Source organism: Bos indicus, chromosome 15 (genome assembly GCF_029378745.1).
Source record: "Bos indicus isolate NIAB-ARS_2022 breed Sahiwal x Tharparkar chromosome 15, NIAB-ARS_B.indTharparkar_mat_pri_1.0, whole genome shotgun sequence".
NCBI classification, from domain to species: domain Eukaryota; kingdom Metazoa; phylum Chordata; class Mammalia; order Artiodactyla; family Bovidae; genus Bos; species Bos indicus.
Window position 1 is genome coordinate 49,893,881 of NC_091774.1, and position 72,089 is coordinate 49,965,969.

Sequence of the window (72,089 nt, forward strand, 5' to 3'; positions counted from 1 at the left end):
ATTTATATGTGAAAAATATTTATATGGAGACAATGTCACCATATCTCACATGAAAGTGAAAATGAAGTCGCTCAGTCGTATCTGACTCTTAGCGACCCCATGGACTATAGCCCACCAAGCTCCTCCATCCATGGGATTCTCCAGGCAAGAGTACTGGAGTGGGTTGCCATTTCCTTCTCCAGGGGATCTTCCAGACCCAGAGATCGAACACAGGTCTCCCACATTGCAGGCAGACGCTTTAACCTCTGAGCAACCAGGGAAGCCCTTGTGATTTTTGTACAAACTATTTTCTCTTACCATGACTGTCTCAGTCTCTTTTATCTAGTAATTTCTACTGAAAAATTATTCCCCTTCATAGGCAATTTATTCTTCCCATTTTGATTAAAAGTACATAATCATTCATCTTATTAATTTAAAAGTGCTTTTTCTGTATAACTGTATAATAATGTTTAGCAACCAGGATGATGTTCTTTTCCCTACACATCTATGGGCTATTTGATGACATCTAAATACCTTTTGAGTGCCAAGATGAGCAAGAGCTACTGACATCTAATGTGTACAAAATAAGGATGTTGTAAATCTCTACAAATGCAGAAAATTACCCCAAAACAAAAATTTATCTGACCTATACCTTGGTGGCCCCCCTGGTGGCTCAGTGGTAAAGACTCTGCCTGCAATGTAGGAGACCTAGGTTCAACCCCTGGTCAGGAAGATCCGGTCCACTGGAGAAGGAAATGGCAACCCACTCCAGTATTTTTCCCTGGGAAATCCTGTGGACAGAGGAGCATAGTGGGCCATAGTCTACGAGGTCACAAGGAGTCAGACACTACTTAGCAACTAAACATCAACATATCTTGGTAATTGTACCCTGCTTAGGAAACACTGCCCCAGAAAATTGTCATTAGGACTCATGAAGTTAGAGTCAATGAAAAAATTAATCTAAGAAGCAAGTTTAAAATTTTATTTGGGACAAATTGAAGATTATAATACAGGAACAACATCTCAGAAAAATCTGTGGACTGTTCCCTCTATTAGAAATGAAAGCACAGTTATATAAATTTTAGGGCGAAGAAAGTTGTACCTTGAATGATGTATTAGTGACAGGTTATATAATCCAGATCTCCAAGAACAACGTGGTGGGTCATTGCAACCCCTTATAAGATTAAGAAGGAATGTTACCTTTTAAGGAGTTGTGGTGTCAGGAGAATGTTGTTCTTTCTAATGAAGCAGGTATTTCTGCCCATGGGCTAGTTTGGTCTGATGCTTAAGACAGATAAACAATGCAATCTAGGGGGAGAGAAGAGGTCAAAGGCAGAGAAAATAATTTCATGTTTAAATTATTTGTCTTCTCCATAAAATAAGAATTTTCTTTCTCAGTAGGAATATAAAACTATCATCTGGAAAGGTAACTACATTTTTCATAAGAGATATTGTCTTTTAGATTGAAGGCACACTTTTCTATTTCTATATCTGCTCATTTGTTTACTGCTGTCTTCTCTTTTGCTCACTTTCCTTTCTGCAATTATTCACAATATTAACTTACCTAGAGCTATGGCTTCCATGTTTTATGGATTCTCTGGGTCAAGTATTCCTTATACAGCCATGTTAAATCGCTCAAATATTCTGGATAAAGAGAGTAGCCTGTATTTTTGAGTCAAACCATAGAGATTGTTAGCAAGTATATGGATACCATGATGTTCCAAGTGGGGTCCTATGCCAGACAAGTAGCATCTAACAAACATGTACTATAATGTATATAGTAAAACTATTTGGTAAATTAAGAAGCTAACCTAAGAGTTGTCCTCTTTCAGATCCTGAGAGGAACAATCTCATTGAAATCTTTTGTGTATTTTAATACAATCCATCCTGATTTAGCTGTACTCTGAATATATCTCCTAATATTTACTGAATTATAGCTGTAAAAATCTCAGAAGACACTTTTGTGTATTTTAATACAATCCATCCTGATTTAGCTGTACTCTGAATATATCTCCTAATATTTACTGAATTATAGCTGTAAAAATCTCAGAAGACACAAATTACTTTTTTGTTTTACCTAGATCAATATCCCTGGAGAAGGCAATGGCACCCCACTCCAGTACTCTTGCTTGGAAAATCCCAGGGGCAGAGGAGCCTGGTGGGCTGCCGTCTATGGGGTCGCACAGAGTGGGACACGACTGAAGTGACTTAGCGAGTGAGCGAGCGAGATCAACATCCCATATAATTTAGAACAAAGTACATTTACTTATGGGCTTCCCTGGTGGCTCACTGGCAAAGAATCTGCCTCTCAGTGCAGGAGATGAGGGTTCGATTCCTGGGTTGGAAGATCCCCTGAAGGAGGAAATGGCAACCCACTCCATGGCAACTTCCTTGGGAAATCCCATGGACAGAGGAGGGCTACAGTTTATGGGGTAGCAAAAGAGTCAGTCATGACTTAGCGACTGAACAAAAACAAATATTTATTTATATTATTTATAAATATATTATTTATAAATTAACAAGTCTTAGCTTTTCATTTGAGAAGGAAATGGCAGTCCAGTATTCTTGCCTGGAGAATTGCAGGGACGGGGGAGCCTGGTGGGCTGCCATCTGTATGGTCGCACAGAGTTGGACACGACTGAAATGACTTAGCAGCAGCTGCTTTTCATTAATAAAATAGGGTAATGTTGCCAATATAATAGAGGAAAATAAAAAAAATTAAAAATTTACAAACTTAAAAAGATAATATAATACTTATTTAACAATGTTTGACACTACTTTTTGAGTTTCAAGCACTCAGCACAATGTAAGTACATCATAGTTATATGATAAATACATTGATATTTGTTCTATAGTTGGTGTAAATAATACTTTCATTATAGTGGATGCTTAATTAATATGTATTTAATAAAATCATTAGGAAATAAACTTCTCAAATGTTAATTTCTGATTTGAAAAACATCTGCTTTGGTATATTGTGTATATGCTCCAAGGAGAATTCCTAAACATGAGTGTCCAAAAGGAAAGCCTTGTTCATAAGGGAATAAGTTTTAAGAAAAATAAGCAACAAATGCTCTTGCAATTGACCTCAGGTAGGATAGATATATCTTTTTGTCTGTGAGAGAATCTAAGCTTATCAGGGCAGACAACTTGAAGGATGAAGGAGAGGATATGAGCAGAGATTCTTCTTATTCCAAATCTGTTGTTTTAGGACTTTCTCATAGTCTTTGTTTTATATTTGCTTTAATGGTTCCAAAAAGGAGCTTTACAATTAGTCAAAAAATATTTACTAATTAGTAAATTAATATTTTGCTTTTCCTGGGGTTAAACACACACATATCAGTATACATGTATTCACAGAAGAAATAGTTGGGGATTGGCAGCCTGGAAAAACCCCAAAGAGTTTGGAAAATGATAAGACAAACTCACTTATAGGAGGTCTTGAAAGTGAATAGTGGTATGAATGAAGTAACTACTGAAGGGCATAGACAAATAAGGAGCTGAATCTGGTTCTATGAAATAAAATTGTGTAAAAGAAAAATGTTAACTATAGAAATTGTATTTTGAGTGGCTATTAGATGCATAAGGCTCTAAGTAAAGGAAACATTATATTTAACACAAGTTCTTATGTTATTGCAAATAATTAAGAAAAAAAAATAGCTTTTCAGACCTAATGGTTATTGGTAAAGAGGGAGAAGAACAGAAGACTTAGGCTGACACTTGAAATTGAATACAAGTGATGTGTACATTGCAGGGCATAGAACAAATCCTTGGGAACTAAGGATATGGGGATAACATCCATGACTTTTAAAAGTAATGGATTTATTTTCTGAGAGGTTAAGTAGAGGAAGGTAAAGATGTGTGACTCATTTTTGGGAAAACATTGAAAGTTTGAATAATTAGTTTAAAGCACTTGGAGAGAGTGTATTTCAGAGGGATCTGGCCAAGAAGAAACCAATTTAAGAGAAAAAAAAAGAGTGAGCTGCAAAACTGAAAAATATTCTAATCAAACTTGCTTTCTGATTATGACCAAACAGAAAGATTTACTACTACTATAGATCCTTCATGCCAGATCTAGGTACAGTCTAATCTTCAAATTCATTACTTTGAATTAGATGAATTTTTCCCTCAATTCCAATTGGTATGTGACCAAAAAAGAAAGAAAGCACTGATGATTAGCACTCATAAAAGCACAAGTTAAGGGGAATTTCTTTCATTAGTCATGGACCAGAAAGAAGCCATACAGTATGTTCACTTAGTTTTTCTCACTGAAAAAAATAAAGGCATGCAGAAACATAGAATCTGATGATTGACTACTTAAAGACATTGAGAAAAGAGATGGAAAATTAGAGAGGAGTCATTGGGCAGAGAAAGTAAGATGGTATCTTCCTAGTCTAACTAAAGCATATTTTGCTGAAATAACTCATTCTAATTTTTAAGTTTTCAGTTTTAACAGGAATTAAAAGATGACATAGAAGTAGCACTTCTTGATTCTACTACTCACATCACCATGCTCAGACCCAATGGCTCAGTCTTCACGCCCTCTGTACTAACACTCATTGGGATTCCTGGCCTGGAGTCAGTGCAGTGTTGGATCGGGATTCCATTCTGTTTCATGTACCTTATGGCAGTGATTGGGAATACATTAATTTTAGTGATAATCAAATATGAAAACAGCCTTCATAGTCCAATGTACATTTTTCTGGCCATGTTGGGGGCCACAGACATTGCACTTAGCACATGTATTCTTCCCAGAATGTTAGGCATCTTTTGGTTTCACTTGACAGAGATTTCCTTTGATGCCTGTCTTCTACAAATGTGGCTTATTCACTCATTCCAGGCAACCGAATCAGGTGTTTTACTGGCCATGGCCCTAGATCGCTATGTGGCCATCTGTAACCCCTTGAGACATGCCAGCATCTTCTCCCAAAAACTCTTGACTCACATTGGAATCAGTGTAATACTCAGGGCTGTCGTTCTTGTAGCACCATGCATAGTGCTTATCAAATATCGTCTTAAATTCTACCGAACCACAGTCATCTCCCACTCTTACTGTGAGCACATGGCCATTGTGAAACTGGCTACTGAAGATATACGGATCAACAAGATATTAGGCCTGTTTGTTGCCTTCACTATCTTAGGATTTGATATCAGCTTTATCACTTTGTCCTATTTTCAGATTTTTGTCACTGTCTTTCAACTGCCCCAGAAGGAAGCAAGATTGAAAGCCTTTAATACATGCATCGCTCATATTTGTGTCTTCCTGCAGTTCTACCTCCTTGGCTTCTTCTCTTTCTTCACACACAGGTTTGGTTCTCACATACCACCATACGTTCACATCCTTTTATCTAGCCTTTACCTTTTAGTTCCACCTTTTCTCAACCCAATCGTCTATGGAGTGAAGACCAAACAAATTCGTGACCGTGTCCTGAAAATGATCTTCTCCAAAAGACATCCTGATCATTAGTGGCTCCTTCTGTAGAGATTTTAGGTTAGTTTAAAGTAGCAACTTTAATATGGTGAAAAGTTACATCATGAACGAATATCTACATCTGAAAACAATCTTTAAAGCTCAAATGCTGATAATTTAACAAGCCCTCAAATACTTAAAAGCTTTGGTTTGCTATTCACATAAAGAACAAGCTTCCTTATGATGAGATTTCAAATTGTTTCTGTTACTCTTGTTTGGTCCTGTTTATTTAAATCTAGAATGTCCCTTCTAGCAGCACATATTGACAGCAAAATTGAAGAAAACAGCACTTCATTTCCAGTAATTTTCAAGCACCATGAAATATATCAATATTTCTAGGCTGCTAAACCAATTCAAAGCTATAATTCTAGCTATGTTTCACTTTATAGTATTTGTTTATGAATCTATATTTTGATTTTTTGAAATCACTTATCCATTTTTGTCTACTTCATCTGAATAACTGATGAATATATAAACTATGTAAAATTAGTAATATCAATGTCAGAAATATAAAATCTGTATGATGCTGTCCAAAGTCTATAAACACAGAGGAGTTTTCACAGGAAAGCATACATTAAAAATTTTAAGCATATTCAAAAATATACCTATTTTATCCAAAAAATCCAATCAGTATCTAAATAGAAAACATCTTTTCAGAGACAAATATTTTAATGATTTTACCCAATTTGAGTTTTGCTTGAAATTGGAGCTTTAGTTCTAGCATTGAACACTTATACAAATACATTTTCACTGCATTTAGAAATTTCATACTGCAAGTATCTTGAATAGAGGAACTGTGTCTAATTGGTGCTTTTATCCACAGTTAGGTAATGCTTGAGGCGTCTTCAAATTTCAGAAAAATGACATTGTATAATGAACAATTAAGACATTTTCTTGCTGTTGATCAATGGTATTCAAAGCCAACAAATATAGAGACTTTAGGGTAATAAGAAAACTTTGAAGAAAATCGTAGTAAACAAAGAGAGATATCTGAATATGTAGTTGTAAACTAACATATAGTCAAAGAAAGAAATAACCCAACATTTTACTACAATAAAAAGAAAGAAAAAGGAATCATGTCATTTAAGAGGCAGAAGCAGATAATTATTTTGAATAAATAATTATGTTGAATAAAGCATAATGAACTTGTGTCATAATGTACTTTTACAATTGACCTCAGGTAGGTTAGATACTGAGCAGCATGTGGAATCTTTGGAATGTTTGCTCTGGACCAAGGATTGAACCCGTGCCCCCTGTATTAAAAGGGTGAAGTCTTAACCACTGGACTGCCAGGGAAGTTCTGCACTAAGTTTTTACTAAAATTTTTATAAACCTGAGGTATATGAAGAAAGGAAAAATACACCAAGGGAAGTAATAAAGCAATATGTTAGTGAATCTCAGATGTACAAAAATTTCTTTAATGAGGTAACAAAAACTTAATTAGTTTTAAATCTGTTACAGCATTAAATGTTTCAAGAAGCTGTGGCAACCATACTGCATAATGAATAACTGGTGAAGACATCCACCTCTCAAAAGAAGTAAAACAGCAAATATATGAATTGTCTCCAAGAGGTTATAGCATGTAATGTGCACAAAATGAAGATAAAAAGTTCTGATACACCTGAATAAGAAACCAAGGAAAATGGAATGTGATGATAATCACCAATTAATTATGCAGGAATTGGGAGAACCATATTCCAAAATATAAAGTGCAAAAAATTGCCAAAGTGCATGAATTATACTAGAAAAAGCACATACATTTGAAAAGCTCAATAAGAAAAATCAACCTAGCTGTATCAACCAACAAAACCAAACACATTCCATATGCATCAGAATGCCTGCCTTTATTTATCTTCTGGAGTATGAAAAAAGACAAACAACATAAACCATAAAAGTACATCATCATACATAAAAAGTAATTTTCAAATGAGGTATTTAGGTATAATATGACTGTGTGTTGACAGTCAAGTTTTTTAAGCCTATAATTAGCTAAAGAGACCAATAACAAGGTGTAATAATCGAGCAACCATTTTTTGTCTCTTAAATAGACGATTAGAAATAGGTCAATTAGTAAGAGTTGACAGTTCCGGAGAAAATACAAGCAAAGTAATTACCTTACCTTTCATAAGAATAGTTAGAATTTAAACATTGATTCAGGTGATTAGAAGCAAGTAATATAACCACTAGTGCAGATATATTTTCTTTGATTTTTGAAATATAATTCTCATACAGAAAAGTGAAAATAACCAATTTTGTAAAGTTCATGAAAATAACTTCTAGATGAAGAAACAATTTCTCATTCCTTACACGTCTTGTGTTGTGTTCCTTCACCATTACAGTCTCTCATTCTTCCTAAAGATAATCTCTATATTAATAGCTAAAGTAATTATACCTTTTTTTGTATATATGTTTACAACCTAAACATGCATTCTTAAACCTTATAGTTTAGTTTTGCTGAATTTTCAATTTTATATAATTAGAAGTACATAGTATTGATTTTTTTCTGTTTTTCTTCTTGTGAATTTTTGACTAGAATATTTTTTGTCCATCTTTCATGTTCTTTGCTGCATAATGTACTATGGTATGGATATACTACAGCTTTTTTACCCGTCCTCTGTTTATGGGCATTGAGAAGATTTGATTTTTAAAAACACAATTTTAAACATTCTTGTGTATGTATCTTGGTGCACTTAGAGTGATGATTTCTGCATCCAAAAGTCTTGTTGCTAATTCATAGGGTACTGCCAATGTTAGTAAGTGGTGTAATGCATTTCTAAAATGTTGGTTCAATTATATTCACTGGCAGAATATAAGAACCTTTATTACTGGACATCATTACTAATATTTGATATGCTTATCATCATTTTAGCCATATGGTACATTTATAATAGTAGTTCCTTGTCATTTTAGTTACCATTTTCAAACAAATAATCAGATTAAATCAAATTTTTACATATTTATGATATGATACATTTGGATTTTTTCTATTATTTTTATTAATATTATGAGGTCTTTATATATTTTGATGTAATCTTTTTCTAGATTATACACATTAAAAATGTTTTCTGCTTTTTGTAGAATACTTGAAATATTTTTGAAGACTAGATATCCTAATTAATCAAAATTATAAAATATTTAAATAAGTGCTAGTTGCTTCTGTTGCAGAAATTCAGGGAGGGGAGGGGCTCCCAGGGCCCAAGATTGAGCTCTTGTTTAATACTCAGAAATGAATTATCTGAACAGAGGCACATGTGTTGACAAAGAAGAAATTATTAGAGAGGGAAAGGGGCACTGGGGCAGGAGAGCTGGGGCAGAAAGGGTAATGGGACCCAAGAGAACTGTTCTATTATGTGGCTCAAAGTTTCAGGTTTCATGGTAATGGGCCTAGTTTCTGGCTCTGGCCAACCATCTTTCTTGGCCCATGTTTGCTCTAACTCAAGGATCATCATGGTGGCTCACACATCTCGTAGCCAAGATGAATTCTAGCATTATGGGTAATTGGCAGTACATATCATCTCCTTTCTCCTCCTTTTGGCCCCTCTCTAGATTGCCTTTTTTTTTTTTTCTCCAGCTAGCACCATTTCCTTTATCAGCAACTCTCTTTATGAGATAATTCATGCAACTGGTTATCATTGTGCCTGGCCAAAGTAGGTGGTTTCAGTCAACAGTTTCAAACATTTCCACATTGATCTAAGAAATCTTTTCCTCTCATGTGTTTATCAACAGTCATCTTATACAATGGCATTCTTTCATATTTAGACTAAAATTCATTTAAAATTGCTTTTCAGTTGTAGGTGAAATAGAGAGTATTACATATTTTTAAGCTTCATTATTAAAAATGGCATATAATTAACTGTACATATTTAAAATGCACTATCCAATGAATCTTGGCATATGCACAAGCTCATAAAACCATTACCATTATCAACCTGTGACTCTCCCAAATTTCCTCATGTGCATTTATAATGCTGTACTTGGGTAGATACCCATCTTCAAGCAACCACATATCTATTTGAAATCACTAAATGTCAATTTAAATTTCTAGAATTTTATGTAAATGTGAGACAAGAGGGAAGGGAGCAGGCACAACTTTGAAAGAATTACATAATGTGAGGACATGAAATAAACCAATAGAATCAAATGGGTCCAAGATGGTGAATGGCTTGACTTCCACTAAAACTTGAGCCTCACTATATGCTCATTGTAACACATCAGTAAGCTAAATGACACACCCACAGGCACCATGACAATTTCAAGGCCATCAAAGACTAAAACGTGGGTAGTGGCTCAGTTCCTGGAAATCTCCACCCCTTCCCCAAAATGGTTGGAATAATCTTCCCACTCATTAGTCTATGAGATTATCCATCCCATAAAAATTAGCCACAACATATTTTGAAGCTGCTCTCATCTTCTGAGATTGTGCACACTCTGTCTGTGAAGTGTATTTCTCTCTAAATAATTCCACTTCTTACCGGTCAGTTTGTCTCTCACTGAATTCATTGATGAGACATCAAGAATCTGAACTTCATTGAGTCCCAAGATCTGGTGTGATCTCAGTTTAAAGACCATGAATTCAAGTCTCAAACTGGGTTTTGGCTGAGTTCAAGTCCCAATCAGAGATACATGGTTTCAAATGCATTAATACCAAATGTAATTTCATTTTTGGTCTTTTTTTTTTTTTTTTCCCCTCTCACTGACCTCAATTATTTTCCAAGGCATTCATCAATAGTTCTCTTTTTTTGATGTTAAATAGTATTTTGTTTTGTGGATATACCACAATTCATTTATCCTTTCACTTATGGATATTTGGGTTCTTTACAGTATGTATATATTTTTATTCAGTCACGTTCATTTGCAGAGGAGAAGGAATGGACATGAGGGATATTTTGACTCTGTCACATATTGGATGAGCTCTAATGAAGCCAGAGAAGAGTAAAGGAATTGAAAACATAACAGATAACCATAGTAAGATGAGATGTGAATAGTGAGAGAGGTAATAGACAGTTGAAATATGGCAATATCACCAGATTAGATGCACCTCATTGTGTTAAAACTATTGTTGAAATCAGAACGAGAGAGAGTGTGCTATTAAAAATGCAGGAAACACACTGGAAATAATCATCAGGTATAGAATATCTAGGAACTGTGAAAAGAGGGTAGGAAATGCAGTGGAGGTGGTATAAAAATGTAATTCAAATGTATTGATACATCTCTCAGTAGACAACTGCTGAGTTAATAGGTTTTCAGTTATTATGCTTAATTTCTTTAGTGCATCCTTTATTAATCATAACACTTTTGAGGGGAAAAAAAAGATATATGAATGTTTTCCTGGTGCAGTACTTGGCAAACAAGTTGAAATGGAGCAGGACCTTGTGGGGGCTGCCCTGGGAACAAAAGCACTCTCAAGTCTCCTATTCCTTATTTACAGGGGAAGGCTTCAGTCTCTTAGACCTTTCTGAATTCCAAAAGGGCTGATTCAAATAGCTACTAACAAAGGAAGTGGAAGAATGCAAAAATGAAGCAGTCAAGAAAAAGTGTGGAGATAAGGCAGAGCCCTCTTGCTAGTAACTCTTCAAGGGATACATATAACAATCTGATACATAGCTTGAGTTCTACTGCGGGAACTAAGGCTTCTACTCAAGTGGAGGATGGTAACCTTTGATTGACATTGACATAGACCCCATACTGGCCAGAAGCAGAAGGCTGCTAATTGAAATTCCTAGAACAATATCCTGTTACCACACCACCAAACAATCGGAAGAAAGTCACACACTCTGTAGCCTTCCCCAGAAATTTGCCTTTAAAAACACTTCCTCAAGGCCAGAGGGAGTTTGGACTTTTTGAGCATGTTCAGTTCAGTTCAGTTTCGTTCAGTCGCTCAGTCATGTCGGACTGTTTGCCACCCCATGAAATGCAGCACACCAGGCCTCCCTGTCCATCACCAACTCCCGGAGTTTACCCAAACTCATGTCCATTGAGTCGGTGATGCCATCTAACCATCTCATCCTCTGTCGTCCCCTTCTCCTCGTGCCTTCAAACTTCCCAACATCAGGGTCTTTTCAAATGAGTCAGTTCTTCACATCAGGTGGCCAAAATATTAGAGTTTCAGTTTCAACATCAATCCCTCCAATGAACATCCAGGACTGATTTCCTTTAGGATGGACTGGTAGGATCTCCTTGAAGTCTAAAGGACTCTCAAGAGTCTTTTTCAACACCACAGTTCAAAAGCATCAATTCTTTTGCATTCAGCTTTCTTTATAGTCCAAATCTCACATCCATACATGACCACTGTAAAACCATAGCCTTGACTAGATGAACCTTTGCTGACAAAGTAATGTCTCTGCTTTTTAATATGCTGTCTAGGTTGGTCATAACTTTCCTTCCAAGGAGGAAGTGTCTTTTAATTTCATGGCTGCAGTCAACATCTGCAGTGATTTTGGAGCCCAGAAAAATAAAGTCAGCCACTGTTTCCACTGTTTCCCCATCTATTTCCCATGAAGTGATGTGACCGGGTGCCATGATCTTCGTTTTCTGAATGTGGAACTTTAAGCCAACTTTTTCACTCTCCTCTTTCACTTTCATCAAGGGGCTTTTTACTACCTCTTCACTTTCTGCCATAAGGGTGGTGTCATCTGCATATCTGAGATTATTGATATTTCTCCCGGCAATCTTGATTCCAGCTTGTGCTTCATCCAGCCCAGCATTTCTCATGATGTACTCTGCAAAGAAGTTAGATAAGCAGGGTAACAATATACAGCCTTGACATACTCCTTTTATTTGGAACCAGTCTGTTGTTCCATGTCCAGTTCTAACTGTTGCTTCTTGACCTGCATACAAGTTTCTCAAGAGGCAGGTCAGGTGGTCTGGTATTCCCATATCTTTCAGGTGTTTCTACAGTTTTTTGTGATCCACACAGTCAAAGGCTTTGGCATAGTCAATAAAGTAGAAATAGATGTTTTTCTGTAACTCTCTTGCTTCTTTGATGATCCAGCGAATGTTGGCAATTTGATCTCTGGTTCCTCTGCCTTTTCTAAAACCAGCTTGAACATCTGGAAGTGCATGCTTCATGTACTGTTGAAGCCTGGCTTGGAGAGTTTTGAGCATTACTTTACTATCATGTGAGATGAGTGCAATTGTGTGGTAGTTTGAGCATTCTTTGCCACTGCCTTTATTTGGGATTGAAATGAAAACTGACCTTTTCCAGTCCTGTGGCCACTGCTGAGTTTAAAAAAAAAAAAAAAAAGAAATGCAAAAAAGCAAAATGGCTGTCTGAGGAGGCCTTACAAATAGCTGTGAAAAGAAGAGAAGTGAAAAGCAAAGGAGAAAAGGAAAGATATAGCCATTTGAATACAGAATTCCAAAGAATAGAAAGGAGAGATAAGAAAGCCTTTCTCAGCAATCAGTGCAAAGAAATAGAGGAAAACAATAGAATGGGAAAGACCAGAGAGCTCTTCAAGAAAATTTGAGGTATCAAGGGAACATTTCATGCAAAGATGGGCACAATAAAGGACAAAAATGGTATGGACCTAACAGAGGCAGAAGATATTAAAAAGAGGTGACAAGAATACACAGAACTATACAGAAAAGATCTTCATGAGCCAGATAATCATGATGGTGTGATCATTCACCTAGAGCCAGACATCCTGGAATGTGAAGTCAAGTGGGCCTTAGGAAGCATCACTATGAACAAAGCTAGTGGAGGTGATGGAATTCCAGTTTGAGCATGAGTTGCTCACATTCCTTGCTTTATCATTGAAATAAAACAGTTCCTGTTCTAAATCCCAACTTTTCAGTTTCCTTGTTCTCCTGTGCTTTGCTCATAGGGGTTTGAGAAGAAAGTTGTTTTCAAATAGGATATAAGTACTGTTGTATTCAGTGTTAAATTACCCTGTAATATTAGACCTTCTGGAATTAACAGCAAAAAAAAAAAAAAAATTTTTTTTTTCATCATAGGGGACTGGAGTGCAAAAGTAGGAAGTCAGGAGATACCTGGAGGAATAGTTAAGTTTGGCCTTGGAGTACAAAATAAAGCAGGGCAGATTCTAACAAAGTTTTGCCTGGAGAATGCACTGGTTATAGCAAACACTGTTATAGCAAAGACCTTCTTCCAACAACATAAGAGACGATTCTACACGTGGACATTACCAGAAGGTCAATATCAAAATCAGATAAATCATATTCTTTATAGATAAAGATGGAGAAGCACTATACAGTCAGTAAAAACCAGAGTGGGAGCTGACATTCAAAAACTGAAGATCATGGCCTCCAGTCCCCTCACTTCATGGCAAATAAATGGGGAAACAATGAAAACAGTGACAGACTTTATTTTCTTGGGCTCCAGATCACTGCAGATGGTGACTGCAGCCATGAAATTAAAAGACACTTGCTCCTTGGAAGAATAGCTATGGCAAACCTAGACAGCTATTAAAAAGCAGAGACATTACTTACTGACAACAGTCTGTACAGTCAAAGCTGTTTTTTGAATAGTCATGTATGGACATGAGAGTTGGACCGTAAGAAAGGCCGAGTGCCACATAAGAATCCATGCTTTTGAACTCTGGTGTTGGAGAAGACTCTTGAGTGTCTCTTGGACTACAAGGAGATCAAACCAGTCAATCCTAAAGGAAATCAGTCTTGAATATTCATTGGAAGGACTGATGCTGAAGCTGAAGCTCCAATACTTTGGCTACCTGATGAAAAGAGCTGACTCATTAAAAACAACAAAAAACAAACAAACAAACAAACAAAATACCTGATCCTGGGAAAGATTGAGGGCAGGAGGAGAAAGGGACAACAGAGGACGAGATGGTTAGATGGCATCACCAAATCAATGGACATGAGCTTGAGTAAACCCTGGGGGAGGGTGAAGGATAGAGAACCCTGGTGTGCTACAGTTCATGGGGTTACAAAGAGACACAACTGAGAGACTGAGCAACAAAATATAGTTAAGCATATAGAAGTTCCTGTGATCAAGGCATTGTGGGAAAAGTATAGATCTCCATTTCTGATAAGACCTATCTCTTTAAGCTCCTATCTCTTGAGACAGGAAGTGCACAATCAATGCATTGCTGACTTCTTTTTCCCTTTATCTTTGCAAGTCTTACTTCTTGCAGAGCTTGCGTGCTTGCTAAGAGGCTTCAGTCATCTCTGACTCTTTGTGACCCTATGGACTCTAGCCTGCAGGTCTCCTCTGTTCATAGGATTCTCCAGACAAGAATAGTGGAGTAGGTTGCCATGCCCTTCTCCAGGGGATCTTCCTGACCCAGGGTTCAAACACATATTTCTTACATTTGTCTTCTGTATTGTCAGGTGCATTCCTTCAACATCAGTCTCTATAGATAGGAAGTATATCTTCAGTTCCCTGCTGATTTTATTTCCCTTTGTCTTAGCAAGTTTTACTTTTATGGAACTTACTACACAACAAAGCCCTGCCTCCCTACCTTATCCAAATACACTCCTGCTTGTATTGTTGACATGCATCTGGAAATCTTTGGAATGGCCATGGAGGCTCAAGAGTAAATAAATAGAATAAATAATAAGAGACAGTTATTTGTTTTGTTTCCAATTCAATTTTCTTAAAAAACATGGGATAAAGCAGGCAAATTTGCTCAATGAACAGAGTCTTATTCTCTGAACATTTCCCCTCTGATATTTCCTTTTGCTGTTAGAAATGTAAGAATGAGAGGAATCTCAGTGTCTGGTGCTGTGAGAAATGCAACTGCACTTTTGGATGAAGAGAATACTGTCACCTCTTGCTGGACTAGCTACATCAGGGTCCCCTGGGTATTGAGTAAGAAGAGAGTCCCAAGAAATGCTGGCTGCCCTTCTGGCCCAAACCTCCTTCTTTGACCCAAGGATTAAAAAAAATAATAATAATAACTCTCTGGATTTACAAGAGGCTAATGAACTTTGGTCAGCAGGGAAAATGATATTACAAAACACAAATCTTCCATAGCTAGGACCAGCAAAAAATGACCTTCTTCGCTGGCCCTTTCCCATACTACTTGTGGGTACCGAGTAAGTGAATAGTTAAGAACGTGTACTAGGTTAAGTGGAGATGAGATATATATCTTGAAGTACAAACCAGGTACAGACAGTGGATAAAGATTGCAGGACAAAAATCCTAGTCACAAAAGTAAATAGTATGGGTATTATTTTGAGAGAGTTGATTTTGAGGTCCTAGGAACTACAATTTTGGAACAGTAATAATAAATTTGAGAGTCTGCTTTGGAAGAATGAGAGGTAAAGACTAGTGAGCACCATGCTATTAAAGAGGCTGAATAGACCTATAGATATTTTAGCTGAAGGAGAAAGAATCTTAGGTGACTTGAATCTTTGTTCTGTTATATCCTAAGATATGTAACTTAAAAAGAAGGACAGTCTTTACAGGGAACAGATTAGCTCAAAATAAGGGGTATTCTTGTGAGAGGAATACAGTAATTACACAGAGAGTCCTGGACAGGCATCAACACACATTTAGTCAGCTGTCAGGAAGTTATACTAAATAATTATGTTTGACAAAGGTGATTTGGAAACCTATTATACAAGACATTCCAAATTTAAATTTTATGAAGAGAAAATAGGATGGTTTGAGGCCAAAAAAACAAATAAGAATATTCTTTGGAGGTGATGATTTGATTTAGCGAGAAATGTCTTGGAATGCTTAGGACCATGACATTTTAAAAATGTTTCAGTTCAGTTCAGTCACTCAGTTGTGCCTGATTCATTGCAACCGCATGAATTGCAGCATGCCAGGTCTCCCTGTCCATCACCAACTCCCAGAGTTCACTCAAACTCACGTCCATCAAGTCGGTGATGCCATCCAGCCATCTCATCCTCTGTCGTCCCCTTCGATGGCCAAAGTACTAGCGTTTCAGCCTTAGCATCATTCCTTCCAAAGAACACCCAGGGCTGATCTCCTTTAGAATGGACTGGTTGGATCTCCTTGCAGTCCAAGGGACTCTCAAGAGTCTTCTCCAACACCATATTTCAAAAGCAACAATTTTTCAGCACTCAGCTTTCTTCACAGTCCAACTCTCATATCCATATATGACCACAGGAAAAACCATAACCTTGACTAGACAGACCTTTGCTGGCAAGATAATGTCTCTGCTTTTGAATAGGCTATCTAGGTTGATCATAACTTTCCTTCCAAGGAGTAAGTATCTTTTAATTTCATGGGTGCAATCACCATCTGCAGTGATTTTGGAGCCTCCAAAAATAAAGTCTGACACTGTTTCCACTGTTTCCCCATCTATTTCCCATGAAGTGATAGGACCAGATGCCATGATCTTCGTTTTCTGAATGTTGAGCTTTAAACCAACTTTTTCACTCTCCTCTTTCACTTTCATTAAGAGGCTTTTTTCTTCCTCTTCACTTTCTGCCATAAGGGTGGTGTCATCTGCATATCTGAGGTTATTGGTATTTCTCCCGGCAATCTTGATTCCAGCTTGTGCTTCTTCCACCCAGCGTTTCTCATGATGTACTCTGCATATAAGTTAAATAAACAGGGTGACAATATACAGCCTTGACGTACTCCTTTTCCTATTTGGAACCAGTCTGTTGTTCCATATCCAGTTCTAACTGTTGCTTCCTGACCTGCACATAGGTTTCTCAAGAGACAGGTCAATTGATCTGGTATTCCCTTCTCTTTCAGAATTTTCCACAGTTTATTGTGATCCACACAGTCAAAGGCTTTGGCATAGTCAATAAAGCAGAAATAGATCTTTTTCTGGAACTCTCTTGCTTTTTCTATGATCCAGCAGATGTTGGCAATTTGATCTCTGGTTCCTCTGCCTTTTCTAAAACCAGCTTGAACGTCAGGAAGTTCACAGTTCATGTATTGCTGAAGCCTGGCTTGGAGAATATTGAGCATTACTTTACTAGCATGTGAGATGAGTGCAACTGTGTGGTAATTTGAGCATTCTTTGTCATTGATGTTCTTTGGGATTGGAATTAAAAGTGACCTTTTCCAGTCCTGTAGCCACTGCTTAGTTTTCCAAATTTGCTGGCATATTGAGTGCAGCACTTTCACAGCATCATCTTTCAGGATTTGAAATAGCTCAACTCGAATTCCATCACCTCCACTAACTTTGTTCATAGTGATGCTTTCTAAGGCCCACTTGACTTCACATTCCAGGATATCTGGCTCTAGGTGAGTGATCACACCATCGTGATTATCCTGGTTGTGAAGATTTTTTTGTACAGTTCTGTGTATTCTTGCCACCTCTTCTTAATATCTTCTGCTTCTGTTAGGTCCATACCCTATCTGTCCTTTTAGATCAGCTTAATTTAGACATAGACAACAAATCACTTCTGCAAACTTTCTGTTCTCATTTTAAATATATATATATATATGTATGTATGTGTGTGTGTGTGTATATATATATATATATTCATTGATATATACTCATGCAATCCCTATATGATGTTCATTGGAAGGACTGATGCTGAGACTGAAACCCCAGTACTTTGGCCACCTCATGTGAAGAGCTGACTCACTGGAAAATACCCTGATGCTGGGAGGGATTGGGGTCAGGAGAAGAAGGGGACAACAGAGGATGAGATGGCTGGATGGCATCACTGACTCGAAGCACATGAGTTTGTGTGAACTCCGGGAGTTGGTGATGGATAGGGAGGCCTGGCATGCTACGATTCATGCAGTTGCAAAGAGTCAGACATGACTGAAAGACTTAATTCAACTGAATCCCTGTAGCTGAACGTTATTGTTTATTGCTGGTGCTCAGTTACTGGAAAGTGTCAAGAGTTCCCAGCAAAAGGCTTTGTATTACAGTGAGATTTGGATTTCTTCTCTGCTGCCTGAAGTGCAAGACATTTCCTCCTGAATGCGCCTGTGTGTTTGTCAGTTATTCTCCAGGTACCATTAGACAATTCTCAAAGAGGTCCACTCCTTCATGTTTTTCATATTTCAGAAGATAAAAAAAAAAATAGACATTTTTACTTCCCTTTGGCAGTAAGCAACCTTGATGTCTAAGTTCGGTCTCTGTGATCTCTGCCTCCACACGGATATCTAAGGCTTCCAATGTCATTCACTCAAACTTTGCTCTAACCAGCATCTTCTCATTGCTCTCCTTGTGAAAAGTCCAGGGTGTCTCTTCTCCTCCACCATGAACCCTCTAACCCTCTTAATTTTCTTAAATAAAAAACTAAAATGGTCTTTACACATTAATGTGTGGGAAAGAGACAGAGTGATGAGGTATAGGTACTTATCTAACTGAGGAATTTGTATGTTAGACTTGTTTCCTGAATCAAAATTTTAGGCAGCTGCCATCATCTACCTGGATGTCTGAGTCCTACAGCAATTTCATATTTGAAAATTCTTTTCTTTTTTTTGAAAATTCTTTTCTGAACAGGAATTTCTAAGTCAAGAAAGATCATTTTGTGAGTGGAGTCACAACCTTAGAAAGGGGACTTTGTTCAGTTTTGATCAAAACAGTACCAGTATGTTCTTTATGTACCAGCCTAAAGAAGAAGGACAGCAAAGAGTTTACAGAAATTTCGGAGGAGAGAAAAGTGCAGCTCAAGGATTTTGGTGCCTCTGTGTCTAAAGTATTTTCTCACTGTGTGTTCTTATTCTTCTTTTTTGTTTTCTTCAGTCAATGAACAGTTTAGAAGAAGTAAGAGAAGATGGACTGGGGGAGGAAGGAGAATGCCACAGAGCATCCTGATCCTATTGACCCCATCACAGTCATGGAGTCCAAACACTCAGTATTTATGCTGTGGATGTCACTGAATGTGGGAAGATAATTGTGCTAAACTGAATACTTGTTAAACTTCCATAGGTCTCAATATTGCCATTTTCACAGCTATTGCAAAAAAAAAAAAAGATAAATAAACTGATGAAGTTGATTCTCCTATTTCTGTCATTCAGTACTTGAGGGAAAAGCTGAGAATAACGTATGTATAGAAGAGTAGAAAGGATCACAGTTTGGCCAATGTCGTCCCCTTGCTAAGAGGCACCTGAGCTTCCATGTTTATTACAAATGGCACTGTGTTTATGCCCTCTGTGCTGACCTTTATTGGGATCCTTGGCCTAGAAACTGTACAGTGTTGGATTGGGATTCCATTCTCTGCAATGTACATCATTGCTTTGATGGAAAATTCTCTACTTTTGATCATCATCAAATCTGAACCCCGTCTCCATGAGCCTATGCATACCTTCCTGCTCATGTTGGGAGCCACGGACACTGCACTTAGCACCAGCATTGTCCCCGAGATGCTTAGAATTTTTTGGTTTCACTTGTCAGTGATCTAATTTGATGCTTACCTCTTTTGAATGTGGCTCATCCACACATGTCAGGGTACTGAATTAGGAGTCCTGCTGGCCATGTATCTGGGCCATTATGTAGCCATCTTTTATTCTCTGAGGCATGCTACCGTATTCACTCAACAGCTAGTCACTGACATTGGACTTGGAGTGATATTGCGGGCAGCCTTTCTCTTCATCCCATGCATATTGCTCCTAAAGTGCCATCTTACCTTTTACAGAACTCAGTTAATGTCCCATGCTTACTGTGAATATATGGCCCTTGTAGGGATTTCCACTGGAGATGTTGATAAGTTCTATGGTCTCCTTGAAGCTATTGCTGTTGGTGACTTTGACCTCATTTTGATCATCCTCTCTTATACACAAATATTTATCACTGTCTTACACTGGCCCCAGAAAGAGGCATGCCTTAAGGCATTTAATACATGTATTCCCCACATATGTATCTTCTTCCAGCTCCAGTTCTGGAACTGGAAGAACTGCTTTTCTCTCCTTTTGTACTCGTAGGTTTACCACATATATCTCATCTTACATATGTATCACTTTGTCCATTCTTTAGCTGCTGGTTCCACATTTCCTCAACACTTTTGTCTATGGGGTGAAGACTAAGAACATTCAAGATAAGGTAGTAAAAAATGTTCTGTTTCAAACGCCAGGCTTGACATTTGATAGAACTAGTTGATCCTATGGATTTAATGTGTCATCTCTTGAGTATATGTGATCTGCAAATCCAGTTAGTGGTTTGGAGTATCACCTTACTTGATGAATACATTAATAAAATGTGAAATATAAAGGATGATATGATGTTTACAGACTAAATAATAGTCTGTAGGAAGAATCAGAACTCATGACTCTCCTTATTACCAAGGCCATGTTTGAGTGAAATAAAAAAATTCAGAGACCCTCTGTAGATCATAGTAGAACATAACTGAATTTTTCTTATACTTAGAATCACAGGATCCAGCTCCTATGTTTGGTATATAAGTCCCTTTACATTCTTTCTCCAGCTATTAAAAAATCTTTAATGATTACTTTGTCTCATCAAAATCCACCCCTTGAATGTCTCCTTCTGGTCTACTATAAACATAAATATCTATAAATATATCATTTTTCATGAAGTTACATTTACTAAGTATTTTATGCTACCTAATTGGTGAGTCTCATGCCATGAAATGTTTTTTTCTGACAAATTTAGGACTATAGCATACAATGTTATCCTTATGTATTTTTTTATTGTTCTTAAGTGTCTACTTAATTTCTTTATATAAAGAGCAATTTGAAAAAATCCTTGGTATTTGGGGTTTCTATGAATTTTCTGAACATAAAGGCAACTTTTAAACTTACTGTAGACCACATTGTTCTAAAGTTCATTCAATTATTTGAGTCAACAAACAATTTTGACCTAGTAAGGATGGAGGTCTAAGAAACCTGGACAGAAATTATGAATTGTTAAATTATTATTAATTTTTAAATTTATTTATTTTTGTCTATGCTTGGTCTTCATTGCTGTGAGGACTTTCCTCTAGTTATGGAAGCAGGGGTTACCCTCTAGTTGTGGTGCACAGGCTTCTCATTATAGTGACTTCTCTTGTTGCAGAAAACACACGCCAAGGTGCCAGGGCTTTAGTAGCTGTGGCTCCTAGGATCTGGAGTGCAGTCTCTGTAGTTGTGGTGCATGGACTTAGTTGCCTCATGGTATGTGGGATTTTCATCAATCAGGGATCCAGTTTGTGTCCCCTGCATTGGCAGGCAGATTCTTTACCACTGATCTACAAGGAAGCCCTGGAATTCTTATTATATTGGTTTCTAAATGTCTTTTTTCTTCTTCTTCTTTTTTTTTTTTTAGTATTAAGCAAAGTTTATTTTGTTTTTTTATTAAGATTTTCATATCCTAATGATAATATTTCATAGATAGGTTTCATTTTTCAAGCTCATCACCATTGAGTGCAAGCAATCAAATGTTTGCCAAGTATATTTAATAGAAAAAGCAGATTTCAATTTAGTATGAAAAAAAATGGTCGAAATTGGTTACATGTGAGAGTTCTGGAGTCAAATGAACTTGGTACAAAACTTTATTTAGTCACTTCCTAGGTGTACACATTGGAAAAACGTTTATTGTCACAAATTAAGCTGTCTAACTGGCACCCCACTCCAGTACTCTTGCCTGGAAAATCCCATGGAAGGAGGAGCCTGGTAGGCTGCAGTCCATGGGGTCACAAAGAGTCGGACACAACTGAGTGACTTCACTTTCACTTTTCACTTTCAGGCATTGGAGAAGGAAATGGCAACCCACTCCAGTGTTCTTGCCTGGAGAATCCCAGGGAAGGTGGAGCCTGGTGGGCTGCTGTCTATGGGGTCGCAAAGAGTTGGACACGACTGAAGCAACTTAGCAGCAGCAGCAGCAACTTTTAATTATGAATAAAAATAAGTCTCTTTGGGAATGAAGGATGGTGGTTGTCATAGTGTAATATAACGGATATCTTTATATAATGGTCTTTATATGGGACTTAGCAACTATTAAGGACTCAGTTATGGCCTTCATCTTTGTTATCATCGTTCTTTTTTTAATCATGCAAATCTTCATCATGCCTGTCTTATTATTAACTTTTCAGATAGTTATCATTAATAATATTCCACTAAAATGTATTTTAAAAATATAAATTTAAACTTTTTTCATGACCATTCTGTTGTCACTTTTTGTTGATATACACGTTGCCTGCAGTATTATTTATGCTGCTGCTACTGCTAAGTCGCTACAGTCGTGTCCAACTCTGTGCGACCCCATAGACGGCAGCCCACCAGGCTCCCCTGTCCCTGGGATTCTCCGGGCAAGAACAGTGGAGTGGGTTGCCATTGCCTTCTCCAATGCATGAAAGTGAAAAGTGAAAGTGAAGTCACTCAGTTGTGTCCGACTCTTTTCGACCCCATGGACTGCAGCCCACCAGGCTCCTCCGTCCGTGGGATTTTCCAGGCAAAAGTACTGGAGTGGGGTGCCATCGCCTTCTCCTAGTATTATTTATACCTGTAACTCTTTCCATATCTATATATTTATGTCTATGATCAAATTTTTTAATGTTATATGATTTCATTATTTATAATTTTACAGTTCCTTGGTTGTGTTTTTAGCGTTTAATAGAATTAAAATTTCCCACTGTGAATATGGATTACTGTGTAGTTTATTTCTCCTGTTAGAACTACTGAATTTTTATTTTTAAGCTATGAGTAGACACTTCCATTTATTAAGTAAATATTAAAATAAATATAATTTATTGGTTGATTGACCTTTTAATCATGGTGAAGTGTTTCTTTTACTCTGGTAATATATCTTGACCTATAGACTTAGTTTTGTTATTTTCAACTAACTTTTTTTTTCTAATTCACTAATCCTACCTTCTGCTTCTGTAACTCTGCCTTCCTGATCTATTAGATTTAGTCTTTGTGGCTTATAGTTTTTATAATATCCATCTAATTCATTCTTCCTATCTCTTTGTCTCTCTATTTAGTTTTAATTTTGCTATATTTTGGTGAAATTCTCAATTTTTTCATTTATTTATTATTTGTTTTGCTGTTTCCTTGAGCATATTAAACACCATTACTTGAAAATTCTTGACTAATAATTACAATAAAAAATAACTGTGTATTTGTTTCAATTATTTCTTTTTCTCCTTGTTTCTGAACTCATGTTCCTATTTCTTGCCAAATCTAGTAATTTTTCTAGGGTGTCAGATTTGACATATAAAATTTTCTGACCTCATGGACTGTATGTAGCCCACTAGGCTCATCTATCCATGCTTGCTTTCCAGGCAAGAACACTGGAATGGTTTGCCATTTCCTTCTCCAGGGGATCTTTCCCACCCAGGGATCAAACCTGCATCTCTTGCATCTCCAGCATTGGCAGGCAGGTTCTTTACCAGCCAGGATTTATTACATTTATCTAGTCAAGATTCTGGCTCAACTGGAGATTCCTCTCCCACTTTATTGGCTACATTTCTGCATGTAAGGTTTTGCTTGCTAGAGCTTTCAACTGTGAGCTAAGTATACAATCCATAACCCAGCTTAATAATCCTGTGAGTCGAGCATGGCAAGACTGCCAAAAACTCTTTTTCCCCACCCTCAAAGTTCTCTTTATTTTTGGTCTCCCATTCAGCCAATGTGTGTGTGTGTGTGTGTGTGTGTGTGTGTGTGTTGTAGTTGCTCAGTTGTGTCTGACTCTTTGTGACCCCACGGACTGTGGCTCATCAGACTCCTCTGTCCATGGAGTTCTTCTCCAGCTGAGAAGACTGGAGTGGCTTGCCATTCCCTGTTCCAGAGGAGCTTCCCAACCCAAAGATTGTGGGAGAGATTGTCTCCAGCATTGTGAGCAGATTCTTTACTGTCTGAGTCACTGGGAAAGCTTCATTCAGCCAATGTGTTATGTGAAGACGACTTCATTATCAGTCTTAGTTCTGGGTTCTTCTTTCTCACCTGCACTCAGATATTATATTGCCTGCTCTCTCTCTTTTTTTTGTTGCTATTTTTTCCTGACTTTTAAAATTGGTTTTCTGCCAGCAAAAAAAATTGTTCTTCTTCTCCTGCTTTATCCTCAGGAACAGCAGGTAACTCTGCAAATGTAGCTGTAGACAGTCCACTTTCTCTGTCCTCTGAAATATTCCTCTGTCATTCTATTGCTTCAGATTTGCTGCTATGCATTTTAACTATTTTTTTAAAGTTCATTGGTAAAGTGTTGCCTCTAGCTTCCATTATCTGCTTATCTTCACTGAGTTATAATTTAGATTTCATATATATAATATTTTATTTAGCTTGCTTTTACCTTTCAGTACATTTAAAATTTATGCTTAGATAACTTTGCAAACACAAAATTATATAGGCTTTAATATATATGAAAACTTTTGTGACTTATACATATATGAAAAATCAATTAAGTCAAAATTACACCACATCTCATAAAAAATCCACAGGATATTCTTATTTAAACTTAATGCATTTTCTTATATAAAACTCACACAATGTAAATTTCTTCTTCTGTTTGCTCTCCTTCCTTTCTTATCAGAGTTAATTAGAGTGTGATATTCAGGCTTTTTAATACCAGAATATATGTGGAATTATTTAAAATAAAAATGAGTTTCATATAATAAATATTGCTCCTCAGGAATTTTTCATCTACTGTCACAAAACAGACATCTCTGTAATTAAAACCTTTGGGCTTCCTTCATTTTAAAAGTTCCTATAACACAGAATATTGTAGAAGTTTCATAATTTAGTTAATTTTTTCTTTAAGTAAACATTTTTTCAAACATATTAATGATGCCATAAACATGTGTGTATGTGTATATATGTAAACATGCATATATTTTCCTGTATATCTCAATAGACTAGAATTTCAGAATATATATGGATATATATAATATACACACACATATACATATATATATACAGACAGACATAATCAGTCCTCATTATTTGCTGCAAGTATGTTCTGTGAAGTCATTGCAAACACTCCAGTAAATTCTGAACCATCTTTCCTTTGGAGAAATATAACATGAAGTCCTTTGGGGCTTCTGGACACATTTTCATCAACCAATTAGCACATAATCTTTTTTGTGTGTATTTCTGTTTAAAGACACATTTTAATATATGTTAAACACAATTAATATGTATTTCTTACAAATAAGGAATCACATGCAGTATTTCATTATAATAAAACTAGTCAAAAAGGGTTACACATTTTCCTCAACCTGGGTGATATGTCTGTAAATTTATTTGGATTCTGCCCTCACAACCGGGTTGCCTATTACATATTATTTAATTGACTACTATCTCATGATCTACAAATTTAGCCATTTTCCCATTTTTCCATAGCATCATCACACACTGTAAATGTTACTTAAGCACTTGTCTGAGCAGCCTCATAAGCAGATTGTAAATTTCCTCTTCCTTTACTGGATGCATAGTATTTTTCATTCACTAACATTGACCTCATGGACAACAGCGCTATATAACTCATGCCTTAAAGAAGCTTATCCAGCATATTATTTCTTTCATAGAGCAAATCACAGCCTTGTGTTTAGGAACAGAGGCAGCACTTCAGCCCTTTGCTTGGGGGCCATTATATACAGAAAAATCACCACTGGAAGCACAAAAATGAGAAAAAAAAACACATTATAAAAAGACTGCAAGAAAGGGTACTCATTTATAGTATAAGATCTGAAACAAGAAGGCAGAACATCACCCTGTGGATATGGGAACATGTGCATTGGACAATTCAAATATTTTGCTGATCTGTGCATAATTACCAATGACAATGAAGACACTCTGAGTGTTGATTTTGATATTTCAAATAAATTTTAACAAGTAGGTGAGTTTACAAACACTGCATCTGAAAATTATAAAGGTTTTATATGTATATATTTGCTGTTCAGTTGTCAAGTTGTACCCAACTCTTTGAGACACAACTGAAGCAACTTACCACATGTGCTTATTAAATATATATATATATATATATATATATATATATATATATATATAGTTGTTGATTTACTAACTTACATCCAACTTTTTGCTACCCTATAGTCTGTAGCCCATCAAGCTCCTCTGTCCATGGGATTTCCCAGGCAAGAATACTGGAGAGGGTTGCCATTATCTTCTCCAGGGGATCTTCCCAATCCAGGAATCAAACCCACATCTCTTGCATTGGCAGGTGGGTTCTTTACTACTGAGCCACCATGGAAGCCCATATATATGTATGAAAAAACGGGAAGGTGTTAGTCACTCAATCATGTCCAACTCTTTGAAATCCCATGGACTACAGCCCACCAGGCTCTTCTGTCCCTGGAATTCTCCATGCAAGAATACTGGAGTGGGTAGCCATTCTCTTCTTCAGGGGATCTTCTTGACTCAAGGATCAAATCCGTGTTTCCTGCACTGCAAGCAGTTTCTTTACTATCTGAGCCACCAAGGAAGCCCCATATGTATGCATATACATATACCATGTGTATAGATATATACTCACACATATGCACATAATGCATTGATAGTAAAGTGAAAGTGAAGTCGCTCAGCCGTGTCCGACTCTACGAACCCATAAAATGATATGCAGATGACACCACCCTTATGGCAGAAAGTGAAGAGGAACTGAAAAGCCTCTTGATGAAAGTGAAAGAGGAGAGTGAAAAAGTTGGCTTAAAGCTCAACATTCAGAAAACAAAGATCATAGCATCTGGTCCCATCACTTCATGGCAAATAGATGGGGAAACAGTATCAGACTTTATATTTGGGGGCTCCAAAATCACTGCAGATGGTGACTTCAGCCATGAAATTAAAAGACACTACTTGGAAGAAAAGTTATGACCAACCTAGATAGCATATTGAAAAGCAGAAACATTACTTTGCCAACAAAGGTCCATCTAGTCAAGGCTATGATTTTCCCAGTGGCCTTGTATGGATGTGAGAGTTGGACTCTGAAGAAAGGTGAGAGCTAAAGAATTGATGCTTTTGAACTGTGGTGTTGGAGAAGCCTCTTGCGAGTCCCTTGGACTGCAAGGAGATCCAACCAGTCCATTCTAAAGGAGATCAGCCCTGGGATTTCTTTGGAAGGAATGATGCTAAAGCTAAAACTCCAGTACTTTGGCCACCTCATGCAAAGAGTTGACTCATTGGAAAAGACTCTGATGCTGGGAGCGATTAGAGGCAGGAGGAGAAGGGGACGACAGAGGATGAGATGGCTGGATGGCATCACCGACTCAATGGAAGTGAGTTTGAGTGAACCCTGGGAGATAGTGATGGACAGGGAGGCCTGGCGTGCTGTGATTCATGGGGTCGCAAAGAGTTGGACATGACTGAGGGACTGAACTGAACTGAACTGAAAACTGTAGCCTACCTGTCTCCTCTTTCCATAGGATTTTCCAGGCAAGAGTACTGGAGTGGGTTGCCATTTCCTTCTCTAGGGGATCTGCCCAACCCAGGGATCGAAGCCAGGTCTCCCACATTGCAGGCAGATGCTTAACTGTTTCAGGATTAATAACACCAGGATTAATAACACCACGTCTCACCAAGAATTAATAACACATTTCCAATTATAAGTTAAAATTATATATTTTAACTTAATTAAAGACTAATGTGTAAAAATAGCATTTTGACTTTGACATTTCATGAATCACTTTTTTTCAGTTTTCTTTTTTCACTGTTATTTACATGGGTTCCTTTCAGTTTGTGTCTTCCAGTCAGTTTTTAGAATAAAGAAACTGAGAGGATAACTTACAATATGAGATTTTAAAGAGACTTAAATACTGGGAAACTTTTCTTAGAAATATTTATGGAGAAAAAAAAAAAAAACTCAACTTACATAAAATTTAAAATTCCCCAAACCTACTTTGCTGTTGTATAAAATGGGGACTACTACTGCCCATGGCTGACTCTGATAGTTATTTTTACTTCAAAATTTGACTTGTGATATACATAAATGTATTTTGTTTAATGTCAACCTTAATGTATACATGATAGGGATCATTTACTTATCATCTTTGATCAATATGATTATTAAATGTGATGTTTCTTCCCATCCTTATTTCTGAAATAATATACATTCTCCACTGTAACTAGAACAAGTTAATTAACAATAATTTGCAAATAAGACTGACGGGAAAGGCAGGAATTCTGTAATTAAAAAATTACCATCACAGGGAACTCAGAAGAAAGGCAGCATAAAGGACTCATCTGACAAGGGCAGAGCTGTTCAGGCAGACTGAGCTATAGGCATGTGTGTGGGCATCAATGGTGACCATTCTGAAAGGCCAGAGTCACAAACATAAACTCAGAGTCTTTTACATAAACAAAAAACAACCATTATTTTTCTCATAATAGTGCACTAAAAGACAAACTGAAAACTAACAAAGCAAACAGTACTTTTCAAAATTGAATATTTCCGTATTCTCTAGAATATTATGGATGAACATTATATTCATATTTTTCTTTAACTTTTTATTTTATATTGGAGTATATCTGATTAACAAAGTTGTGATAGTTTCACGTGTGCAACAAAGAGATTCAGTTATACATATGTATCTATTGTTTTTGAAATTCTTTTCCCATTGAGGTTGTTGCATGATACTGAGCAGAGCTCCCTGTGCTATACAGGGAGTTTTGTACACTTCAAAGTAAATGTGCGGCAATTTACTTCCAATTTGTGCAGTTTAACTGCAGTTAGCCTCTGCTAGTAACCCCGCTGCCCCAGTCATGACAAGTACATAGCCATGATTAAGTTGCAATATTCAAAGTAAGAAAAAAAAAGAGAGAAACAAATAAATCTTGAGACACACCAGGTTTTTCTTTAACTTTTTTTTTTTAATTTGGGGGGCATTTTTTAAGCGAAAACCTCCCCCCCAAATATACATCTGCTTTTGATAATTGAATTAAATTATCTAATTTTACATATGAAGAGGATGAGAATTAGAAATGGGACATATACTCAAAAGATTCTCAAAAACACAGCTCTATCCCTGGCTTAACCACTAATGTATTAGTAAAACATTAATATCTCTGTACCTCAGTCTCCTCTCCTAAAAATGAAGAGGCTGATCAAACTGTCTGTAAAGTGTCATTTTGTCGGCAGACCCCAAGGTTAAAGTCAGTTGATATTAAAGTCAGTTAAGTGTTAGTTGCTCAGTAGTGTCTGACTCTTTGCGACCCTATGGACTGTAGCCTGCCAGGCTCCTCAGCCCATGGGATTCTTGAGGTAAGAATAAAGGAGTGGGTTGCCATGACTTCCTCCAAAAGTCAATTAAAATATCGTTTAAAAATCAATGAGCATCCCACACTACTCTGAATTTACTACAAATTGCAAATGTATGTATTTGGGTGTACTGGGTAGGAAATATAGAAATGTAGTAGCTGATTCAATGTCCTTATTTATCAAACTTTTGCATTAGCTATGTAATGTAATCTATGAATATCATACATTTTACTAGATGAAACAGAATGGGCTCTTCAGACACTTTTGTTCAGTAATAAGTAGAAGTATGAATGATCTCGATAGAGATGATTTGTGACACATAAAAATAAAATATAAAATCTGCTTCTTCCATGTATATTAAACACATATAATAGTTACATGAAAAAATAAAATATTCTAAACTAGAATTCAAAAAATCATAGAGGTACTATAAATTTAGAAATTTGAAAATGCTCATTGGTTCACTTCAGTTAACATTCTACTTAATTTTACAATTAAGAAATAAGACAAATAACCCTTTCTCTCTCTGACTATAAGACCAGTAACTTTTTCTCTACCTATTTCTCTGATTTTCAAAAACTAATATAAAAATTACTTTTTATATTCTTTGCAGGTTAATCATGTTAAATTTAAAACAGTGGCAAAATAAAGAAAATTACTATAAATATACCTTTAACCTGTTAAGTATTTCATATAGTTATTGTTGTTCAGAGTCGTTATTATTCACCTCTCTTGCAAATACTACCTTTCCTCCCCTAAAACACATTAACCTCTAGAATTCAAGTTTGTTTAATGAACCATCTCTGAATCCTGTTACGGATTTGTTGGGTCTTGATGCTGTAGATGATGGGGTTCATCAAGGGTGGGAAAAGGATGTAGATGTTGCCCATGAGGACATGGACCACAGGCGAGAGGTGCTTCCCAAAGCGGTGTACCATAGTCAGACCAATGATTGTAATATAGAAAACCAGGACAGCACAGATGTGGGAGACACAGGTCTTCAAGGACTTCAGCCGCTCTTCTTGAGATGCAATAGTCAAGACAGAGTGCAGGATCAATATGTAGGAGATGAAAATGAGCACTGAATCCAAAAGCAGTGTGCAGATCACCAGGGCTAAGGCATAGAAGCTATTGAAGCGGATGTCAGAGCAGGCCAGCCGGAGTAGGTCCTGGTGCAAGCAGAAGGAGTGAGAAAGGATGCGATGTCGGCAGTAATGGAAAAACTTTAGGCGGACAATGGGAGCAGTAATGAACAGGAAACTCCTCCCTAAAATGACCACACCAATGTTGATGATTCTGGTATTGGTGAGGATAGATGTGTATCTTAGAGGATTGCAGATTGCAGTAAAGCGATCAAAGGCCATGGCGAGAAGGACTCCAGACTCCATGCAAGATAAACCATGAACAAAGAAGGTTTGGGCAATGCAGGCATCCAGACCAATCTCCTGGCTGAGCCCCCACAGGATCCCCAGCACCGTGTGCACTGTGGACAGCCCCATGCACAGGTCAGTGAGGGCCAGCATGGCCAGGAAGTAAAACATGGGCTCATGCAGGCTCGGTTCAGTACGGATCACATGCAGCACCAGGCAGTTTCCTGACAGTACCATAACATAGATACAGGAGAAGGGGATGGAGAGCCAGGGATAGTCCCGTTCCAGACCAGGGAAACCCGTAAGGAGAAAGGTAGAGTTACTGATTTTGTGATCAGGACGAACAGACATTGATTTCCAGAGACAGTAACCTCTCAAGGAAAGATGACTGTCTTCATAAAAACTCTGAAGTAACAGCTGTAATAAGAATTGGATTAGTACAGTAGCTCATTAAATATACAACCAAGGCTTGTAGTTTTTCAGAAGCTAAGTATTCTCTGAAACAGAGACAAATTTATGCCTACACATGAAACTTCCCTGTTATTAGATTTTTGGCCCCATCAGAGGGCTCAGAGGTCATATCCACAAGGTCACCACCAATTTTTAGCTGAATGCTTCACATTACAGGTCTCAAATATGAATGATCTTTTACTTTGCAAAGAATAATAATGTTTAAGCATGCAAAGTAGAAAAAGAAAACACATTTGGGTTGTTTACATGTAAACCCCAGTGAAATAAATTGCAAAGCACAGCTGTTGGGTTAAGAGAATTAAACTCTGCTTGTTACATAAGGCACTAAGTCATTTATAACAGTCATTTATCAGTGATGTTGTCCATTCTAACACTCATGTTTCAGAGACTTAGTAAAAGACAACTGTCATTCACGGATGTAGAGATGTTCTTGCCAATCTTGAAAATTGATAGACTCTTTTTTTTTTTCCTTGGGTCACAGTGACCTTTAGATTCTAGGAGAAGCAAGATTTATGCAGGTGCAAATGGTATAGGAGCCACTGGAGTAAATCCCAGATCCTGGGAGATGTTGAAGATGAGTGATGCAACATACAGTGACCATGTCCCTTGGGAAGAATGGGAGAAAACCCATTGGGAGTGTGTTCAGAGCAGACTTTTCACTTCACCAAGTTTTGAATAATATTGCGAGTCAGTTCAGTTTAGTTGCTCAGTTGTGTCCAACTCTTTGCAACCCCGTGGACTGCAGCAGGCCCTGTCCATCACCAACTCCTGGAGCTTGCTCAAATTCATGTCCATCAAGTTGGTAATGACATCCAACTATCTCATCCTCTGTTGTCCCCTTCTCCTGCCTTCAATCTATCCCAACATCAGGATCTTTTCCAATGAGTCAGTTCTTCACATCAGGTGGCCAAAGTATCGGAGTTTCAGCTTCAGTATCAGTCTTCCAATTAATATTCAGGATTGATTTCCTTTAGGATGGACTGATTGGATCCCCTTGCAGTCCAAGAGGCTCTCAAGAGTCTTCTCCAAAACCACAGTTCAAAAGCATCAACTCTTCAGCGCTCAGCTTTCTTTATAGTCCAACTCTCACATCCATACATAACTACTTGGAAAAACCATAGCTTTGACTAGACGGACCTTTGTTGGTAAAGTAATGTCTCTGCTTTTTAATATGCTGTCTAGGTTGGTCATAGCTTTTCTTCCAAGGAGCAAGCTTCATAGTTGCAGACACCATCTGCAGTGGTTTTGGAGTCTCAAAATGTAGTCTCTCACTGTTTCCATTGTTTCCTCTTCTATTTGCCTTGAAGTGATGGGACCAGACGCCATGATCTCAGTTTTCTGAATGTAGAGTTTTAAGCCAACTTTTTCACTCTCCTCTTTCATTGTCACCAAATTTACAAGAAAAAAAAAATTATCATCCTGGGAAGTTTGGAAATGAGCTTTGGATAGAGAGATCCAGGAAGCTTTAGTAGATTCTTTCCTCCCTGATTGATGTTTACATTTTATTTGAAGGGATGCAGATATCTTTTATATAAAACAAGCTATTGCTATTAACATCAAATTTCATTTTATTTCCCTTAACTTCAGCTACAAGCTCTCTTGTTCTTTTTTGAATGCATGGCGTAAGTATTCAAAGAGTTCATGTGCTAGCAAATATAAAACATTGCTTAAAGTCACATAATTTTGCATATGATTGATAATTCTTATAAGCCAGTTAAAATCAGAGCCTCTGTTTTCATAATGATCGTATTAAGGAACATTTTTTTTTAACATTTACTATGTGTTAGGAAATGAGATGGCTGGATGGTGTCACTGACTCGATGGACGTGGGTCTGGGTGAACTCTGGAAGTTGGTGATGGACAGGGAGGCCTGGCGTGCTGCGATTCATGGGATTGCAAAGAGTCGGACATGACTGAGTGACTGATCTGATCTGATCTGATGTGTTAGGAGGGTTTCCCTGGTAGCTCAGCTGGTAAAGAATCCACCTGCAATACAGGAGACTTAGATTCAATTCCTGGGTCAGGAACGTCCCCTGGAGAAGGGATAAGCTACCCACTCCAGTATTCATGTGCTTCCCTGGTGGATCAGATGGTAAAGAATCCACCTGTAATGCAGAAGTCCTGGGTTTGATTCCTGAGTTGGAAAGATCCCCTGGAGGAGGGCATGACAACCCACTCCAGTATTCTTGCCTGGAGAATCCCCATGGACAGAGGAGCCTGGCCGGCTACAGTCCATTGGGTTGCAAAGAGTTGGACATGACTGAGTAACTAAGCAGAGCACAGCATAACATTAAATTATTAACATTCTAATTATAATTCTGTAGTTGAAATTATTTAGTTCAGCAAAAACGTACCAAGCATATATTAAAATCTGAAATACAACTGTATACTTTATTTTCTCATATCTCACTCATTTGAAAATATCAAATAATATCAGCTATTCAAAATATTATATATAATCTATTTTGCTATCACCAAGGTTTCAGAATATTTTACAAAATATTAAGTCCTAGGGATCCTGTGGCGGCTCAGCCAGGAAGTCAACCTGGATGCCTGCATTGCCCAAACCTACTTTTTGCATGGCCTCTCCCTCACACAGTCTGGAGTCCTTCTTGACATGGCTTTTGATCATTTTACAGCAATCTGTAATCCCCTGGGATGTACATCCATATTAACCAACACCAAGATCATCAAAATCAGGCTTGAGATTTTAATTAAGAGTTTTATGCTCATAATTAGGAGTTTTATTTTCATTGCTCCCATTATCCGTCTAAAGTGTTTCCGCTCCTGCCATTCTTACATAATCTTTCATTCTTTCTGTCTTCACCAAGACCTGCTGAGGTTATCCTGCTCCAACATTTGTTTCAACAGTTTCTATGCCTTGGCTCTGGTGATTTGTACTCTTTTATTTGATTCCATATTAATTCTTGAGTCCTATATTCTGATCCTGCACTGTCTTGGCTATTCTATCCCCAGAGGAGTGGTTCAAGTCCTTGCAGACCTGTGTCTCTCACATCTGTGCTGTTCTGTTTTTCTATATTCCAATCATCAGTCTGACTGTGGTGCACCACTTTGGGAAGCACCTCTCTTCTGTGGTCCATGTCCTCATGGGCAACATCTGCATCCTCTTCCCATCTCTGATGAACTGCAAAATCTACAGTGAAGACCCAACAGATGCGTACCAGGATTCAGAAGTGGTTCTCCATGAAAAGGGAGTGAAACATTCTAGATCAAAAGCTGGTTAGTTTCAGAAAACTTTTGGCAAAGAAGGAAAGTATATTGAACATTAAAACTTTATATGACATGCCATTATCATGTGAAAAATTTAAAGATTTATAAACATCAAGAATGGTAAAAACCTTTATTTCTCAATTTACTCATCAAGTATAATGTTGAAAGTTCTGATCATAGATTAATTCATCAGAGATGCCTATCATTTTTGTCCAGGAAAAGGTAATATTCACAATTATCCAGAAAAAAACTTGTCCTGCAGGAAATATCTCCAAGCCAATTTTCTGAAGCCATATGCTATGTACATCAGTGAAGGCACAATTTTATCACCACTTGGTATCACAGCTTTGATCAACATAGAAGTTACAACTGGTTTCTAACTTTAAATGATGTTTTCAGATTGGTTCACTCATGAGCTGTCCAAAAGCACCATCAGCCTTCTTTTTTTATTAAAGCATCAATTAATAACTTTGTATCTAGCTTCTGAGAGGGAATTTTTATTTAATTAATTTATTTTTTTGAGAGGAACTTTTATCACTATCATTTTTACATCTATAAATGGCTACCAATCTCACAATCTTAATTTTAGTCTTTGACGTTCTTTAATTCTAAGACTTGTCTTTTCTAGTTCTGAATAAATTCTCCATTTAAAGTGAAAGAGGAGAGTAAAAAAGTTGCCTTAAAACTCAACATTCAGAAAACTAAAATCATGGCATCTGGTCCCATCACTTCATGGCAAACAGATGGGGAAGCAATGGAAACAGTGACAGACTTTATTTTGAGGGGCTCCAAAATAACTGCAGATGGTTACTGCAACCATGAAATTAAAAGACACTTGCTCCTTGGAAAAAAAGCTATGACCAACCTAGACAGCATATTAAAAAGCAGAGACATTACTTTGCCAACAAAGTCCATCTAGTCAAGGTTATGGTTTTTCCAGTAGTCGTGTTTGGATGTGAGAGTTGAACTATAAAGAAAGCTGACCACTGAAGAATTGATGCTTTTGAACTGTGGTGTTGAGGAAGACTTTTGAGAGTCCCTTGGACTTCAAGGAGATCCAACTAGTTCATCCTAAAGAAAATCAGTCCTGAATATGCATTGGAAGACTAATGCTGAAGCTGAAACTCTAATACTTTGGCCACCTGATGGGAAGAACTGACTCATTTGAAAAGACCCTGGTTCTGGGAAAGATTGAAGGCGAGAGGAGAAGGGGATGACAGAGAATGAGATGGTTGGATGGCATCACCGATGTGATGGACACGAGTTTGCATAGGCTCCAGGAGTTGGTGATGGACATGCGAGCCTGGCATGCTGCAGTCCATGGGGTCTCAAAGAGTTGAACATGACTGAGTGACTGAACTGAACTTACCTACTTTATTGAATCTTATCTTTTCTATATTTTTTTACCAGTAAGGCACAAAGTCTTTAGTAGAATCATTTCATACTGATGGAGAAATATGTTACTCTATAATCAATATGAGGTGAGAAGACAACCCTTTTGGGAAAGCAATGAAGCTGATTCTGTACTACAGACCTAGTGGAACTGTCATTCATGAGGCCATTCTCATAAGGAAGATGATATTGTTTCTTATTTATTGCTAGCAACAAATCATCTTCATTACCCTCATCCTTATCACCAAATTAGGGGGAAATACTGACAAATATGCTACTAGATGGAGCTTCCCTGGTGTTTCAGATGGTAAAGAATCTGCCTGCAATGTGTGAGATACAGGTTCGATTCCTGGGTCAGGAAGATCCCCTGGAAAAGTGAATGGTTGGGAAGATCCTGGAGAAGGGAAAGGCTACCCACTCCAGTGTTCTGGACTAGAGAATCCCAAGGACTGTATAGTTCATGAGGTCACCAAGAGTCGAACATGACTGAGTGACTTTCTCTTCACTTCACTTTATCCACTCCAATATTCTTAGCTGGAGAATTTCATGGACAGAGTCTTTCATGCTACAGTCCATGGGTCACAAACAATTGGACATGACTGAATGACTAACATTTTGACGTTCATGATACTAGATAAAGCAAATCTTGATTACTTTGTAGACCTCTGTCAATGAATTTGTTAGACCAAAATTGGTAAACATTACACCTCCTTAAAAATTTCTCCAAATATTTCAACTCAGAACCACATCCCCTGTTCTGTACCAGAGACTCTGAATTAGTAATTTCATTACTTAAACCTTATAGCATGCATTCTGAACAGGCAATACTATTTTTGACATAAATGTAAAACATATTAAGCCACAACAGATACGAAACAAGTTCAGTTCAGTTCAGTTCAGTCGCTCAGTCATGTCTGACTCTTTGCGATCCCATGAATCGCAGCACACCAGGCCTCCCTGTCCATCACCAACTCCCGGAGTTCACTGAGACTCATGTCCATCGAGTCAGTGATGCAATCTAGCCATCTTATCCTCTGCCTTCCCCTTCTCCTCCTGCCTCTAATCCCTCCCAGCATCAGAGTCTTTTCCAATGAGTCAACTCTTTGCATGAGGTGGCCAAAATACTGGAGTTTCAGCTTTAGCATCATTCCTTCCAAAGAAATCCCAGGGCTGATCTCCTTCAGAATGGACTGGTTAACAAAACAAGTTAACTAGTAGCAAATATATAAATATACACACTGTTGTTGTTCAGTTGCCCAGTCATGTCTGACTTTGTGATCCCATGAACTGAAGCATGCCAGGCCTCCCTGTCCCTCACTATCTGCCAAAGTTTTCCTAAGTTCATGTCCATTGCATCAAATGATGCAATCCAGCCATCTCATCTTCTGATGTCCTCTACTCTTTTGCCCTCAATCTTCCTCACCATCAGGGACTTTTCCAATGAGTCAGTTGTTTGCATCAGGTGAGCAAAATACTGGAAATTCAGTACTTTATAAACATACACAGTATCTTATAAATATACACATTTAAGTATTTATTACATAATAATTATGTGTGTATTAGACATACACATTCAGTACTTTTAAATATATACATTAAGAGCTCTTAAATTTCACTCTTAATTCAAAATGTTTAAAATAGAAAAGGAAGAGATGAGGAAGAATTGTACATACAGAAAATGTGAGTTTGTTATTAGATTTCTTTGGAGTCTTATATTTTGGAAATTAAAAAAAAAAACTGAACAAATCACAAATGCTGTAGTGGATTAATAATAAAAGTCTTCAAGGGTAGTATGGATCCAGTTCACTACATCAGATTCAACTTTTCTCCCTGCTTTTTAGTACAATTTATTTAAATGTACATCAAAAGATAAAAGTTGACGCCTCACACTCTCCCACCCTGACCCTCACCCTGGGGGGACAGACTTGTTAATGCCTTGTGACATATGGCGGCCTAGGCAAGATGACCCTCCATTAACCTCAAATCTCATTCTCTTGTTTACAGTCTGTTTTACATGTGAGTCACTCAAGTATTTATTCTCTCCTGTGCAACCTTAATTATGGCTTTAATTCTTTCTTCCTGAGCTCAGAGAAAGAGTTCCCATTTTCCTATTCAAGCTAATACTCATGCCAGTCTTTTATACCTTGTATATAAAGTCACCTTGGGTCCCTTATTTTTAAGATAAAGCAGTCTTTCTCTTTTCTCTGTCACCCAACAGGATTCTTGCATCCAAGAACTAACTTCCTGTTCTTGTGGCCCCTCTGATTTCACTTTAATAAAAATAGCTGTTACCTCCACAAAATAAATAAATAAATAAAAATTTAAAACAGAAAAAGTAGAAGGATATAGTAGACCTGAAAACACTGTGAATCAATTCAAATAATTAAGATTTATACAATTTTCACACAGCAGTAGGATACAAATTCAAGTTCCCATAGACTGTAAACTAGAGACACTGAAATATATCCAGGGACATGAAACAAGGTGCAAAAACTTCATGGCCTAAAGGTATTGAAATCATAGAGTCTGTTCTCTTATCGCTATGGAATTATGTTAGAAATTGATATCAGATCTACTATATCCTTCTACGGGAGAAGGAAATGACAATCCACTCCAGTATTCTTGCCTAGAGAATCCCGTGGATAGATGAGCCTGGTGGGCTGCTGTCCATAGGGTTGCACAGAGTCGGACATGACTGAAGCGACTTAGCATGCATGCATGCATTGGAAAAGGAAATGGCAACCCACTCCAGTATTCTTACCTGGAGAATCCCAGGGACAGAGGAGCCTGGTGGGATGCCTTCTATGGGGTCGCACAGAGTCAGACAGGACTGAAGCGACTTAGCAGCAGCAGCATATCCTTCTACTTCCCTATATATTCATTCTATTAATTTTTAAGAGTTTGATATTGAAACTCCAACTAAAAATCTTATTTACTTAAAAATAATTTTAATATATAGTGGAACTGTATATAACCTTGTTCTTTATTTTCCACGTCTCCTGTAAAAGTGTTATCATACTTTCATAGCTAAAAAAATTAAAATAAAAATAAAGCTCATGGAAATAGGACCTATAAGAAGAGGGATGGATGAGGAGGGAGGTAAGAGGAGGGTTTTGGGATCAGGGACACATGAACACCCATGCCTGATTCATGTCAATGTATGGCAAAAATCACCATGATATTATAAAGTAATTAGCCTCCAATTAAAACAAATAAATTAATTTTTAAAATAATAAACTATAAAGAAGAAAATTAATTTTAAAAATGAGTTCAAAACAACTTGAAAATAAGGAAAACCAAAGGTTGAAAACGTGGAAGTTATTTTCATAATGTAATGAAACTATATTGTAAATGAAGCTGTCTTAAAATATACATTTGATAATTTATTTCCTTTACTTTGTGAACTGAATTGAATCAATAATTCAAATAAATAAGGAAGATATTTTTATTCCATCTAATTTATAGTGAAACAGGTGAAGTTTAAAACAGCAATGACTGCTTGCAAATGAAAAAAGATTTTTCATAGATTGTTGTCATAATTCCCTTCAAAGAATGGAAAAAATAAGAAATTCCCACTATAGCATGATAATTTCATGTCATTTCTTTATTTATTAGTCAATGAAATGAATTGAGAAGTTAATTAATTATAATGTTCAACTGTGATGAAAGAAAGCAATGCTCTTTTTACATCAAATATACTAAAATTGCAAAATTCAGTAATTTTTTCCTAAAAATTTGTTAAAATTATAAACTTTTAGCAAGTAGCACATTCTGAAAATAAATCATTTGCACTAAAAAATGCCACTAGAAAGTAAAGTAGAAAGACAAGTCCTATTAACAAATGTAGCACTTCTAGGTATTAAAGTGCATAAACACATTTAGAAATCATTAACACTCTGATAATTGTAAGAGCATCCACTTGAGGAAAATGAACCACATTCTCTACTCTATTTAACTATTTTGTCCTCCTAAAACAAGTTTACAGTTTCACTGTGACTAAGTAAGTTACAATACTTTTAACTTACATTCTTTTATATAGCCTCTGAGGCAAGTTAAACAAGAAATAGAAAAAAAAATTAGAGTAGTTTTTAAAATTAATAAAGTATGTTACAAAGCAACAATATTTGATACAATGGGATATATGAACAAAGAATACCCATACTTCTGAATATAAAAGAACATTAAGTAAAAGAATATGTGGATTATTTAATGGCCATTTGGGAAATTTAAAGCTAAGTCTACACCAAATTTCTGTCCTTTATCGACCCCATTTTTGCATGCAATGTTCCCTTGGTATCTCTAATTTTCTTGAAGAGATCTCTAGTCTTTCCCATTCTGTTGTTTTCCTCTACTTCTTTGCATTGATCGCTGAGGAAGGCTTTTTTATCTTCTTGCTATTCTTTGGAACTCTGCATCCAGATGCTTATATCTTTCCTTTTCTCCTTTGCTTTTCACTTCTCTTCTTTTCACAGCTATTTGTAAGGCCACCCCAGACAGCCATTTTGCTTTTTTGTATTTCTTTTCCATGGAGATGGTCTTGATCCCCGTCTCCTGTACAATGTCACGAATCTCATTCCAAAGTTCATCAGGCACTCTATCTATCAGATCTAGTCCCTTAAATCTATTTCTCACTTCCACTGTATAAACATAAGGGTCTAGTGATTTTCCCTACTTTATTCAATTTAAGTCTGAACTTGGCAATAAGGAGTTCATGATCAGAACCACATTCAGCTCCTGGCCTTGCTTTTGTTGACTGTATAGAGCTTCTCTGTATTTGGCTGCAAAGAATATAATCAATCTGATTTCAGTTTGACCACCTGGTGATGTCCATGTGTACAGTCTTCTCTTGTGTTGTTTGAAGAGGGTGTTTGTTATGACCAGTGCATTTTCTTGGCAAAACTCTATTAGTCTTTGCCGTGCTTTATTCCATATTCCAAGGCCAAATTTGCCTGTTATTCCAGGTGTTTCTTGACTTCCTACTTTTGCATTCCAGTCCCTTATAATGAAAAGGACATCTTCTTTGGGTGTTAGTTCTAAAAGGTCTTGTAGGTCTTCATAGAACCGTTCAACTTCAGCTTCTTCAGCATTACTGGTTGGGGCACAGACTTGGATTACTGTGATATTGAATGGTTTGCCTTGGAAACAAACAGAGATCTTTCTGTCATTTTTGAGACTGCATCCAAGTACTGCATTTCGAACATTTGCTGACCGTGAGGAACTAAAAAGCCTCTTGATGAAGGTGAAAGAGGAGGGTGAAAAGTTGGCTTAAAACTTAACATTCAGAAAACATAGATCATGGCATCTGGCCCCATCACTTCATGGCAAATAGATGGGGAAACAGTGGAAACAGTGTCAGACTTTATTTTTTGGGGCTCCAAAATCACTGCAGATGATGACTGCAGCCATGAAATTAAAAGACACTTACTGCTTGGAAGAAAAGTTATGATCAACCTAGATAGCATATTCAAAAGCAGAGACATTACTTTGCCAACAAAGGTCCATCTAGTCAAGGCTATGGTTTTCCCAGTGGTCATGTATGGATGTGAGAGTTGGACTGTGAAGAAAGCTGAGTGCCGAAGAATTGATGCTTTTGAACTGTGGTGTTGGAGAAGACTCTTGAGAGTCTCTTGGACTGCAAGGAGATCCCACCAGTCCATTCTGAAGGAGATCAGCCCTGGGATTTCTTTGGAAGGAATGATGTTAAAGCTGAAACTCCAGTACTTTGGCCACCTCATGTGAAGGGTGGACTCATTGGAAAAGACTCTGATACTGGGAGGGATTGGGGGCAGGAGAAGGGACGACAGAGGATGAGATGGCTGGATGGCATCACTGACTCAATGGACGTGAGTCTGAGTGAACTCCGGGAGATGGTGATGGACAGGGAGGCCTGGCGTGCTACGATTCATGGGGTCACAAAGAGTTGGACATGACTGAGTGACTGAACTGAACTGAACTGAATACCAAATTTGCTTAACCTAAAAGCAAATATCCCAATATTCCCAAATAATTTATAGGTAGATCGATATTATACCCAAAAATAAAACTGTAAACTTAAAGAGAAACATTTTCTCTATAAGGATTTTTCCTAACTTCTTTTTTATTTTAGCTTTTCATTTAAAATAGTTTTTTTTTTTTTAAAGTGCACAGTTCAATGGTGCTTTATATTTTCACGTTTGCAATCTTACACTGTGTTACATAAAGCCTTAATGGTATTTTTTTTTCACATTTCTCCTTTTTAAATTGGAATATAATTGCTTTACAGTGTTGTGTTAGTTTCTGCTGCACAACAATGTGAATCAGCCATATGTATACATATATCTTCTCTTTGTTGAGCCTCCCACCCACTGACCCCATCCCATTCCTCCAGGTCATCACAGAGCATGGAGCTGAGCTCCCTATGCTACAAGCAGCTTCCTGCTATTTGTTTTATGCACGGTAATGTATATATGCCAGTACTATTCTCTCGATTTGCCCAACCCTCTCCTTCCCATTCTGTGTCCAAAAGTCCATTCTGTATGTCTGCATTTCTCTTCCTGCCCTGAAAACTGGTTCATCATAAGCTAGTTGTTGTTCATCATTGTCAACTAAGTCCTGTCCTACTCCTTGCAACCCCATTGACTGTAAGCCTGCCAGGCTCCTCTGCCCATGGGATATCCCAGGCAAGAATACTGGGATGAGTTGCCTCCCCAGTAAGGACAGGACATGAACGTTCATAAAATGAGGATCAATTACATTGACTACACATAAGCATGTGTTTGTGTGTGTGTGTTTGAGGTGTGTTTAATGGCTAAGTCATGTTCTACTCTTTTGAAACCCCATGGAGGGTAGCCTGCCAGGCTGCTCTGTTCAAGAGATTTTCCAGGCAAGAACAATGAAGTGGGGTGACATTTCCTTTCCCAAAGGATCTTTCAGACCCAGGAATAGACCCACATTTCCTGCATTGCAGGGGGCTTCTCTATCATTGAGCCACCAGGGAAGTCACCCACATGCACATAGATACTTAAAAATAATAGGAAATCTCAAACTCTTAAAATAAGCATAAATCAACTCATGACAAGAATTAATTTGCTTAGGCAAAACATTCTTATAAATCAATATCACAAAGGATAAAATAAGCAAACAGAAATAACACATAGAGCTTAATTTGTCACTACTTAGAAAAGAAATTAAAATGGCCAATAAATATTGAAAGATGTTCAATCACATTTAAAATTTAAAAGCCTCCAAATTTGAAATAATAGAGCAAATAAAATTTCATCAGTTCAGTTCAGTTCAGTTGCTCAGTCGTGTTAGACTCTTTGCGACCCCATGAATGGCAGCACGCCAGGCCCTCCCTGTCCATCACCAACTCCCAGAGTTTACTCAGACTCATGTCCATCAACTCGGTGATGCCATCCAGCCGTCTCATCCTCTGTCATCCCCTTCTCCTTCTTCCCCCAACCCCTCCCAACATCAGAGTCTTTTCCAATGAGTCAACCCTTTGCATGAGGTGGCCAAAGTATTGGAGTTTCAGCTTTAGCATCGGTCCTTCCAGTGAACACCCAAGACTGATCTCTTTAAGAATGGACTGGTTGGATCTCCTTGCAGTCCAAGGGACTCTCAATAAAATTTCATAGTTGGTAAACAAATTAAATATTAAAATTGACTCTCAGGATCCAGAGTTGCTAAGGCTATAAGACCAAAGACTTGCATATACTTTTGATATGGCTCAAAGCTAGCAAAATGTTTTTGGAGCTACACACACCAATGATATTCAGATATTAAATCGCACATGTTAACAGTGAAATCTCTTTTTTAGGTTAGATTGAGGAACTGCTAAAATATATATCCTTCTATAAATTCTATACCTTTGGGTATTTTTAGCTAATATTTATTAATAATATAATAATAAAATTATTAAGATGTATTATTTGTTTTAAAACTTGTGCCATGAAATTACATTTAGCATTATTTTCCTTAATTTTTACAAAATATTTAAATCAAACTCTAAAATTCACCTTTTTTGTTTTAAATTTAGTCTATGTTTTCCTGATGACAAAATGTAAGAACAAAATATTAGAATCTGGCTTATGTAATAGGGAAATATTTACAAATACCACTAAATCTTGGCTGGAGTGCTTTTAAAATTAACTATTCTCAACAGGATTTTTTAAGAAACTAAAATTTACTTGTGGTGCAAAAGATAATTTGTGGAGAAATGGCTGTGATTTTCTCTTTGAGTTCTAAGATATCCAAACTTTTATTTGTTATGAACACTGGCCAAAAAGAATAGCTTTGAAAATCAAGACGATTTTTCTGTCATGGAAAACACCACAGAGTACTCAGATCTGACTAATGAGCACGTCTTTTGATGCAAACTTTAATTCCTATTTTCATTTGCTAAAATGTATCTATGTGAGCCAAATGCATCAAGCTGGTTGCATCTAAATTTCTGTCAAGAAGAATACTAGCTCTCTATGGCTCACAATTGTAATGGGTAGAACTGCATGGTGGTTTATATGAAATCAGACTCAGGTTTTATCATAATCAAAATCAGTTTATTTCTATCAAAAAGATAATAGTCACAAAACATGAAAGGGCCTGTCAATCTGTAACACCTTCACATCACTTATTCAAAATAATGTTAGTGCCATGGGCAAAAAGTAGGCTATTACATTGATTTTAGGATCAAGTTGTTAATAAGGCCCAGAGATCCATACTTTTCATTTCATGGAACATTCACATTATTCCTAGGAGGAAAAATGACATCCGGATGGATGAATAGAAATGTAAAACTAAATTCCCTCGAGAATATGAAATAGAATGATATCCAGGAACTTTCAAGGTCCTTTGGTTGAAGGTCCTGGCTCACAAATAGAAGAGAGAAAGAACAGAAAGAAAAATAAAGTGGGAGCTGTGGTATTTTTAGGAAGATGATTCAACTAGAGTTAAGAATGGGCCAGGCTAGAAAATGCCAGGAGTGAGACATCACTCAGAATAGAAGGTAGAAAGGAACAAGTGCCTGTAATCTATATTAGGCTGGAAGTGAGTCTAGAAAATAGAATTGAGGGTTTTAAGTCCCAAGGGATAGGTGGGGAAATGTTAAAGCAGAATAAAAAATTCAGAGTTTTTAATTTTTTATTTTTTTCTTTCTTTTTTTTAAATTTTATTTTATTTTTAAACTTTACAATATTGTATTAGTTTTGCCAAATATCGAAATGGATCTGCCACAGGTATACATGTGTTCCCCATCCTGAAACCTCCTCCCTCCTACCTCCCCATACCATCCCTCTGGGTCATCCCAGTACACTAGCCCCAAGCATCCAGTATCGTGCATCGAACCTGGACTGGCAACTAGTTTCATACATGATATTATACATGTTTCAATGCCATTCTCCCAAATCTTCCCACCCTCTCCCTCTCCAACAGAGTCCATAAGACTGTTCTATACATCAGTGTCTCTTTTGTTGTCTCATACACAGGGTTATTGTTACCATCTTTCTAAATTCCATATATATGCGTTAGTATACTGTATTGGTGTTTTTCTTTCTGGCTTACTTCACTCTGTATAATAGGCTCCAGTTTCATCCACCTCATTAGAACTGATTCAAATGTATTCTTTTTAATGGCTGAGTAATACTCCATCGTGTATATGTACCACAGCTTTCTTATCCATTCATCTGCTGATGGACATCTAGGTTGCTTCCATGTTCTGGCTATTATAAACAGTGTTGCGATGAACATTGGGGTACATGTGTCTCTGTCCCTTCTGGTTTCCTCAGTGTGTATGCCCAGCAGTGGGATTGCTGGATCATAAGTTTTTTAAAAAAACAGGTAAATTTCGATTGATTTTACATCAAAATGGAAGATTGCAAAGAGTTGACTCATTGGAAAAGACTCTGATGCTGGGAGGGGTTGGGGGAAGGAAGAGAAGGGGACAACAGAGGATGAGATGACTGGATGGCATCACTGACTCGATGGACGTGAGTCTGAGTGAACTCCAGGAGTTGGTGATGGACAGGGAGGACTGGTGTGCTGCGATTCATGGAGTCACAAAAAGTCGGACACGACTAAGCGACTGAACTGAACTGAATGTCATCATAGACAAAGTTAACAGATAAAAGCCCAATTAGAAGTTATTGACAGAGTTTAAGATTAACAAGTTTTAGGTTAGAATATCTAAGAAGCACCTGTAAATCAATAGAAAAAACTCAAAATCAATAATAAAAATAATCATCAAGTCAAATCAACTATTTTAAATGAGAAAAAAAAAAGTCACAAATGATGTAAGGGTGAGGATTCTCAGGTGGCTCAGACAATAAAGAATCTGCCTACAATGCCAGAGATCCATGTTTAATGTCTGGGTTGGGAAGATCTCCTGGAGAAGGGAATGGCTACCCACTCCAGTATTCTTGCCTGGAGAATTCCATGAACAAAGGAGCCTCATGGGCTACAGTCCATGGGTCACAAACAGTCAGACACGACTGAACAACTAACACTTCCATGTTCAGGTACATTAGTATAAAAAGAAATGGATTATCTGAAATATATGAATCATTAGAGTATCAATTAATTACCACAGAAGACAGGAAAATATCAGAAACTTTAAATATAAAAGTACAAGAAACATAACTTCTGAACTGCTGGTAGGAAAACAGATGGGAGAACACACCTGAGCCTGTACCTAAGAGCATATGTGTATATGGTGAGAAGAACTAGCAGGCCAAATGGCCCAAGTGCAAAGGTATCATAAAATGGAGATCCTCAGAGTCTGAGTTTTCAAATCTTGCTAGCCTTGGTATTTCCTGTGTCCTATATTAATTTCCAGATTCTGTGTTTGCACAAATTCAACTTGCAATTGTTAACCTACTTACAGCCTTTTCTATGGGCTAAACATTTGATCAGCAAGACAGTAACACCGGGCACTATAGGTCTGTCTCTAGAGACTGTATTTTCCAAATAGAAACAGATGAGCTCTATCTACACACAAGCTCCGGGGAATCACAGTGTTACATGTCCTCGCTTGTGTTAATATATCTGTGCATAGCCCTGGCCCAGGTTATTTTCCCTTCATCTCTACGTCTCCTGTGTGTATAATCAGGGGACTTCTGGACCTTCCAAATCCAGAAGAGAATCATGAGCGTCACAATATTTCATCACTAAGAAACCTTAGCTACCAACTTTCCACAGAGGACTCATTGTCCAAATCCACCACTGTTATATATTTTAACCATTCCCAAACAATTGGACACTACAATGGAAAATGATCAACTGAGGACTTGAAGAGAGCCACAAGTTGTCTTATTATATGAGGTATTATTTCAGACAAAGTACATGGAAGTAAGAAATTGTCTAGATAGCAAACTGAACATATTCATGCGTATAACTGACATACACATGAATGTAATGTGATTTGATACTAGAAAATAAAAATGAAATGTTCTCAAAGTTAAAATAGTTCTGATGCAATTGTTGCAGTTCTTTTTTAGTCTCTAAGTCTTGTCTGAATTTTTTGTGACCCTGTGGACTGTAGCTCTTCAGGCTCCTCTGTCCCTGTGATTTTCCAGGCAAGAATGCTGGAATGTGTTGCCATTTTCTTCTCCAAGGGATCTTCCTGACTCAGGGATTGAACACCGATCTCCTGCATTGCAGGTGGATTCTTTATCACTGAGCCACCTGGGAAGCCCTACTGATGCAATATCTTTTTAATGCAAGAATTGAGGTTCCTTTAACAGAGTCATTTCTGTATATGCAGCTCATGGTAGTCATACTGTTGAAAGAATATACCCTAGGAAATAGGTTTAAAAAAATGAAAAGTAGAAAATGATTCTGCAGACACTGGCCATCTCTGGAGGATCTAATGTTTGAGTTACAGGACAAAAACCTATGAGATATTTAGATTTAAGTTACACTAAAACGTCCAGTTTTCACTCGGAATTTATTGGGAGCTTATTGGGTTTCAGTACATTCTTTTTAATAGGGCTCATAGTCTCATGCTGGAGATGAACATGGGAATGAATGGGGGCATTTGATTTAATAACACTTAAATTCTCAATAGTTTTTAGGCAAACACATAGTTATTTTGCAGAACAGTTTTACTTATCCATAGTAGAGATAAATTGATGTCAAAAATAAATAATATTCAATTTTACTTCAAGAAATATGTGAGCTATGGGCTGAGATAAATGTAAAGCAAAAAAGCATTAGTAAGTTTCAGTCAGTGCAATTCACTAAGAAAAGGTATACCATGGGTAAAGGGAAGTGTATTTTTAGGAGAAATCAAAGTTATTGATGCAGTGAACAGTATAAATGTAGATCATTGGTTTAGAGCAAACATGGAGATGGAAAGGGATTATTTCTTTTCTGTCCTTAGATGGGATGGTAAGATAAGTACATATTTAAAAGTGTTTTCCATAGAATAGGAATTTTCAAGTAACATAATTTGTAACAATTTCAAAGCCACAATATTTAATATTGTATAAAGACAAGGTTCATTACAAACAAAGCTAGTGGAGGTGATGGAACTCCAGTTGAGCTATTTCTTAAAAGATGATGCTATGAAAGTGCTGCATTCAATATGCCAGCAAATTTGGAAAACTCAACAGTGGTCACAGGACTGGAACAGGTCAGTTTTCATTCCAATCCCAAAGAAAGGCAATGATAAAGAATGCTCAAACCACCACACAATTGCACTCATCTCACACACTAGCAAAGTAATGCTCAAAATTCTCCAAGCCAGGCTTCAGCACACGTGAACCATGAACTTCGAGATGTTCAAGCTGGATTTAGGAAAGGCAGAAGAATAAGAGATCAAATTGCCAACATCCATTGGATCATCAAAAAGCAAGAGAGTTCCAAAACACATCTACTTATGTTTTGTTGACTACATCAAAGCCTTTGCCTGTGTGGATCACAACAAACTGTGGAAAATTCTTAAAGAGATGGGAATACCAGACCATCTGACCTGCCTCCTGAGAACAATAGACTGGTTCCAAAGCAAGAAAGGAGTATGTCAAGGCTGTATATTGTCACCCTGCTTATTTTAATTCATATGCAGGGTACATCATGAGAAAGGCTGGGCTGGATGAAGCACAAGTTGGAATCAAGATTGCTGGGAGAAATATCAATAACCTCAGAAATGCAGATGACACCACGCTTATTGCAGAAAGTGAAGAAGAACTAAAGAGCCTCTTGATGAAAGTGAAAGAGGAGATTGAAAAAGTTGGCTTAAAACTCAACATTCAGAAAAATGAGTTCATGGCATCAGTCCCATCACTTGATTGCAAAGAGATGGCAAAACAGTGGAAACAGTGACAGACTTTATTCTGTGGGGCTCCAAAATCACTGCAGATGGTGATTGCAGCCATGAAATTAAAAGATGCTTGTTCCTTGAAAGAAAAATTATGACCAACCTAGATAGCATATTAAAAAGCAGAGACATTACTTTGTCAACAAAGGTCCATCTAGTCAAAGCTATGGTTTTTCCAATAGTCATGTATAGATGTGAGAGTTGAACCATAAAGAAAGTTAAGTGCTGAAGAATTAATGCTTTTGAACTGTGGTGTTGAGAAGGCTCTTCAGAGTCCCTTGATGCAAGATCTAACCAGTCCGTCCTAAAGGAAATCAGTCCTGTATATTCATCGGAAGGACTGATGCTGTAGCTGAAACTCCAATACTTTGGCCACCTGATGTGAAGAACTGACTCATTGGAAATGACCCTGATGCTGGGAAAGATTGAAAGTGGAAAGAGAAGAGGATGGTAGAGGATGAGATAGTTGGATGGCATCACCAACTCAACGGACATGAGTTTGAGTAAACTTTGGGAGTTGGTGATGGACAGGGAGGCCTGTTTTGTTTCAGTCCATGGGGTCACAAAGAGTTGGACACAACTGAGCGACTGAACTGAACTGAAAGACAAGGGTAAGGTTAGGCTTATTGAATTTGTTAATTGTTAACATTTTGGGGTATTCACTATGTTTCAGCCACTTTTTAAGGTAATCTCATCATTTTAGTTTGCTTTTATTTCCATGAATCTTCTCATTTGTTATAGAAACCATATTTCCATCATCCTTATAAAGAAACCAAGAGAAGGAGAGGTTAAGTAATTTTTTGAGATGGAGACAAAACATCTCTTAAGTAGAACAGCCAGAATTTCTATCTAGTGAATGCTACTGTTCAAATATTATCTCTCACAAAAATAGCCACCACTTGTTAGACGCTAACAGTATACTCACATATATTCCATATACATAATACTCAAAACAACAAAACAAAAGTAAAGTATATTTCTATTACCCACGTTTTAGAGTTAGGAAAACTGAGATATAATTTAAAGGATACAATTCCCTGTACTTATATGATTTTCCTCAGTAGTATTCAATAGAGCAGATGCAGAATCAAAGGATTTAGATGCAAAGTTGGTGTTTTGGAAAATAGACAAGAAAAAACAGAAAGGAAATAAGACATTTGAGTATTCTGATGAGCAACATTTTGCAGTTATGTTTCACAACGTCTGTTTGTGTAGAGAAAAGGAATTTGAGCTCAGTGTTAAAATTTGGAAGAAGATTAGGTGGTGGTTCCTATGATGCAGTATTTTGGAATTAATGTTTTCAGAGGAGCGTAATTATAGATGATAATAGATACATGTGTGATGATATAAACTGTAGTGTAACTCATTGTTAGAGGAATGAAAGTGGGAATAATGAATGAATAGTGGGATTCATCCATATACAGTCCAAAGTCATCTATTAATGTCACAATAATGCAGGTTTGATTAAGCAGGCCCAACAGTACTTCAATGAATGGATTTGAGTTCTAGTTATTTTTAGACATCAAAGAAGATGATGAAGAGTGTTTTTCGTGGGTGGTTTGAAAGTGAAGGGAGATGAAAAATAGTGCAAGGGATGAGGCTCCTGACCACTCTCTGTTTTACCCCAATTTAAGAGAAGGGCATATTTAAGAAAGTTTCCATTTTATTTTTCTTACCACCTCTTTCCCTTCTTTCTTTTTTCTCTATAAGATGAGAGAATGGGCTGGAATTTTGTGAGATGAAACTGAAGCTATAGACATGAGATAAATAATCTTTCATTTCTCTAGCTTTTTTATTGGAAAAAAAATTGGTATTAATTATTTTTCAAAGTATAATTGTTTTCTCTCAAGCCCTAGAAACTTAAGGGGCTAAAAACATAGATTCAGCATATATAAATTGTTGCTCTTTACTATTTTAATATACTTGACATTCCTTTAATTGTAGCAAATTTGGAATAACAATGGCATCTAGAAAGAAAACAAAACTCAAGGTAACATATACATTAACACATTTGCTTATGAAGAAGAAAAGTAGGTTTGAATTAATGCCTGTCACTCAAAAATGTAGTCATGGAATGCTATTTTCAATGTCTCAAAAGAATTTCTTCCATACCCAGTTAGGATGTAGCACGCTGGGGTCATTTGGAGGTAAACTTATGACTCCAAATGCTGCTTTATAGAAAGAAGCACAGTGTTGATAAAAATTAAGAGAATCTGTTTGATTAGACTGGAGAATGCGTGAATTTGATGATAAAGAGGTATTTAGGAAGCCTAGAACCAACACTCCCCTCACTTACTGACACAGAGCATTAGGTGCTGGTGGCTTAGATGACAAAGAATCCGCCTGTAATGTGGAAGACCTAAGTTCGATCCCTGGGTCAGGAAGGTCGTCTGGAGGAGGGCATGGCAACCCACTACAGTTTTATTGCCTAGAGAATAGCCATGGGCAGAGGAGCCTGGTGGGCTACAGTCCATGGATCACAAAGAGTCAGACACAACTGAGTGACTAAACACAGTACAATGTGATATTATCAGGCATAAAGATGTCTCAGTCAACATAAAATCACTGACAGTTTAGCTGCTTCTACAATATAAAGTGTGTAGAATACTGGAGACATAAATTCTTTAAGATATGTTTCTTTCATTTAATGTTTTATATGATAGTAGAGTATTTAAAGCAAGTAAATGAATAGTTTCCAAAGGATGTAATATCTGTGCACATCAATGTGTATAAAAGATATAAGCTTATTGCAAACGAGGGGTCATTAATTGTTCAAAATGGACAGCAAAGAGATTTAGATAATGTTCATTAGGGATTAAAAAGATAAGTAGAAGTTTATCAAGTAGATAAGGGAAAGTAGAATCAAGGCCAAAGCTAAAAAAGATCTAAAAGCATAGAAAAGTAAAAGCAGGTAGTATGATCCCAGAGCTGCTAGAAGTCCTGAATACACTGAAGGAAGGCATGGCAAGACGGAAGGCTGGAAAGAGACTGGGAAAGGATACAGCATAGATTACATTTTTCAACATAGAATTTTTTTTTATTAAATTTTTTTTTTTTTTGAGTAAGAGAATGCATTTAATGGTAAGATTTTAAGCAAGCTAAACCATATTTGACTTTCGAAGGATAGCTGATAATGCAAGACAGACTTTATAAACAAAAATATAAACTGCCATAAAATATGTGTGCAGCATTAAATATCATAGCTGAAGGAGATGGAGATGGATGATATATGCTATATTTGAAGGATAGTAAATAATTTAAGTCAGCAAGATTTAACAATTGCTTGATTTTAGTATTAAAGCTGCAAGGTCAAGGAGCAAACGTAACTCTGAGATATTTTTACCTAAATGACTGTGTGCATGCTCTTGACAGCATATGAGATACACTTAGATGGATAGTGGAGCTTCCTGGGAAAATATGAATATTGTTTGGGATATTTGAAGAGCGATTATATAAAACATTGTACAAACAACTAGATTTAATCCCTAATAGGTAGTCTGCAAAGCAGCATTTGTTTTTCTAGCACCGTGTTCTGTGAAGGGGCAAAATTCCAAGTAAGAGACTCTCAGCTAACTGACCTGGATGCAATGCCAAAGTCTGGAGGCAGAAGGAATATTGTATCTATACATTTCAGAAACAGATACCACAACAGAGCAACAGGAAGTTGTAAATCTGTCTGCTGAATATAAAATAATGAACAACCTAATCAATTTCATTCAAAATAGGCCTAAAATGAAATTGAACAGACTCTCCAGAAGATCATGCTCTTGGAGTCATTCTCTGCAATTCCCTGAAGGTAGCCTGGTCCCTTTAAGTCAAAGCTACTTAACATCTATCTCTTTGGATTATCTTATAAGTAAATTCATTGACAACTAGAGATGTATTTGCTAATATCACAAGCAATTAAGTTTATTTTTTTAATCCTAAGAAATTTTCTTGGAGAGATATCATGTTTGTATTTCTGTGTGTATTGTCTGTGGAGAAGGCAATGGCAACCCACTCCAGTACTCTTGCCTGGAAAATCCCATGGATGGAGGAGCCTGGTAGGCTGCAGTCCATGGGGTCACAAAGAGTCGGACAAGACTGAGTGACTTCACTTTCACTTTTCACTTTCATGCATTGGAGGAGGAAATGGCAACCCACTCCAGTGTTCTTGCCTGGAGAATCCCAGGGACGGGGGAGCCTGGTGGGCTGCTGTCTATGGGTTCTCACAGAGTCGGACACAACTGAAGCCACTTAGCAGCAGCAGCAGCAGTGTATTGTCTAGCTTGTTGTACACCTATTCCTCTGCCAAACAGTCATTTGAGTTTTTGGGTCTTTCAAAAGCAGAAAAAATTCTGAAACATGAAAAAAAACCTAGACAGGTATCAGTTACTCTTCTTATTACATTTAAATCTCATTATTTATACACTCAGTATTCCTAGTTTCTCACCTCAAGTCCTTACCTCTGTCTGACTTTATAAGACTCATTTATGTTGTAGTAATACACTAAGTCGGGGTTCCTATAATTTAGGTAAGATTAAATATCTAAAGTCTTCTAAATACTTTTAATGACTAATTTAAAATTTTTTTCTTTTTTTAAAAATTTTATTTTATTTTTAAATTTTACATAATTGTATTAGTTTTGCCAAATATCAAAATGAATATTTTAATTCTTATATTCTTACAAGGAAACACCCTAAATACTGGGCATAGGTCCAGATATGTCTATTTTAATAAGAGAATGCACATACTATATTCAGAAAGTTTTTATCTACACATGTAATATTTGAAAATTCAAACAAAAGAGTATTTTCAATAGGAATATTTATTCATATTTAATGAGCTTTCATACCAGTGGCATGCAGGAGCAAGATTCTAGATATAATACCAATTCGATTTTTTTTTAAAGTATGTCTTATGAAGACTGAGAAGCACATCCCACAATTATGATACTAGAAGGAAACTCTGTCCTAGGAAGGTTGCTGCTGCTGCTGCTGCTAAGTCGCTTCAGTCGTGTCCGACTCTGTGCGACCCCACAGACAGCAGCCCACCAGGCTCCCCTGTCCCTGGGATTCTCCAGGCAAGAACACTGGAGTGGGTTGCCATTTCCTCCTCCAATGCATGAAAGTGAAAAGTGAAAGTGAAGTCGCTCAGTCCTGTCCGACTCTTAGCGACCCCGTGGACTGCAGCCTACCAGGCTCCTCCGCTCATGAGATTTTCCAGGCAAGAGTACTGGAGGTTAGAAGACATTCATCACAACAAAAGACAAGGTCAGAGCAGGAATCATAGGAAGATACTTGTGACAAGAAGACCTTGAAAACCGAATTGTAGCTGCTTCCTTGGAGAAGGCAATGGCACCCCACCATTAAGACAGGATGGATACCAAAGCCAGAGGCAAGAGCACAAGCCAGGGGTGGGCAGAACACCAGCCAAGCTTTTATTATTCCATGTTCATTTACAGCAGTGTTTTTATTATCTGAAAGGGTAAAGAAGTAAAATTTTCAAAAAAGAAAAAAATTTGGAGGGTGTGGGAAGTATCATTTGCAACTGTTATATTCATCTCTTAAAATGATAAACAACTTTACATGTAAATCTTTTAATTACATATCATAAGTTTTATGGGATGTTGAACAAAATTAACTACTCTTGATGGTTCAGAAAAGCCAGTTCATCATTATGACCGAAAACATAGTATAGGCTGAAAAAAATTGTGTGGATTAACACATGTCATTACATAAGTACTTATTTTTCAGTTACATAGACAGACCAAGTTGTGTAAGTATAACCATGGCAAAAACTTGTATTTAGAGAATATGCATTTAAAATTCTAATGGCCTATTTTCATTGTTCTACTGTTTTCAGCAGGCATTCCACACTTTTAGGATATGTTTCTGATATATCTTATGGTTATCTTTAATATCTTTTAAAGATATTTTCTGAAATAAAAATGCATTAACCAAGAGTGAGGATAGGAGTTTATTTTTAGTGTTCATAAGAATTTTGGTTCCACTTAAATTGTTTGTATTTCTTTTTCTTCTTTCCTGATTTTTAGTTTGTCTGTGAGCTAGTATATTGTTAAAACTACAATTGCCTTCTGTGTGTGTGCTCAGTTATGTCTGACTCTTTGTGACCCCGTGGACTATAACCTCCGGGCTCCTCTGTCTTTGGGATTTTCCCAGCAAGAATACTGGAGTGCATTGCCATTTCCTTCTCCAGGGGATCTTGCCAACCCAGGGATCGAACACATGTCTCCTATGTCTCCTACACCGGCAGGAAAATTCTTTACCACTAAGCCATCTGGGAAGATCAACTGCCTTTTGTATAACCTGTTAATTATTGTGTGCATGAATGTATCTCTGTATATTTCTATATGCATTTTCACACTTGATCAAAAATTCCCTAAGAATAGTGCTTTGTGTTCTTTCACACAACCCAGAAAACAGTTCTTTGGATTGTTTATGTCACACAACCTAGGCACACAGAAGCAGAAATTTTATCATGACCTGCTTACTTATTAGATAATAAAAATGAAAGAATGGAATACAGTAAAACTGTAAGTCAGGAGAAAATTTTTAAATAACAATTCAGTCTTCTTAATTCCAGATCAAATATTGGAATTTAATATGGTAAAGTGATTTACCTATCCACAGGAGAAGGCAGGAGAAGGCAATGTCACCCCACTCCAGTACTCTTGCCTGGAAAATCCCATGGATGGAGGAGCCTGGAAGGCTGCAGTCCATGGGGTCGCTGAGGGTCAGACACGACTGAGCAACTTCACTTCCACTTTTCACTTACATGCATTGGAGAAGGAAATTGCAACCCACTCCAATGTTCTTACCTGGAGAATCCCAGGGACTCGTGAGCCTGGTGGGCTGCCCTCTATGGGGTCGCACAGAGTTGGACATGACTGAAGTGACTTAGCAGTAGCAGCAGCAGGAGAAGGCAATGGCAACCCACTCCAGTACTCTTGCCTGAAAAATCCCATGGACAGAGGAGCCTGGTAGACTGTAGTCCATGGGGTCACGAAGAGTCAGACATTTACTGAGCGAATTCACTTTCACTTTTCACTTTCATGCATTGGAGAAGGAAATGGCAACCCACTCCAGTGTTCTTGCCTGGAGAATCCTAGGGACGGTGGAGCCTGGTGGACTGCCATCAATGGTGTCGCACAGAGTTGGACACAACTGAAGCAACTTAGCAGCAGCAGCAGCAGGATAGCAGAAGTTTTTAAGAAAAGTCAGCTCCTCAGAAAGACCATTTTAAAGTGTCTAAAAATTCCATATACAGGACCATGGAAGAATTAATCTGTCATCCTTCTTTTGGCTCATAGGGAGATTCACTTGCCTATTTTTATCGGAGCATGGGAACTGTCCAGTTTTAACATGGCAGACAATGCTACTCATCACTACATTTCATCTTTCTTCTTGGTTGGTATTCCTGGGTTGCAAGATTTTCACTGCTGGATCGGCATTCCTGTCTGCCTCCTGTTTTCCCTGACCCTGCTGGGGAACAGCATAATCATCATTACCATCAAACTAGAGCCAAGCCTCCACCAGCCTATGTATTTCTTCCTTGGCATGCTGGCAATGAATGATATGGCCCTTGCGTCTTCCACAGCCCCCAAGATGCTTGGCATCTTTTGGTTGGATGCACATTGGATTGACTTTGATTTCTGCCTAGCACAGTTGTATTTCATCCACACATTTTGCATAATTGAGTCAGCCCTCTTAGTTGCCATGGCCTTTGATCGCTATGTAGCTATTTGCATCCCACTACAATATACAACCCTCCTGACAACAACAATGGTCATGAAAATGGGTCTAGCTAGTGTGGTCCGAGCTATCTTCCTGGTTTTGCCAGGTCCCTTTCTCATTAGAAGACTACCATATTATACCAAATATGTCATCAATCATGCCTATTGTGAGCACATGGCTGTGGTGAAATTGGCTAGTGCAAACACCCATGTTAACAGAACATATGGAATCTCTGTGGCCCTTTCAGTGATGGTACTGGACCTTGGGCTCATAGCCACATCCTATCTCAAAATCCTCCAGGCGGTCTTCCGGCTCTCCTCTCAGCATGCCCGCTCAAAAGCACTGGGCACCTGTGCTGCCCATGTGTGCACTATCCTTGTCTCCTACACACCTGCACTCTTTAGCTTTCTAACTCACCGCATTGGCAAGAAGGTGCCTCCAAGTGTCCATATCATTTTTGCAAGTTTATACCTTCTGGTGCCGCCCACAGTCAATCCCCTTGTCTATGGTGTCAAGACCAAGCAGATTCGTGACCGAGTGATTGGTCTCTTTTTCCCAAACAAAAAAGTTTCTGAAAACGAAAACTTGTAAATTCCAGCCCACATTTGTAGAACATGATCCTCAAAGTCATGGCTACAGTGATGAATAACACAGCTCTAGTCTCCAACTATTTTTTCTGGGGTTTTCTATGCCTTAATTATGACAAACTGTGGAAAATTCTTCAAGACATGGGAATACCAGACCACCTTTCCTGCCTCCTAAGCAATCTGTATGCAGGTCAAGAAGCAACAGTTAGAACTGGACATGGAACAACAGACTGGTTCCAAATAGGGAAAGGAGTACATCAAGGCTATATATTGTCACCCTGCTTATTTAACTTCTATGCAGAGTACATAATGCAAAATGCCAGGCTGGATGAAGCACAAGCTGGAATCAAGATTGCCAGGTGAAATATCAATAATGTAAGATATGCAGATGACACCACCCTTATGGCAGAAAGCGAAGAAGAACTAAAAATCCTCTTAATGAAAGTGAAAGAGGAGAGTGAAAATTTTGGCTGAAAACTCAACATTAAGAAAAATAAGATCATATTCAGTCGCTCAGTTGTGTCTGACTCTTTACAACCCCATGAATCACAGCACGCCAGGCCTCCCTGCTATCATCAACCCTCGGAGTTCACCAAAACACATGTCCATCGAGTCGGTGATGCCATCCAGCCATCTCATCCTCTGTTGTCCCCTTCTCCTCCTGCCCCCAATTCCTCCCAGCATCAGGGTCTTTTCCAATGAGTCAACTCTTTGCATGAGGTGGCCAAAGTACTGGAGTTTCAGCTTCAGCATCAGTCCCTCCAATGTACACCCAGGACTGATCTCCTTTCGGATGGACTGGTTGGATCTCCTTGTGGTCCAAGAGACTCCAAGAGTCTTCTCTGACAGCACATTTCAAAAGCATCAATTCTTTGGGCCTCAGCTTTCTTCACAGTCCAACCCACACCCGTACACAACCACTGGAAAAACCATAGCCTTGACTAGACAGACCTTTGTTGGCAAAGTAATATCTCTGTTTTTCAATACGCTGTCTAGGTTGGTCATAACTGTCCTTCCAAGGAGTAAGCGTCTTTTAATTTAATGGCTGCAGTCACCATCTGCAGTGATTTTGGAGCCCCCAAAAATAAAGTCTGGCACTGTTTGCACTGTTTCCCCATCTATATGCCATGAAGTGATGGGACCAGATGCCATGATCTTCGTTTTCTGAATGTTGAGCTTTAAGGCAACTTTTTCACTCTCCACTTTCACTTTCATCAAGAGGCTTTTTAGTTCCTTTTCACTTTCTGCCATAAGGGTGGTGTGATCTGCATATCTGAGGTTATTGATATTTCTGCCAGCAATCTTGATTCCAGCCTGTGCTTCTTCCAGCCCAACGTTTCTCATGATGTACTCTGAGTATAAGTTAAATAAGCCAGGTGACAATATACAGCCTTGATGTACTCCTTTTCCTATTTGGAACCAGTCTGTTGATCCATGTCCACTTCTGACTGTTGCTTCCTGACCTGCATATAGGTTTCTCAAGAGGCAGGTCAGGTGGTCTGGTAGTCCCATCTCTTTCAGAATTTTCTGCAGTTTATTGTGATCCACAGAGTCAAAGACTTTGGCGTAGTCAATAAAACAGAAATAGATGTTTTTCTGAAACTCTCTTGCTTTTTTGATGATCCAGTGGATGTTGGCAATTTGATCTCCGGTTCCTCTGCCTTTTCTAAAACCAGCTTGAATATCTGGAAGTTCACGGTTCACGTATTGCTGAAGCCTGGCTTGGAGAATTTTGAGCATTACTTTACTAGCATGTGAGATGAGTGCAATTGTGTGGTAGTTTGAGCATTCTTTGGCATTGCCTTTCTTGGGATTGGAATGAAAACTGACCTTTTCCAGTCCTGTGGCCACTGCTGAGTTTTCCAATTTTGCTGCCATACTGAGTGCAGCACTTTCACAGCATCATCTTTCAGGATTTGGAATAGCTCCACTGGAATTCCATCACCTCCACAAGCTTTGTTCATAGTGATGCTTTCTAAGGCCCACTTGACTTCACATTCCAGGATGTCTGGTTCTAGGTCAGTGATCACATCATAGTGATTATCTGGGTCATGAAAATCTTTTTTGTACAGTTCTTCTGTGTATTCATGCCACCTCTTCTTAATATCTTCTGTTTTTGTTAGGTCCATACCATGTCTGTCCTTTATTGAGCCCATCTTTGCATGAAATGTTCCCTTGGTATCTCTAATTTTCTTAAAGTGATCCCTAGTCCTTCCCATTCTGTTGTTTTCCTCTATTTCTTTGCATTAATCCCTGAGGAAGGCTTTCTTATCTCTTCTTGCTATTCTTTGGAACTCTGCATTCAGATGCTTATATCTTTCCTTTTCTCCTTTGCTTTACACAGCTATTTGTAAGGCCTCCTCAGACAGCCATTTTGCTTTTTTGCATTTCTTTTCCATGGAGATGGTCTTGATCCCTGTCTCCTGTACAATGTCATAAACCTCTGTCCATAGTTTATCAAGCACTCTGTCTATCAGATCTAGTCCCTTAAATCTATTCCTCACTTCCACTGTATAATCATAAGGGATTTGATTTAGGTCATACCTGAATGCTCTAGTGGTCTAATAACTAACTTAGATGGCATATTAAAAAGCAGAGACATACTTTGCCAGCAAAGGTCCGTCTAGTCAAAACAAAGGTCCATCTAGTCAAAGTTTTTCCAGCAGTCATGTATGGATGTGAGAGTTGGACTATAAAGAATGCTGAGTGCCGAAGAATTGATGCTTTTGAACTGTGGTGTTGGAGAAGACTCTTGAGAGTCCCTTGGACTGCAAGGATATCAAACCAGTCCATCCTAAAGGAAATCAATCCTGAATATTCATTGGAAGGACTGATGCTGTATTTGCAACTCCAATACTTTGGCCACCTGATGTGAAGAAATGACTCATTGGAAAAGACCCTGATGCTGGGAAAGATTGAAGGCAGGAGAAGGGGACAACAGAGGATGAGATGGTTGGATTCCATCACTGCCTCGATGGACATGAATTTGAGCAAGCTCTGGGAGTTGATGATGGACAAGGAACCTTGCTTGCTGCAGCCTATGAAGTCACAAAGAATTGGACATGAATTGAGTGACTGAAGTGAACTGATGCCTTATAGCAGCAATACTTTTTTGCTGTATATTTTACTTTAAAAAAACAATCTTTATAAACTTATGTTATAATAAAACCAAATTAGAATGGTATCCAAAAGTGCCACTTGGAAAATATTTAATATATTTCACTAATAATTTTTATTATTGAAAATAATATACTTTAATATCCAATTGTTTCAATATTATATTACATCATATCCCCAAATGTAATATAACTAAATAAATAGTTTAAGAATATAAAAACTCTCAGTTCATTTGCTCAGGTTGATTTTTGAATATATGTTTTATCAATTCATACTAACCACAGTTTTATTTTTATTAATTAGTATGCCTTTAGGCAAACTTTAATTGCCTTTATTACCTAAAATGTATATATGAACCAAAACTACAGTTGTTTGCAGTCTAGACTTCTGATAAGGAAGGTAATAGCTTTCTGTGTCACAACATAAGCTAGGATAACTATGGTGACTTATAGCAAAACCAAAATGATTTAATCATAAGGAAGAGAAATTTCTTTCAATCAAACCATTAGTTGACCAATATGTTATGATTTCAATCAGTCCCTAATATGTTCATATAACTTACCCAACTTAATACTATACAATGGCCTTAAACAGTAAAGAATTCATTCTTTGTACACTCAAGTCACTATCAGGACCTGTGGTCAATATCTTTTATTGCACAGAATATTGACAATTATTCCCAGTAGGGACCATTTCACCTGGATAGAAAAACATTGCATAGTGGTTAAGAGTGTAATCTCTTTTGACAGAATGCTTGAATCAGTTGTGTCTTTAGATATGTTCTTAAACTGATAGGTGTATGTCAGTTCTTTCATCCATAAAAGGTTTATAAAGATGTAATTCAGAAGATTAAAGCAAGGAGTAAATGATTAACACAAAGTGTGCTTAGAACAGATTTTGGAATTTAGCATGTACAGTATGAGCTAAATTTATTTTTAACTTCTGAAAATAGATTTTTTCAGATAGTATTGCTAATTATTAAATATGAAAGTGGAAGTCACTCAGTTGTGTCCAACTCTTTGAGACCCCATGGACTATACTGTCCATGGAATTTTCTATGTCAGAATACTGGAATGAGTAGCCTTTTTTCCCAACCCAGAGACTGAACCCAGGTCTCCTGCAATGGAGGTGGATTTTTTACCAGCTGAGCCACAAGGGAAGCCCATTAAATATGAGGATACCATGAATAATATCAGTTTGTGTGTTTAAACTGAGAATACTTAAACACAGATTCAAAAAAAAGAGCGAGAGAGAGAAGCAACATTAAAAAGCTGGAAACAAAATAATTCATCCAAATAGAATAAATTAGGGGTAAAGTCAATAAAGATGATAAGGTATTTAAATATACCTTTACATTCTGCAGTCTATCCTTTTATTCTTGTCTAAGGCACTAAGAAGAAACTCAAAGCTCTTTCTATTTGGGGGCGGTGACTTGCCCTGTAATCTCAGTTCTATGATGCCTTCAAGAAAAGTCATTAAGGGAGCAGATCCCAAGAGGACACAGGTGGCCAGGCTGTGAGAGGGCTCCTGGGCCCAGCAAAGTTGGCAGAACCTGTTGGAAGAGCTCTGTGTGCAGAAGTACAGGTGCAAAGGCAGGAGCCCTGGGAGCCACAGCAGCAGGGAGATGTCACTGCCCTGTTAGCCTTGATTCCCACCAAGAGGTAGAAGAAGAGGGTTGTGATCAAAAGAAACAAACAAACAAAAAAAGATCATTGAGTTTCAGTTTGTCTAGCTTTGACTTTAAGTATGTGCATTTGGCTTCACAAAAATTAAAAATTTTTGGTGTGAAAACACAATGTTAAAAAAATAAATGAAAAGACTAACTATAACCTAAGATAAAACTCATGGATCATATTTTCTAGAATATATCAAGAATTGTCAAAATTCAACAAATTGACAGCAAATAAAACTTTAGAAAGTACTTTAAAAGCTTGAACTGATATTTCTCCAAAGAGAATATAAGAATGGTAAGCACATAAAAAGATTTTCAACATAATTATCTATAAAAGAAATGCAAATTAAAACCATGATGACATAAGAGTAGGCACCCAATAGAATGATCAAATAAAAAAGCAGACAAAAATCAAATACTAAGTGGTATCAAGTTTGTGGAGGTGCTGGAATTATTAGCATTATGATTGCTAATAGAAATGCAAAATTCTACAAACATGTGAGAAAATAATTTGGCAGTTCCTTTAAAATTAAATACATGTTTCATATAATCCAACAATCCCACTCTTGGGTAATGTCTTCCTAAATGAGAATAAATTTCAGAAAAGAATCAGAATTATCTTGAAGCAAAAGAATGGCATTATTGTTCACAAGGTTTGCAAACCGGGACACATGACCTTGGGCAACTAGGGAAAAAAGAATCCTCCTGGTGAGGAGACAGATGAGGGGGTGAGGGATTTTTAAATGCAAAAGCGTTAGAAGCCACAGTTGAGATACTCATAAGGGGATTGAAGGCCGTTACAGCCTGATCATAAGTCTTTGCAGCTTGACTCTAAGTTTTTGATGACAGGCTTTCATTGGGGTTTCTTATGGGCCTTCCAGACAGGAAATTCAGTAGTTCTTACAGTTTTGTTTATGTTTTATATTTAATACTTGATTTTCAAAATTCATGAAACCAAAACAAAGAGAAATAAAGGAGAAAATAGAAAAAAGTACCAAAATCAGTGAAGACTTTAATGTTCTTCTCTCAGTAATTAATATATCAGGAAAAAATAGGAATGATATAAAATTTTGAACAAAAATCTTCATCAATTTAATTTATTGGAGATTTAGAGAACACAAAAGAAACACAGGTTTAGTTTCAGTTTTAGTATTTATATGCAAGGGGCTTTCCTGTAGCTCAGTCAGATAAAGAATCTGCCTGCAATGGAGGAGACCCTGGTTCTATTTCTGAATCAGGAAGATCCCCTGGAGAAGGAAATGGCAACCCACTCCAGCATTCTCGCCTGGAGAATCCCATGGACAGAAGAGCATGGCAGGCTACAGTCCATGGGGTTGCAAGAGTCAGACACGACTGAGAGACTAAACCACCACCACCATTCATATGCAAAAATAGATTACTTGTCAGTGTTATAAAGAACCATGACATGTAAAGACTGGATAAGAAGAAATCAAATTGCCATTTAAAATATGAAATATATTAATTTTCCCAGCAAAACTAGCTAATACATAGATGAAGCAATTATTTCTGACACAATATTAACTTTAAAAATATATAAGGAATATACAGTATCAAATATGATTTAAAATAAGATTACACATTTATAAAATAAATGTTATAAAGTATCTAGAAATCAGCCCCAAATATTAAGTATATCTTTTAATTTTAATCTAACTGAAATGACCTGAATTAATCAATGAAGTTATTAAAATACATTGTCATTCACAATTCAATGCAATACAAACCATTCTTTTAATTGCATTTTTTGGGGAATGTGATAACCTACTGTAAGGAAAATTAAATGTTAATAGATGAAATAGTCACTTTTTAAAAGTAAGAGTCAGAGCTTTAAAACTCAAAAACATGCTTTATAACTCAAAAACATGCTAATAAAATGTTAAATATAGTCTCAAAAAGATATATAGAACTATAAAAACAACTGCAAAGTATAATAGAGATACATCCATTTATATACAGGAATTTAAGATAATTTTAAGAGGGCTTCCCTAGTGGCTCAGACTATAAAGAATCTGCAATCTGCCTGCAATGCAGGGTACGCGGGTTCGATCCCTGGGACAAGAAGATTCCCTAGAGAAGGGAATGACTACCCACTCCAGAATTCTTGCCTGGAGAATTTCATAGACAGAGAAGGGAGCCTGCTGGGCCTCAGTCCATGGGTCACAATGAGTCTAACAGGACTAAGCGACTAACACGTTCACTTTCACATGATAAATCACTACAAAAAGATGAAAAAAAAATGCAGATATATTTTTGATATCTCTCGTAAAATTGACTCTTTATATAAAATCAGTAAATAAAAGTGGATTTCTACTTAATATCATATAGACAGAAGGCCATACTCTGACTGCGTAAAATACCAAAATCTTAAGTTAAAGCTGTGAAGTTCAGTTCAGTTCAGTTCAGGTCAGTCTCTCAGTCGTGTCCGACTCTTTGCGACCCCATGAAGTGCAGCACACCAGGCCTCCCTGTCCATCACCATCTCCCAGAGTTCACTGAAGCTCACGTCCATCGACTCGGTGATGCCATCCAGCCATCTCATCTCTGTCATCCCCTTCTCCTCCTGCCCCCAATCCCTCCCAGCAGCAGAGTCTTTTCCAATGAGTCAACTTTTCGCATGATGTGGCCCAAGTACTGGAGTTTCAGCTTTAGCATGATTTATATGGCAAAGCCAATACAATATTGTAAAGTTAAAAAATAAAATTAAATTAAAAAAACAAAAACAAATAACACCCAGGGGTGATCTCTTCTGGAATGGACTGGGTGGATCTCCTTGCAGTCCAAGGGACTCTCAAGAGTCTTCTGCAACACCACAGTTCAAAAGCATCAACTCTTCAGTGCTCAGCTTTCTTCACAGTCCAACTCTCACATCCATACATGACCACTGGACAGACCTTTGTTGGCAAAGTTATGTCTCTGCTTTTGAATAAGCTATCTAGGTTGGTCATAACTTTCCTTCCAAGGAGTAAGCATCTTTTAATTTCATGGCTACAGTCACCATCTGCAGTGATTTTGGAGACCCCCAAAATAAAGTCTGACACTATTTCCACTGTTTCCCCGCCTATTTCCCATGAAGTGATGGGACCAGATGCCATGATCTTCGTTTTCTGAATGTTGAACTTTAAGCCAACTTTTTCACTCTCCTCTTACATTTTCGTCAAGAGGCTTTTTAGTTCCTCTTCACTTTCTGCCATAAGGGTGGTGTGATCTGCATATTTGACGTTATTGATATTTCTCCCGGCAATCTTGATTCCAGCTTGTGCTTTTTCCAGCCCAGCGTTTCTCATGATGTACTCTGCGTATAAGTTAAATAAGCCAGGTGACAATATACAGCCTTGATGTACTCCTTTTCCTATTTGGAACTAGTCTGTTGTTCCATGTCCAGTTCTAACTGTTGCTTCCTGACCTGCATATAGATTTCTCAGGAGGCAGGTCAGGTGGTCTGGTATTCCCGTCTCTTTCAGAATTTTCCACAGTTTATTGTGATCCACACAGTCAAAGACTTTGGCATAGTCAATAAAGCAAAAATAGATGTTTTTCTGGAACTCTCTTGCTTTTTCGATGATCCAGTGGATGTTGGCAATTTGATCTCTGGTTTTTCTGCCTTTTCTAAAACCAGCTTGAACATCTGGAAGTTCACAGTTCACATATTGCTGAAGCCTGGCTTAGCATTACTTTACTAGTGTGTGAGATGAGTGCAATTGTGCAGTAGTTTGTGCATTCTTTGGCATTGCCTTTCTTTGGGATTGGAATGAAAACTGACCTTTTCCAGTCCTGTGGCCACTGCTGAGTTTTCCAAATTTGTTGGCATATTGAGTCCAGCTCTTTCAAAGCATCATCTTCCAGGGTTTGAAATAGCTCCACTGGAATTCCATCACCTCCACTAGCTTTGTTCGTAGTGATGCTTTCTAATGCCCACTTGACTTCACATTCCAGGATGTCTGGCTCTAGGTGAATGATGATACCATCGTGATTATCTTGGTTGTGAAGCTCTTTTTTGTCCAGTTCTTCTGTATATTCTCGCCACCTCTGCTTTTAAGTTAGTAAAAGTTAATTCAGGAAGATAACTTCAAATAAGTATGAAAATTCCAAAAGTACAAAACATAGTGAAAGATTTTCATTACTTTAAGTAAAATATAGAATTTTTGTAGAGCTGACACACTCTAGACAAAGGTAGTAGAGTAAATGGTAAGACATATTTTCAAAGTTTGGGGCAAGATTTAGGTGAAAATATCCAAGAACATTCACAAATTCATAAGAAAAATTCAGCCTCTCCAAAAGAAAACTTAAAAGTATAAACAAACAATTTACAGAAGAGAAAAATGACAAAATACTCTCCAATATATGAGTAAACGTTCAAACCCTGTAGTAATTAAGAAGGTAAAAATTTTAAAGATACAGAAAAACCATTTAAGGGCCAATTATTAGATAATAAAAAAATAAAAACATTACAATTGCCAGGAATATAAAGAAATAATGCAATATGATCACGTATTGCACAGTTGGAAAAACAAGAGACAAATTGGGCCATAATGGAGAATAATCCAGACTCACTAACTGTGAAGGACTTAATACACATGAGCCTGTAAATGTATGTGAGCACATATTAATAGGGAAGAAGAAAGTTACAGTGCTTGGATGTGTGGAAATTTTGTCTCAGTAAGATTACACTAGGGAAAATAAATAACAAAACACAGCTCATAAAATATCCTGAACTACCTTTACACTTTCAGATGACCTTAATCTTTTCCTAAGGCAGGTATGAATTTGATGAAAGTCATCCTGGAGTTAAGGTTTGTAATTTGCTGCTCTCAGTTTTCAGATAGCTTGCCCACAATAAACTGATTTGCTCTTAGTATTCTCACAGATTTCTCCAGTGAACTATTAATATATATTTGATTGTCATCTCAGGAATCTCATTTGATTGTGCTTCATGGAACAGTCTTTCAAGATCCTGTTTTCAAAAGGAAATCTCTGAACAGTGTTGGTGGGAATGTAAATTGGTTCAGCCATTGTGTATGGAAAACAGTATGGAAGATCTTCAAAAATATAAGAATAGAACTACCATACAATCCAGCAATTCTACTTCTGGATATTTATTCAAAGAAAATAAAAACACTAACTTGAAAAGATACATGAATCCCTATGTTAATTGCAGTCACCAATTTACAACAGCCAGGATATGAAAGCAAGCTAAGTGTCCATGCATAGGTGAATGGATAAAAAAGATGTGGTATGCATATATATGTATGTCTATATAGATGTGGTACATGTATCTGTACATCTGCCTATCTATAAGATAGATAGATTATAGAATATTACTCAGCCATACAAAGGAATAAATTCTTATCATTTGCAACAACAGGGATGGATATGAGGGTGATATACTAAGTGAAATAAGTCAAAGAGGGAAAAGAAATACTGTATGATTTCACTTATATATGGAATCTGAAAAAGAAAAAAAAGGAAACAAAACAAAATAAAAATAGACTCATAGAAACGGGGACAAATTGGTGGTTGCCAGAGGGGAGGGCCATGGGGGGAAGGACAAAATAGGTGAAGTAGATTAAGAAGTAAAAACTTCCACTATAAAACAATTCATGGGGGAGTGTATAGTCAATAATCCTGGAATGACTTTGTATAGTGACGGATGATAATTGTTCTTACAATAAAATTTCAGTTCAGTATCAGTTCAGTTCAGTATCAATTCAGTTCAGTTGCTCAGTCATGTCCGACTCTTTGTGACCCCATGGACTGCAGCACACCAGGCCTCCCTGTCTGTCACTAATTCCCAGAGTTTAGTCAAACTCATGTGCATTGAGTTGGTGATGCCATCCAACCAACTCATCCTCTGCCATCCCCTTCTCCTCCCGCCTTCAATCTTTCCCAGCATCAGGGTCTTTTCAAAAGAGTCAGTTCTTTGCATCAGGTTGCCAAAGTACTGGAGTTTCAGCTTTGGCATCAGTCCTTCCAATGAATATACAGGACTGATTTCCTTTAGGATGGACTGGTTGGATCTCCTTGCAATCCAAAGGCCTCTCAAGAGTCTTCTCCAACACCGCAGTTCAAAAGCATCAATTCTTTGGCCCTGAGCTTTCTTTATACTCCAACTCTCACATCCATACATGACTACTGGGAAAACCATAGCTTTGACTAGATGGACCTTTGCTGGCAAAGTAATGTCCCTGCTTTTTAACATGCTGTCTAGGTTGGTCATAACTTTTCTTTGAAGGAGCAAGAATCTTTTAATTTCATGGCTGCAGTCACCATCTGCAGTGATTTTGCAGCCCAGAAAAAGAAAGTCTGTCGCCATTTCCACTTTTTCCCCATCTGTTTGCCATGAAGTCATGGGACTGGATGCCATGATTGTAGTTTTCTGAATGTTGAGCTTTAAGCCAACTTTTCCACCATCCTCTTTCATTTTCATCAAGAGGCTCTTTAGTTCTTCTTCATTTTCTGCCATAAGGGTGGTGTCATCTGCATATCTGACATTATTGATATTTCTTCCGGCAGTCTTGATTCCAGCCTGTGTTTCATCCAGCCCAGCGCTTCTCATGATGTACCCTGCATATAAGTTAAATAAACAGGGTAACAATATACAGCCTTAACATACTCCTTTTCCTATTTGGAACCAGTCTGTTGTTCCATGTCCAGTTCTAACTGTTGCTTCCTGACCTGCATACAGATTTCTCAAGAGGCAGATCAGGTGGTCTTGTATTCCCATCTCTTTCAGAATTTTCCAGAGATTGTAGTGATCCACACTGTCAAAGGCTTTGGCATAATCAATAAAGCAGCAATACATGATTTTCTGGAACTCTCTTGCTTTTTCGATGATCCAGCTAATGTTGGCAATTTGATCTCTGGTTCCTCTGCCTTTTCTAAAACCAGCTTGATCATCTGGAAGTTCATAGTTCACGTACTGTTGAAGCCTGGCTTGAAGAATTTTGAGCATTACTTTACTAACCTGTGAGATGAGTGCTAGTGTATGGTAGTTGGAGAATTCTCTGGCAGTGCCTTTCCTTGTGAATGGCATGAAAACTGACCTTTTCCAGTCCTGTAGCCACTGTTGAGTTTTCCAAATTTGCTGGCATATTGAGTGCAGCACTTTCACAGCATCATCTTTCGGGATTTGAAATAGCTCAACTGGAATTCCATCACCTCCACTAGATTTGTTTGTAGTGATGCTTCCTAAGGCCCATGAGTTCACATTCCAGGATGTCTGACTCTAGGTGAGGATCACACCATTGTGATTGTCTTGGCCATGAAGATCTTTTTTTATATAGTTCTTCCATGTATTCTTGCTGCCTCTTCTTAATATCTTCTGCTTCTATTAGGACCATACCATTTCTGTCCTTTTTGAGCCCATCTTCACATGAACTGTTCCCTTGGAATCTCTAATTTTCTTGAAGAGATCTTTAGTCTTTCCCATTCTGTTGTTTTCCTCTATTTCTTTGCATTGATCGCTAAGAAAGGCTTTCTTACCTGTCCTTGCTATTTTTTGGAACTCTGCATTCAAATGGGTATATCTTTCCTTTTCTCCTTTGCTTTTTGCTTCTTTTCTTTTCACAGCTATTTGTAAGGCCTCCTCAGACAGCCATTTCCTCTTTTGTGTTTCTTTTTCTTGGAGATGGTCTTGATCCCTGTCTCCTGTACAATATCAGGAACCTGCATCCATAGTTCATCGGGTGCTCTATCAGATCTAATCCCTCAATCTATTTCTCACTTCCACTGTATAATCATAAGAGATTTGATTTAGGTCATACCTGAAGGATCTAGTGGTTTTCCCTACTTTCTTCAATTTAAATCTGAATTTGGCAATGAGGAATTCATGATATGAGAGCCACAGTCAGCTCCCGGTCTTGTTTTTGCTGACAAGATGGAGCTTCTCCATCTTTGGCTACAAAGAATATAATCAATCTGATTTCAGTATTGACCATCTGGTGATGTCCATGTGTAGAGTCTTCTCTTAATTTGTTGGAAGAGGGTGTTTGCTATGACCAGTGGATTCACTTGGCAAAACTCTTATTAGCCTTTGCCCTGCTTCATTCTGTACTCCGAGGCCAAATTTGCCTCTTATTCCAGGTGTTTCTTGACTTCCTCCTTTTGCATTCCAGTCACCTATAATGAAATGGACATCTTTTTTGGGTGTTAGTTCTGGAAGGTCTCGTAGGTCTTAGAACTATTCAACTCAGCTTCTTCAGCAGTTACTTGTCGGGGCATAGACTTGGATTACCATGATATTGAATGGTTTGCCTAGGAAATGAACAGAGATCTTTCTGTCATTTTTGAGACTGAATCCAAATACCGCACCTCTGACTCTTTTGTTAACTATGATGGCTCCTCTATTTCTTCTAAGGGATTCTTGCCCACGGTAGTAGATATAATGTTCATCTGAGTTAAATTCACCTATTCAATCCATTTTAGTTCCCTGATTCCTAAAATGTTGACACTCACTCTTGCTATTTCCTGTTTGACCACTTTCAATTTGCCTTGATTCATGAAACTAGCATTCCAGGTTCCTATGCAATATTGCTCTTTACAGATTGGACTTTGCTTCTTTCACCAGTCACAGCCACAACTGAGTGTTGTTTTTGCTTCAGCTCTGTCTATTCTTTCTGGAGTTATTTAGCCACTGATCTCCAGTAGCATATTGGGCAACTACCAACCACGGGAGTTCATCTTTCAGTGTCCTATCTTTTTCAAAAGTATAAAAATATTAAATCACTATGTTTTATACCTGAAACCATAACCAAGTAGGAACCTATAGGGTCTTCCCAGGACAGAGCCCATCCTGTCCTCCACCTATCTTTTGTTTGTAGAAAAACGTTAGCTTCACAGGCCTTTGTCTAGTTACAAAGAATAAATTTCATGAGAGAAAATGCAGAAAGAAAGGAAAACTATGAAGCAAGACAAGATAATAATAGTTTAACCACTAAACAAAGTCAAGGACCTTTCACTTCCTCCTCAATGGCTATCAATAATATCGTGAAACCACCACTAGGAAGAAGAAGTTAACCATATGCTGATCACAAGAACAAAGATCCCAGACTCTTTGAAACCAGGTTGAGGATGTTGACTCCGGATTAACGCACCACCAACCAATTACATGAGATCTCTGCCTATCCACACCACATTGGTTCTACCTTCTTACAACTCAGATGCAAAATGATCATACAAGGGCAAAAGAACAGTGGCACCACAGTTCTAGAAAGAACCTCATTTGTTCCTGGAAAACTAAGATGTATACCAACACCCTCCTCCATTAACCTTGACCTTAAAGTCTTGCCTTAATCATCCCCTGGGCTTCCCTGATAGCTCAGTTGGTAAAGAATCAGCCTGGCTTGCAGGAGACCCCAGTTCGATTCCTGGGTTGGGAAGATATGCTGGAGAAGGGATAGGCTATCCACTCCAGTATTCTTGGACCTCCTTTGTGACTCAGCTGGTAAAAAATCTGCCTGCAATGTGGGAGACCTGGGATCAATTCCCGGGTTGGGGAGATCCCTGGAAAAGCGAAAGGCTACCCACTCCAGTATTCTGGCCTGGAGAATTCCATGGATTGTATAGTCTATGGGATTGCAAAGAGTTGGACACGACTGAGCAACTTTCACTTTCACTTCACTTTCAATCATCTCCTCGGTGACAATTTGATTTGTGAACTAAGTTCCCTGCTTCTCCATTCTCTGGCAGTTGAATAAAACTTGTGCTGCTTCAATCTCAGCTTAGGTTTAATTTTGGCTATGCAAA

General features: G+C 37.6%; 3 protein-coding genes and 2 pseudogenes across 3 annotated transcripts; 4 read left to right on the forward strand and 1 right to left on the reverse strand.

The window, feature by feature from the left end:
* The first annotated feature begins 4,489 nt into the window (after positions 1–4,489).
* LOC109568949 (olfactory receptor 52A5-like) lies at positions 4,490–5,446 on the forward strand. Its single transcript, XM_019974300.2, has one exon. The coding sequence runs from the start codon at positions 4,490–4,492 to the stop codon at positions 5,444–5,446; it is 957 nt and encodes a 318-aa protein (XP_019829859.2).
* Positions 5,447–19,439: 13,993 nt separating this feature from the next.
* On the forward strand, positions 19,440–20,418 carry LOC109568950 (olfactory receptor 52A5-like; annotated as a pseudogene).
* Positions 20,419–30,242: 9,824 nt separating this feature from the next.
* LOC109568951 (olfactory receptor 51V1-like) lies at positions 30,243–31,184 on the reverse strand. The gene has a single exon (XM_019974301.2). It carries the CDS (start codon positions 31,182–31,184, stop codon positions 30,243–30,245), a length of 942 nt encoding a protein of 313 aa, XP_019829860.2.
* Positions 31,185–31,903: 719 nt separating this feature from the next.
* LOC109568952 (olfactory receptor 51V1-like) lies at positions 31,904–34,523 on the forward strand (annotated as a pseudogene).
* Positions 34,524–56,579: 22,056 nt separating this feature from the next.
* On the forward strand, positions 56,580–57,542 carry LOC109568953 (olfactory receptor 52P1-like). Its single transcript, XM_019974302.2, has one exon. It carries the CDS (start codon positions 56,580–56,582, stop codon positions 57,540–57,542), a length of 963 nt encoding a protein of 320 aa, XP_019829861.2.
* The last annotated feature ends 14,547 nt before the right edge of the window (positions 57,543–72,089 follow it).

Bases quoted from the DNA above. Each gene is read 5' to 3' on its own strand.
- LOC109568949 (XM_019974300.2), top strand. From the start codon at position 4,490: ATGCTCAGACCCAATGGCTCAGTCTTCACGCCCTCTGTACTAACACTC.
- LOC109568951 (XM_019974301.2), bottom strand. From the start codon at position 31,184: ATGTCTGTTCGTCCTGATCACAAAATCAGTAACTCTACCTTTCTCCTT.
- LOC109568953 (XM_019974302.2), top strand. From the start codon at position 56,580: ATGGCAGACAATGCTACTCATCACTACATTTCATCTTTCTTCTTGGTT.